The following is a 60,948-nucleotide window of genomic DNA, read 5'->3' as shown; positions in this document are numbered from 1 at the left end:
TTTTGTTTAAATGCCTAAAGAATTATTACTTTATCTTTAAAAAACCCGTGATTTTACAAGTGATGCCCTGATGCTGGCTGTTTTGTGTCAGATTTTCTGGTAGTGCATAATAACATGGACTTCAAACATGTAAAAGAAATAGCCTAAATAACAAGTTGAAAAATCCACAACTGTGTGAATTATGACATGAATTTAGTGCATTAGAAAGGTCAGAGAAGGGGAATAATGGGCTGAGAGGCAGAGCTTGCAGGCTTAATCATCATACTAGCTTCTCTGTTCACACAGCCCAAGGCAGAAGCATTCAGGTGGGACAGATGAAGGAGAGGAGAAAGTCCACCTCGTTTTGGACAATGAGCCTCACTGGGTGGATGCTGTCAGGCAGTGCCAGGCTGGAGGTCATTTCCTAGGCATCCACAAAGGCCACACAAAGGTCAACAAAGGCGGCTCAGAGGAGCCGGTTCACCTGGAGGGTGAACCAGTCACTGCCATACACGGACTTGTAGCCAGTGTTGGCCAGTTTGATGACCACAAGAGTGTGGGGCTCCCAGGCCAGCAGCGCAGCCACAGCTGCCCGGATCCCTGCCAGTCGTTGCACAAAGATGGATGGAGGGAAGTTGGTGAAGTGTGCGCCCAGCCCCAGCACCACCACAGTGTGGGGGCCCCCAGCCATGCCTCTCAGCTCCTGGACCACAGAGTGCAGGGTGGTCACTGGTGTGCGGAGGGAGCGCAGGGGCCAGCCGTGGGCCCACCAGTGCAGCACTATGTTCCGAGTGGTCTCTACGGCCATCAGGGGCCCTGCCTGATGCATGGTGTGTAGATCCATGGGCTTCAGGGCCAGGCTCCTATTGCTCTCCTTGGCCACCCAGATTGGAGAAATACCCTGAGGGAGGACCTTGTCTGTCACATTCCACAACAGCAGGGCCTCCTCTTGTGGTGTGGTCACATTCCAGTAACGTCCACTTGAATGTCCCACCAGTGAGTTGCAGGGCAGGGAGGGTGCTCAAGAGCAGAACCAGAGCTCCCCCAAATCTTCATCCCTAGAGTGGCAGGTAGACTCTTCCTCTCCAGTTAACAGGGGGTTAATATTGCAAGTCACAATTTCTTCATATCCTGTAGGTCCCCGAAAATAGCCCATGAAATCGACTATGGCCTATTGGTCCCTCCAGATTCTTCGAAAAACCCCAACTGCCTCACTGGAGTGGATTAGCTGAACTTGCACCTGGGCCTGCCCAGAACAGAAAAGGGGGAAGGACAGCAGGTATGTGCCATTCTCTAGATCCTGGACATCCCCAGGGACCCCTGCCTTCAAGTCAGGACCCAGCAGCTGTGCCCAAAACAGATCCCCACCATGGGTCTTGGGCCTGCCTCAATGGTCTCTGGCAACAAGGATGGTCTCCAGGTAGCCTCCCAGGACATAGATGGCCTGCGCAGGACCCCTCAAGTAGTAGGTGGAGGTCTCAGGGCTGGTGGAGGCCAAAAGGTCCCCACCATCTCCTGGGGTCAGAGGCCAGTGCAGAAGATGGGTCAGGTCTGAGAGCTCCTGGGGGAGAGAGCCAGAGGATTTGCGGGCAGGGCAAGGCCTTGGGGACAGAGGGACAACACTATTAGGCCAGGAAACCCTGGTATACAAAATCCAAATTGCAATGACTGATCCCGCAATCACAATCTTGTGCAATTTGAACTGCTTGATAAATAGGTCTGTGGAAGCCTGGAGTTGTTTGCTAGACATCTGGTATGTGACCAAGACACTTCCCTCTGAGGTCTGGCAGTCTGATCGATGCTTCTCTGCCTCTGGAACTTTCCCTGTTCATCAGTTTATGTTGTTCATTATATTCCACAAATGAGTGAGATCATGTGGTATTTGTCTTTCTCTGACTGGCTTATTTCACTTAGCGTAATGCTCTCCAGTTCCATCCATGCTGTTGCAAATGGTAAGAACTCCTTCTTTTTTACTGCAGCATAGTATTCCATTGTGTAGATGTACCACAGTTTTTTAATCCACTCATCTGCTGATGGGCACTTAGGCTGTTTCCAAATCTTAGCTATGGTGAATTGTGTTGCTATGAACATAGGGGTGCATATATCCTTTCTGATTTGTGTTTCTAGTTTCTTGGGATATATTCCTAGAAGTGGGATCAAATGGGAGTTCCATTTTTAGTTTTTTGAGGAAACTCCATACTGTTCTCCACATTAGCTGCACCAGTCTGCATTCCCACCAGCAGTGCAAAGGAGTTCCTTTTTCTCCGCATCCTCACCAAGACGTTGTTTGTTGATTTGTTGATGATAGCCATTCTGACAGGTGTGAGATGATACCACATTGTTGTTTTGATTTTCATCTCTTGGATAATTAGTGACTTCGAGCATGTTTTCATATGTCTCTTGGCCTTCCTTCTGTCTTCCTTTGAAAAGTGTCTATTTAAGTCCGTTGCCCATTTTTTGATTGGATTGTTTATCTTCCTTTTGTTAAGTTGTATGAGTTCCCTGTAAATGTTGGAGATTAAACCCTTATCGGTGATGACATTGGCAAATATGTTCTCCCATGCAGTGGGCTTTCTTGTTGTTTTGTTGATGGTTTCTTTTGCTGTGCAAAAGCTTTTTATTTTGATGTAGTCCCATTTGTTTATTTTCTCTTTAGTTTCCATTGCCCTAGGAGCAGTATCAGTGAAGAAGTTCCTTCGGCATATGTCTGAGATTTCTCTGCCTGCGGATTCCTCTAGTATTTTTATGGTTTCCTGTCTTATGCTTAAGTCCTTTATCCATTTTGAGTTTATTTTTGTGTAAGGTGTAAGTTGGTGGTCTAGTTTCATTTTTTTTGCATGTATCTGTCCAATTTTCCCAACACCATTTGTTGAAGAGACTGTCCTGACTCCATTTTATGTTCATACCTCCTTGGTCAAATATTAATTGGGCATAGTGGTTTGGGTCGATTTCTGGGTTCTCTGTTCTATTCTATTGGTCTATATGTCTTCAGAATGTTTTTAGTCATCTTGTTAAACTTGTAGACAAAGGGAAAGCCCAACATTTAAATGTTAACATTCCTATTGCTAACAAACCTTTGTAAAGACAACAGAACTACTTAAGACACTGCAGCATGTGTATGGGTCGTCCTACAGGCCAGCATTTCCAAATCTCTGGTTTGTGTTTAAGAATGTACTAGCTCTTGTGGTTAGGATGATTAGATGGATGATGGATGATCAAACAGATTGTTGTTTCAAGTTCAAGACTGCCACCCACTGCCTCAGAAAATAACAAGATAATGGTTTCTTTAAAAAAAAATAACTGAATCTGGAAAGTCAATGTTTTTACTGGTAATGCTGGGTAAATAAGAGTGTATCTTGTGAGTCACCAGTTGTTTGGTTTTGACCTTTTCCACATAAAAAGGGATTAGAAAACTAGTATTTTAAAAAAAGAATTCGCTCTTGTGCATAATAAAAACAATATTTTAAAGCATATTTGAGATGAAACATCTCAAGAATGTCATCTTCTGGAGGAGGAACTCTCAGGAATAAATGTTATCAAACTAGTGAGTTCCCTTGCCCCCTTGCCATTTCTTAATACCATCATGGAAAAAAATAAGGATTTAGGTTGAGCTCAGCCAACCTCCTGATCCACAGCTGTGCCCTGCATACTTAGCCTGTCTCATAGGAAGACAGACTAGCTCTTAGTGAGCAACTCCTTTTGTTCTCAGGAATGTAGTCATAAGTTGCTGATGTGGTGTCTCTGTGTCAAGCAGGAGGAGATAACTTCAGGGTCCCAAGGAAAATTTATGAATGTTGGCACCCGGGAGTCTAGTACAAAAAAAAAAAAAAAAAAAAAAAAAAAAAAGAATATCTGTGACTAAGGAAACACAGACTTCTCTCTGTTCCCTGAAATCCCTGTCCCCCTCCCATTTAAAATGCTTCTGTTTGGTCTGGAACTTCAGAGATGGCCTTTGCTTATTAGTCCGCCATCTTCCCAGGCTGACAGCTTCCTGAATAAAGCAACCTTTTCTTCCCATCCCATGCTTGTCTCTCCAGGGTTGGAAAGCAGCTGAACTTGTTTTGTTTTGTTTTGGGTTTTTTGGTTTTTTGGGTTTTTTTTGTAACACGCTTATCCTTTATAATTATTTCAATCTTCTCCCATTCTACTTAAACTGGTAGTAACTTCATTCACCCATCCATTTCAGTGATTGGCCTTGTTATGAGATTGAATGTTCTCTACTCATCCACACGCATTTTTAATTTATTTTTTTTATTTTTTTTCATCTGTTATAGTGGGAAAGTGTGGTTCACCCTAAGAGCCATCCTTACACCTATATTCTGACTCCCATCTCCTCTATCATTACACAACATACATTGTGTGATAAATCTTGATATTTACATTGACTGGTCCAAGGGCCTTTTTGACAGAGAACAAGTGAATCAACATTAAATACAAAGAATCAGCTTACATTAAGGCATTGGTTAAGAAGTTATGATTTTACTATGAATTTTAGGGGCATTGAAGAATCACTTTATATCAAACACTGAATGGAATTGACTAAAAAAAACACAATTTAAAGTGTCTATTATCTATTTCTCAGTCTGTTTTGACTGTTGCCAAAAATATTTTCTTTTTCTTTTCTCCCTAAATAAAGAGCCCAACAGTTTCCATTCCCAGGTATTCCCATTGTGTCTCAAACTCTCTCTCTCTCTTTTTCTTTCTCTCTCTGTCTGTGTCTGTCTTTCTTTCATGCAGGCAAAGTAAGCTAAGTCAGATTTCTTTTAAATGCATACTTGCTTCATCTATTAAACTCTTCTTTGCTAAGTAGAAAGTCACTCATGTCAATAATGACTTGTACTCAATATTTCTAAGACCCTCCATGTACTAATACTTCTAAGAGAATGGATAATTACAAACACTCAAATTTTTTTTCAGCTACAAAATTATTCTATTTCAGTACTGTGCTAAAGATTTTTCTTCTTTGGTTCTATCCCAACAACATTTAAATAGTCTTCATCTGCTTCAACTTTAAGGGATAAGCAAACATTTGAACCCACACCCACATGCATACATCCAATTCAAAGGCTCTAATCTATAAATAGGTAATTCCCTAATCCTATCCTTTATATACTTAATGAACAGCTCATATAGTTCAAAATAAGAATATCCAAAATCAAATTTATCAACTTTTCTCACAAATTTTCCACCTACATAAGCACCTGACAAATTTAATCCAAATATCATAATTCCCTGGAATTTGGGAGGCCAAAATAATAGGAGGGAGTACACAGAAAAGTATGAGGGCAGCTAGTGATAGTGAGGAGTGGGCTTCAGGTGGCCATATGTTCAAATTATTTTATGGAAACCATTTTACATAGTGGTTATTCATTGGATCATTTCTACGAATATTGAATATTGGCTATTGAAATATGGAAACCAATCCTCATCTCAGGTACATAGGGGCTCTAAGAAGAGACAGCTCTTGCTGTTATTATGTAAGGACAAAGGGCTCATATAGAGAATGCTAAAAATGATTAGGGCATGCTTCAGTTTTTAAGCAGTACTATCTCAGGACTTCAGGCAGTCTATGAATATTCACTAGAAGTCATTTCCATCTACATTCTATGAATAGAAAAAGGTCAGAAAGGAAAAGTAAAACAAAGAAAAAGACACTATTTCTGCTCTCCTAGATTTCTAACAAGTGATTATCCTTCAAGTCCCTAATCCAGAGAAGTTTTATTTCCAGGATACACAAAAAGGAGAGGTTGCAGAAGGCTTTGCTGAATCTTGGATTATGTTCAGAACAAGTGACATAATATAAATCTGCAAGGTGTTTGACATTTTAGAGAAATATTGTGCTTTTTGAAATCAAAGATTTGTGAGAACACAGAAAACATGCTGATAGACTGCAAATTTCTTTAGTTCTAAAGTCCTATACCTTCTCATTATGGAAATGCATTAAAAAAGTGAAGAATTATATCGCTATGAGTAGACCATGGCAGTCTGAATAGGATTATTATTAATAAAATGTTATAATATATCTTAAAATCAGAACTCTTACAGGTGTTTATGAGGAAGCCACTGGTTTCTGGCACCAAATTTGAAGAACAAATATAGTTAAGTACTTATGGCTAATGACAAAAAATAAAAATGCTTTTATTTTCTCAAGGAGTTTTATAATTTTGACTGCTTGAAAATAATGCTTCCCAATCTTCTTCATGACATGTTAAGTAAAGAAAATAGCATTTGTATGGGAACATAAGAGTTACTGTTTCCCAGACTGTCCAACCTCAGAGGGAAGGCAAGGGAGGGTGGATAGGTGGGAAGAGGCCAACCAAAGAACTTGCATGCATATAAGCATAACCCATGGACACAGATAATAGGCCAGTGAAGGCCTGTCAATGGGGAAAAGAACGGGATATATGTAAAACTTTCAACAATAAAGAATTTTTTAAAAAAGAGTTACTGTTTCTTTGGATATACTCTAGTATTTTTTTAAGTTGTGCACTTATTTAATTTAATTAATTCGTTTATTTTTATTGTTGAGAGTATTACAGATGTCCCCCATTTGCCCCCTGCACAAAATATTAAGGTCATTAAATATAATCTACATATAATAATGTATATAGGATACTTGTATCAATAAAATTAGTGAACAACTGGGAAGATATTTTAATTGATGTTAACCATAATATTTTGAAGTAGGTTTTAATGCTAATGGATGCCATACAGAAAAGAATACCACAGAATATGGTTACCTACTTCTAAAATCAGACAAAGTCTCTCATGTTTTATTAATGTTTAGAATCAACTATTTTTATTCTACTGAATGTTTTTATTGGCAAAGACATTTTTCACCATGTAGAAGTTGTAGACTGCCTTTAAAAATTTCAAAATAAACTTAGCTTGAAAAATTAGATGTTTTTCTTGATTGTATCAATAGAAATGTAGCTTCAAATTGGAAACAAGAGACAAAATAAATAATTTGTTAGTTTTATCCAGTTGCCTAAGAATGGAAAAATGACATATCTCTCAATAAGACCAAGACATATACAGTGTGTGGCAAAAGTAGTTTTATAGTTGTTCATATGGAAAATAATACAATAGTTAATAAATAATAATACAAGAATAAACTGTGTTTTGCATACTCAGAACTGTAAACCTACTTTTCTGTACTATGTATATACATATATTAGTAATCTTACCTAATAATAGACAAACATGTAAATTGACCATACCTCTGCTACACCCACAGCCAATCAGAGTGAGTATGCAAATTAGAAGGCCAAAGATGGCGGCTGCCCAGCTGCTCCAGACATGGAGTGGCCAGGAGGGGCAGGAAGCCTGCTATGAGAGGGACGGCAGGGGGCGAAGGGATCTACAGGAGCGGAGTGCCAAGGCGAAGACAGGATTGCAGACAAAGACGAAGATGGCAGACTCCAGCAGGAGTCTGCAGCGAAGATGAAGATGGCAGACTCTGGCCTGAGTCTGCAGCAAAGACGAAGAAGGCAGACTCTATCAGGGGTGGGGAAACTTTTTGACTCGAGGGCCACAATGGGTTCTTAAACTGGACCGGAGTGCCAGAACAAAAGCATGGATGGAGTGTTTGTGTGAACTAATATAAATTCAAAGTAAAGGAGCGGAGGGGAGAGCAAGAGAACCGGATAGAACAGCCGGATCCGGCCCGCGGGCCGTAGTTTGCCCAAGGCTGCTCTAGCTGGAGCGAAGGCCTAAGTCCCGGGTGCCAGAGGAAAACCGATGCTGGAAGCCAAGGGAAGGAAGGCCCATTGCACGAATATCTTCGTGCAATGGGCCTCCATTTTTTAATAGACAGCATTAGTAATTCTTTAGTAGATAACATTATAAAAAAGAAAGCTTTGTTGCTTTGTTGTTTCAATTTTGTATTGTAAAAATTGTTAAACATATTTAAGAGTTTGAATGAATAATATAACAAATTGCCATGTACCCGTTAAACATTTTAAATTTTACTCATTTATGAAAAATCCATATGGATTTGTTATAGGAAAATTAGCTATTGATTTTTTCAGAGATGTTATGAAAGATAAAAATTGGAGCCGTGCAAAAAATTAAAAAATGAAGCATGGGGAATTGATAAGATTTCCACAAGGAAATTATACAGTCTCAAGCAAAAATTAGGCAATTACTGGAGTGCCCAGTTGCAATTGATTTTATAGTTTTCATCAGGTAACTGATATATAATAAAATGTTGTAATCTTATTATTGAATTCTTTTACAAATGAATATATTTGGTTATTGAGTTATTTGGATGTATGTATTTTCATATGTGTTACTATCTATCTCTGTCTGTCTACACACACACATATGTATGCATTCACTCACAGAAAATATATGTCTACAGGGTGAGGCAAAAGTAGGTTTATAGTTGTGAGTACATGAAACATAGAGTTTATTCTTGTATTATTTACTAATTATTGCATTATTTCCCATATGAACAAAGTAAATTTACATTTGCCCCCACCCTGTATATTGATCCTTAAAATAGCAAGTCCAAAATAAAACAAGTGATATTTATGTCTCTACACGATGTCTTTCTTCACTTTTTTTTGCAGTTTTCTTAAAATGCACCAAAATACTTAAATTGTATAAAAGAGAGCAAGCACTCTGAGTAATCTTGATCCTTTTTATTTTCCTACAAACTCCTGCATGATATAGATTCAGCTTCTTATTTCATAATCACCCCCATTTTATGTCCCACCTCAAGCTCTATGTGATCAATTCATAACTGACCTTTTCTGAAATCCTGGAGTACCATTCTTCTGCTGCCTGCAACATTTGATTGCCTTCTTCTTGTTCTTCAAAAATCAGATAGATTTCTTCTTTGATCATTAGAATTTCTCATTCCAAGGCTTACTTTATTTCTTCAGAGCACTCATTACCATAGGAATTATTTTATATTATTGCTTGTTTCCTATACTAACATATAAGCTCCAATAGGGAAAAAAGACTATGTCTATTTTATTCACCTGGCCAAATTACTAGCATTTAAAAAAATGATAGAATAAATATTTATGGATTTAAAAAATCAAGTCAAGTATGGCTTAATTTTCTGGTAATCCATAGGAAGATTCATAAACACATAAGTAAGCAAAAAAAAAAAAAAAAAAAAAAAAGAGCAAACCATGGCCTCAGACTCAAAATGAATGAAATTTATTGTTATATTTTTAAATAACACAATCTTGTTTCCATACATGCAAACTGACAAGAAGAATATAAAGTACATTTTAATTAATTTCATGCTATTTACAAGGGTAGAATAATTTTTTTTAAATTACTATTAAAGCCCTGGCCAGTGTTTCTAAGTGGTTAGAGTGCTGGTCCATGCATGGAGAGGCGTGGATACGACTCTTCCTGGTCGACTCTTCCTGGTCAAGGGCATATACCTGGATTATAGGTTCAAACCCTGGTCACAGTCAGGGCAGGTGCAGGAGGCAATCAATTGATGTGTTTCTCTCACATCAATTTTTTTTCTCTCTCTCTCCCCATCTCTTTCCCTTCCACTCTCCCTAAAAAACAATGGAAAAATATATCCTCAGGTGAGGATTAACAAAAAAATTTACTTGCAAATTAAGGCTAAGACTTTTTATTTCTTCAAGGCAGTGATGTGAAGATAAATAAGATTTATCTTTAAAGTAATCATTCACACAAATTATAGAGAGAATGATGAATAGTGTCAAGGCAAGACCACACATTTTTCCTAAACATGCTGACATTGTGCAAAATATTTTTGGATCTTCTTTATTGGGACTGTTCTCAGAAGCTACAGCACATTCTTTGAATAGTCTCTATCACAGAAAACATTTATCATTTAAAGGTGTATTCCATTGTGTGAAACATCTTATTGGCCAGAGTAAGTTATGGCCAAGCCAAAATGGTAAGAAATAAAAAGTCATATGTTAAAGATGAGGATGCAGTTATGGGGGTCAATAATTTAGTTTACTACACTGTAATTATCAGAGAAACTGAAACCAGAAACAATGAAAGGATAACCTCTTGGGGTGTAGTATTAGAAAACAGGAAAAATGGTTTTATTCTAAACCATTCTGTACTATGATGATTCATAGAACATTTGCATATATTACTTTGTTGAACAGTGGAGTGGGGGGAGAAGCATACAAGAGCAAAGCACATGTGTTATTAAATACCTGAGAGAAAGAAAAATAAATGGCTACTACTTTTAATTGACATTTGCATATAATTGTAATTAGAAAATGTGAAGAATTCCAGAAACCAAATTTTAAGTACTTCATATTTTATGCATATGTCACATTAAGTCACTAGAACAATAATTAATGTATTTTGTGGGTTGTTTTTTTTTTTTACTACCAGAGGCTTTTACTAGAAATACACTTACATGAGAAATAAAATGGTAAAATATTTTAATGAAAATATGTTGAAAATAGTATAAAATTATATATATATATATATATATATATATATATATTATTCTTATACTCAATATAAATTATGCATTTTAGTTTGATTTTATGAGGGCATCATTTATTTTACTTTTTTATTGATTTCAGAGAGGAAGGGAGAGGGAGAGAAAAATAGAAACATCAGTAATGAGAGAGAATCATTAATTAGCTGCCTTCTGCACACCCCATACTGGTGATCAAACCTGCAAACCAGGGCATGTGCACTGACTGGGAATTGAACCATGACCTCCTGGTTCATAGGTTGACGCTCAGTCACTGATCAATACCAGCCAGGCACATTTTACTTTTTATCAACTTCATACTAATATATCATTTTCACACTGAAATTATACCAGTTAAGTATTAAATTATGTATAATAAACAACACAGGAACCACTAGTCCATGATTGATAAAGAAATAATTTATTTTACTTGTCTTGTAATACTTATTTACTTTTACAAAGCCTTCTAAATTTCTATAAGGAAGTACTTTTCAGAAGAGCCAACAAATGCAGAAAATAGTTTGACAAATGCACGTATCCTATATAATAAAGAGGTAATATGCAAATTGACTATCACTCCAACACACAAGATGGCCATTCCCATGTGGACACAAGATGGCCACCACAAGATTGCTGGCAGGGAAGGGCAGTTGTAGGCGATCATGCCAGCCGGGGAGGGCAGTTGGGAGGGACCAGGCCTGCAAGGGAGGGCAGTTTGGGGGCAACCAGGCCTGCAGGGAGGGCAGTTTGGGGGCAAACAGGCCAGCAGGGGAGGGCAGTTAGGGGTGACCAGGCTGGCAGGGGAGGGCAGTTAGGGGCAATCTGGCTGGCAGGGGAGCAGTTTGGCATCAATCAGGCTGGTAGGCAGAAGCGGTTAGGGGCAATCAGGAAGGCAGGCAGGCGAGCAGTTGGGAGCCAGCAGTCCTGGCTTGTGAGAGGGATGTCCAACTGCCTGGTGGGATCGGGCCTAAACGAGCAATTGGACATTCCTGGAGGTGTCCCAGATTGGAGAGGGTGCAGGCTGGGCTGAGGGACACCCCCTCCCCTCCGGGGCAGGGATTTCATGGACTGGGCCTCTAGTAGTTTAATAAAATTACATAAAATTAAATTGAAATCCTTGCTCTGTTTTAAATACTATGAGTCTTTTCAGTTAAAATAGCTAATCTTTTTGAGCATTTATTATGATTCAGGTTCTGTAACAGATGCTTCACATGCATTATTAACTACAATCTTCACAATGGCTCTGGAAGGAAAATGTTTATGGTTTTATCATTTGACAGATGCAGAAATTGAGTTTTTCAGGGAGATCAATGAATTTACAAAGGTGACACAGAGTAAATGTTAAGGTGACAATTACACTGAATTTTTCCTCTTCAAATTCTTGTTCTTAGCAATGATGCAAGAACACCTCTCTCAGTGTTCCTGTTATATTCATAGTACAAAGAACATTGTACGCTTTTTTCCCGGGAGGACCTGCAAGCCATTCCTTCACAATGTAATCACTGAGGAGGATAATGCTTCAACCTCCCAGTCTTTGTGGGAGGGTAGAATAATTTTGGTGGGTACCTCCCACCGAGTTATAAAATACCACCTGTCATGAAGGTTAGTTTATTTTTACTTTGCATAAAGCCAATCAGCAAACAGGTGGCCTAAAATTTCCCCATAATTCATTTTTTAAAACTCTCCAACATTTGATTAAGTGGAGTTGAAAAGACTTCTCCCATATTGCAATACCCTTGACTAAAAACTTCCTTGCCTGTTTAACTTTGCCCAGTGCAATTTTTCTTTGGCATTATTCAAAATACTTTACTGTAGAGACCTATAATTTTACATATGTGTAAAGGGGGCTTTTTGCATTTATACGTGGAATATATAAATATTTATGATAGGTACAAAATTAAATCTTGTGCCTTTGGCTTAAATTAAGTCAATGGGCAAAATGATTTTGAGGACTTCTAAATTTTCTAAACCTTGCTATTGGAATTTGTATTATCATTTTACATTTTTCCTCAAGGAAAATAATAACAATAATAACAATTAAAGGAAGTTGAAAAATGACAGAAATTTATAAAAATTTAAATTCTATAGTTTAGAAATTGAATAATTAGCCTATAAACTCTTATACTAAATATCTTATTGCTAATAAGTTAAATATTCCTTTATATATTTTTTAAAAATTTTATCTTTATTGTTGAAAGTATTACAGATGCCCTCTTTCTTTCCCTCATTGACCCCCTCCCCCATGAGTTATGCATAGATGCAGGTAAATTCTTTGGTTAATCCCCTCACCCCACACCCACCTTCCCTCTGAGATTTGTCAGTCTGTTCTATGATTCTATGTCTCTGGGATCTATTTTGGTCATCAGTTTATTTTGTTCATTAGCTTTAACATGAGTGAGATCATGTGATACTTGCCTTTATCTGGCTGGCTTATTTCACTTAGCATAACACTCTCCAGTTTCCTCTATACCATCTCAGGGGATAAGAGATCCTTCTTTCTTTTACAGCTGCATTGTATCCCATGATATAAATGTACCACAACATTTCTAACCACTCATCTAATGATGGGCACTTGGACTGTTTCCAGATGTCTTTATATTTTAATACTAACATTTAAATTATTTTATACTAGAACTAGAGGCCAGGTGCACAAAATTTGTGCATGGGGGGGGTGTCCCTCAGCTCAGCCTGCACCCTCTCCAAACTGGGATCCCTAGAGGGATGTCCGACTGCCCATTTAGGCCCGATCCTAGTAGGATCGGGCCTAAACGGGCAGTCGGACATTCCTCTAACAATCCAGGACTGCTGGCTCCCAACTGCTCACCTGCCTGCCTTCCTGATGGCCCCTAACCGCTTCTGCCTGCCAGCCTGATCACCCACTAACCACTCCCTGCCATCCTGATTGATGCCTAACTGCTCCCCTGCCAGCCTGCTTGTCCCTAACTGCCCTCCCCTGCAGGCCTGGTCCCCCCCAACTGCTCTCCCCTGCAGGCCTGGGTCCCTCCCAACTACCCACCCCTGCTGGCCTGATTGTTCAAAACTGCCCTCCCTTGCAGGCCTGGTCCCTCCCAACTGCCCTCCCCTGCTGGCCATCTTGTGGTGGTCATCTTGTGTCCACATGGGGGCAGCTATCTTTGACCACATGGGGGCAGCCATCTTGTGTGTTGGAGTGATGGTCAATTTTCATATTACTCTTTTATTAGATAGGATAGAGGCCTGGTGCACAGGTGGGGACCAGCTGGTTTGCCCTGAAGGGTGTCCCGGATCAGGGTGGGGGTTCCCTTGGGCCATGGGGCAGCCTGGGCAAGGGGCCTGTGGTGGTTTGCAGGCCAGCCACGCCCCCTGGCGACTCAAGCGGAGGCCCTGGTACCTGGGATTTATTTATCTTCTATAATTAAAGCTTTGTAGCCTTGAGTGGAGCCAAGCCTCCTGCTTGCTCTGTGGCTGCAGCCATTTTTGTTGGGATTTATTTATCTTCTATAATTGAAACTTTGTAGCCTTGTGTGGAGGCCTGGGCCTGCCAGGATGTCCAGAAAGCTTGGCATCCTCCATCGCCAGGGAAACCCAAGCCTCCTGCTCACTCCATGGCTGCAGCCATCATGGTTGGGTTAATTTGCATACTCGCTCCTGATTGGCTGGTGGTCGTGGCTTGTGGGTGTAGTGGAGTGATGGTTAATTTGCATATTACTCTTTTATTAGAGAGGATAATAACTTAGTTTACAAAAACAAATAGAGCAAGTAACAAAAATTATATTGTGAAAAATAGGAGTGCAGATAATGGGTTGGTTTGTTTTTGACACTCATCGTACCTTTGGGAGTTATTGTAATGCCTACCATCAACTCCCCTGAAAGGTTGTAATTATTATTATTATTATTAATAATAATATCACTATTTATCAGACCAAAATGTTGGTCAGTAAAGGTGTGCTGAAATAGATTTTTTTTCCTGTTTTAAGCATTTACAGTTTGAGGTTCAGGAAGGAATTTTTAGGGGAAGTTCAAATACATTTTGAGACAAACTTAGTATAATAGGATCTGTTGAAAGCAGTAGAAAAACAAGTAGAACCAGCTTTGTTTCAAAGACTAATTGTAGCTCTTTTCCTACAAAAATGTTAACAAAGTATGCTTCACTTCTTTCTTCAGATAATGGTGTCTCATGACTCAACCAAATGTTTTCCAGTATTTTCAACCTACCTGATATTATCTATTTCAGCTTTGGGAGCCCTTCAGCTCAGTAACTACAGTCACTTTGATTTCTGGACAGGTGTTTGAGCCCTATGACTGACTCCAGCTTGTTTGCACAGGAGCAAAATTCTTGAGAAGTCCACTTGAATCAGAGGCATCTGTTACTATGGCCTCATTTCAACATAAGGGCTAAGAAAAATGTCCACGAAGCAAGACCGACTGTGAATATTTATATGGACTGCTCTCAAATTCTGCCAACTGGCTTATGAAGCCTTCATCTATTCTCTACCAGAAAATCATGTGTGTCATATTCAATCCCCATTACTAAAACTGTCAAGAAATGTGCAGGGTCCAAGATATCACCTTACTTGCAAGCCAATAGGTTAGCCTGTCACCATTTAATAAATGCTAAAACACAAAATTCCTGGATTAGAAATGAAGGAGAGATTATTTTTCATAGCAACAGCTATGAGAATCAGCATTTTGCACTGGTTACCAGAGATATAATTCCCATAGGGTACAGAAAAGAGAGCATATAATAGTTAAACATACAATAGGTTGTGTCATAGGAAAGGAACATGGGCATTAGAGCTGCATAATCTACACTAATAAAAGAGAAGCATGGAAATTGACCATTACACCGCTACACCACCAGCCAATCAGGAGCGATTATGCAAATTAACCCAACAAATATGGCTGCGGCCATGGAGCTGGAGCAAGCAGGAGGCTTGGGTTGCCCCCAGCGATGGAGAAAGCCAAGCTTCCAGCCTGCCCTGGCTGGCCCTGGCCTTCTCTCAAGGCTACAAAGTTTCAATTATAGAAGATAAATAAATTCCAGATACCTGCTTCCAGCCGGCCCTGGCAATCCACTCAAGGAGGAGCTGAAAAGAAAAAAAGGAGAGGCTGGGAGCCTGGATCGCTATGGGGCATGGCCAGCTAGAAAATAGCCCTCAGCCCCTCACCCAGGCTGGCCACACCCCCCCAGTTGGGACTCTCACCCCATGGGGGGCGTGGCCGGCCTGCAAACCACCACAGGCCCCTCACCCAGGCTGCCCCATGCCCCAAGGGAACCCCCACCCTGATCCGGGACACCCTTCAGGGCAAACCAGCTGGCCCCCACCCATGCACCAGGCCTCTAACTAATAAAAGGGTAATATGCTAATTAGACTGGGAGACCTTCCAGGAGACCTTCTGGACATTCTTCTGGACAAAGCCATGGTGGCGGGGCCAAGGTAGAGGTGGTTAGAGGCCAAGAGGGGAGGGCAGTTGTGGGTGATCAGGCTGGTGGGGTTGGGGCCATTGGAGGTAAGCAGACAGCAAGGGGGGCCAGTTGGGGGCAAGCAGACTGTCAGTGGGGGTCAGTTGGAGGTGATCAGGACAGCGGGGGGGGGTAGTTTGGAGTGAGCAGGCCAGCAGGGGAGGCAGTTGGGGGCAAGCACACTGGCATGGGGAGCAGTTGGGGGTGATCAGGCTGGTGGGGGGCCAGTTGGGGGTGAGCAGGCTGGCAGGAAGAGTGTTTAGGGGCAAGCAGGCAGGCAGATGAGTGGTTAGGAGCCAGCAATCCCAGATTGCAAGAGGGATGTCCAACTGCTGGTTTAGGCCCAATCCCTATAAACTGGCAGTAGGACATCTTTCGAGGGGTCCCAGATTGGAGAGGGTGCAGGCCAGGCTGAGGGACACCCTCCCCGCCATGAACGAATTTCATGCACCGGGCCTCTAGTATTTTATAAAAGGCAGTAGGCATGCCCATCTTTTGCTCTGTAAGAAGACACTATCTCTAGCTTCCTAGGCTGTTTGTATATATGTATATATTTCATATATGTATATATGTCATATATGCTAGCACATATATGAAAATATGAAGTGGCAAGGATATATTATATCAAACAGTACTGTCTCTAAAACAGTAGCCTTGTCAATATTCCTTCCCACAGACATTTGTCTTCTAATCACATTCAATTTTGTATTCAGCACATCCATTATTTATTTCTTTGTTGGACTTTTGTCTATCTACCTTACTTTGCATGGTAGCTTAGAATCATAAAAATGATTGTGCAGGCTGAAACTGTACACGACATAATTAATATTCAATGGAAAAATTGCATTGTTTCTTGACCTTTAAAAGTGTTTGTCAAAATAATAAAAACTGTATTAGTGTTGGTTGTAAGTACATAAGGAAAGAATAGTAAAACTAATACTCATTTTGTAGAGTTTAATTTCAACATTAGAACCATTGATAAAACTATCAAGTAGAAGAAACCAAGATGGCGGCATAGGTAAGCCCCTAAACTGCTGCCTCACACAACAATTTCAAAACTACAACTAAAAGACAGAATGGACACCATCCAGAACCACAGGAAAGCTGGCTGAGTGGAAATTCTACAACTAGAAGGAAAGAGAAAAGCTCACAGAGAATTGGAGGTACGGCAAAGGGTCTTTGTGCGTGCAGAGAGGAAGGGCAGCTGAGAGCCTGGCTGACTTTCTCTGGCGGGAGGGGGAAGGAAGCCCCTGACTGCACGGAACCCCAGTTCTGACTGCACTGAACCCCAGTTCTGGGTGAAATCCCGTGGACCCAGGCTCATACAGGGGGAGTCTGGACTGTCAGGTAGAGAGAAAGGCACCCGGAGACTCAGAGACCCGGGGGAGACCCGGGGGAGCCCCGGCGGGCAGGGGTCTGGAGGTGCGCACGCCAGTGTGCACAAAGGCTGCAGAGGTTGCTACAGGCTTTCCCTAGCAGAAGGGAGTGCAAAGCTCCTGACTGCACTGAACCCCAGTTCTGACTGCACTGAACCCCAGTTCCAGGCGAGACCCTGGGGACCACGCTCTTGTGGGGGGGAATCTGGACTCTTGGGCAGAGACTCAGGAGCCAGGGAAGGCAGAGGTCTGGAGGCGTTCACGTGCCAGTGCACACAAAGGCTGTGGAGGTTGCCACAGGCTTTCCCTAGTGGAAGGGAGTCAGAAGCTCCTGACTGCACTGAGCCCCAGTTCTGACTGCACTGAACCCCAGTTCCAGGAGAGACCCTGGGGACCCATGCTCTTGTGGGGGGAATCTGGACTCTCGGGCAGAGACTCAGGAGCCGGGGAAGGCAGAGGTCTGGAGGCGCGCATGCTCAAGGGCAAGGCTGACTGGAAGCCAAGACTGTCTGCTCCGCCCTGAGACTCCACCCCATCCAAGCTGAGCCCAGAGGCTTTTGCAATTAAGCAAGTCTAATCCTATAAGGCTGTCTCCAGCACCTAACTTCTCCCAGCTTAGACACAGCTGATCCTTACAGCCAACTGGCCTGGAGGTCAATTCCTCCCAGTGATACCAACAACAACCAAGACTTAACTACAACAAGGCTGTACACACAGTCCACAAAGGGGTGCACCAAGAGTATCCACCTCAGGTTAACTGGGGAGGCTGACCCACTGGGCCATATAGGAAACCTAGCACACAAATCTACCCTACCAATTCAGGGAATCAGTGAAAATGCGGCATCAAAGAAACAGATCACAAACGAAAGAAATGGAGGAAAACAAATGACTGGATATAGAATTCAAAACCACGGTTATAAGGCTTTTCAAGAATATCCTAGAAAAGGCCAATAAATGTAACGAGACCCTCAAAGATATGAAAAAAGACCAACTAGAAATTAAACATACACTGACTGGAATAAAAAATATTATACAGAGACCCAACAACAGACTAGAGGAACACAAGAATCAAGTCAAAGAATTGAAATACAAAGAAGCAAAAAACACTCAACCAAAAAAGCAAAAAGAAAAAAAATCCAAAAAGTTGAAGATAGTGTAAGAAGCCTCTGGGACAACTTCAAGCATACCAACATCAGAATTATGGGGGTGCCAGAAGAAGAGAAAGAGCAAGATATTGAAAACCTATTTGAAGAAATAATGACCAAAAACTTCCCCCACCTGGTGAAAGAAATAGACTTACAAGCCCAGGAAGCACACAGAACCCCAAACAAAAGGAATCCAAAGAGGACCACACCAAGACACATCATAATTAAAATGCCAAGAGCAAAAGACAAAGAGAGAATCTTAAATGCAGCAAGAGAAAAACAGTTAATTACCTACAAGGGAGCATCCATACGATTGTCAGCTGATTTCTCAACAGAAACTATGCAGGCCAGACGGGAGTGGCAAGAAATTTTCAAAGTGATGAATAGCAAGAACCTACAACCAAGACTACTCTACCCAGCAAAGCTATTATTCAGAATGGAAGGTCAGACAAAGAGCTTTACAGATATGAAAAAGCTAAAGGAGTTCATCACCACCAAACCAGTATTATATGAAATGATAAAAGGTATTCTTAAAGAAGAGGAAGAAGAAAAAAGTAAAGATAAAAATTATGAACAACAAATACATATCTATCAACAAGTGAACCTAAAAATCAAGTGAATTAAAAACCTGAGGAACAGAATAATCTGGTGAATATAATAGAATCAGGGGCATAGAAAGGGAGTGGACTGATAATTCTCAGGGGGAAAGGGGTATGGGGGGGTTCAGGAAGAGACTGGACAAAAGTCATACACCTATGGTTGGGGACAGTGAGGGGGAGGTAAGGGCAGAAGGTGGGGTGGGAACCAGGTGGAGGGGAGCTATGGGGGGGAAAAGGAGAAACAATTGTAATAATCTGAATAAAGATTTAAAAAAAAATAAAAAATAAATAAATAAAGAGCCCAGCATGGCTCCAGACAAGAAAAAAAAAAAAAAGAAAAAGAAAGAAAAGAAAAAGAAAAAACTATCAAGTAATTGTATAGTATTTGTCTTCCTCTCATCTAATAACTTACACTATAGAGTGAACACTTTTACTACCTTAGGAAATCTCATACTTCTTTCTAAGTTTTGATTCAATTCCAACATTTGTCCTTTGTACTTACCATTTTATAAAAATATTTTCAAGAATTAGTTTATTATGAAACTCTTTGCTGGTGTCATTTTCTGTAGGACATCTATATTCCTTTTAAATACAATCACTTTCTTGCCCAGTTGGCCTGGCTCAGTGGTTGAGTGTCAACTTATGAACCAGGAGGTCATTGTTTGATTCCCAGCCAGGGCACATACATGGGTTGCGGGCTCCATCCCCAGTGTGGGGCATGCAGGATGCAGCCAATCAATGATTCTCTCTCATCATTGATATTTCTATCTCTCTCTTCCTCTCCCTTCTTCTCTGAAATAAAAATATATATAAAAACAAATAAAAAATACATCACTTTATTTATGTTAATAAGTTTACTTTTACTTAAGTTCCTCTGGCTGCATATTACATCTCTCAAATAGTGGACTTGTCAACCTTCCCACAAGCATTTATCTTTTAACCACATCCAATTTCATGGTCAGCATTTTTACTATTTCTCTATTAGACTTTCATCTTTGTTGCCCAAGTCCCTCTTCTCATTATCCATTTTTTTGAAAAAATATCTGTAAGTTTATTACTGGTAGGTCAGGAGGCAACACAATTTCACACTTACTGTCTGTGCATAAAATGAATAAAAGATACACAGTGACCAATCAGCAGCGAACTTTGAAAGAAGTAGATGACTGATCACTGATACCCATTTGTTATTTACATAGTGGTTATGGAATGAAAACCTAGTGGTAAAATTTGTACTTTATGCAATTACTGACTAATATTAATATTCTATGGTAACTGAAATCTGAGAGAGAGTGTATGTCTTCACTGTTATTGATGGACTTGGGAATTTCTGGGGAAGACAGAGGTTACTCTACGCTTTCCAGCCTTCCCTTTCTCTATATGGAGTGGTTTTATCCCAGTGGATCATTCTTCACACCTTTTGACAGAGTTTTGAGATTCTTTACAATATGCATTTGCCACTTTGATCCCTGTCAATAAAATTTGAGAACCTCTGCCAAATTATTTAATTCTTCAGAAAAAAAATCCGAAATAATTTCTGATGTGACAAATTTACAAAATAATAGCAATACAAATGCCATTTATTTTGGAATAATTTATCTTTTGAAGAACTCTAGGTGATATATAACATAAATTCTCCTTACATACTCTCCATATATTTATTGGTAAACTTATAGAAATTTATGTATTTTCTAATTAGAAACAAATGTATAGAATATTACTGTCTTTTATGAAATGATTTTAATAATGAAATTTTAATAATTTTAAAACAATTGTTTAAATTTATATCATTTTCCTTGTAATGTATTTAGTGTCATTTCCCCTAATTATAACTCTTGTAACTTGGATCATTTATAAAAAATTAATATGGCAAATATTAATATTTAAAATAGGGAAAGTATTAAACAAAAAGAACAATAAATAGGTTTGGTTTTTGGTATTCTAGCAACTGTGTATTTTGAATGCAGGAGTATTTTTTTCTCTATATATTTCAATACTTAACACTGATTTACTCCATATAATTAGTCATGATCTGATAAGGACAAATAAAACGAGCTTATTGTTTTAAAAATAATGCTAAGTATATTGCCACCACATATCCTCTAAGATTGATGTTTTTAAAATAAAATTATTTACAAGTAATATCTTCTGCATGGAAACAAGTAAAATAGCTTTCTTATATTTTGTTTTATGAAGGATGATTTTGATCACAACTAAGCATTTTGGGAGAAAATCCGCTATTCCAACTTTGATATTTTTTTCAAAATTACCTTCAAATATATGAAAGACTATAAAGAGGTCTTTGAATAATGACAGTAACAGTAGAAATTAAATAAACTTGATAGCTTGTATTTGTTTTATTGCTAACATATTTTATGACTCACCAGCATTGCAGTGTTTTTCTAATTTTTGCTACAAAAGGAAAGTAAAACAACAGTTTATTGTGGCAATACTTCATATTGGCCTACTTCTGTAAATTGTCTTTAAGCTCTAGGGTACAGAGAAGAACATTCATGTTTTTAAATTGGATACAAAAGCAGTTGCTATCTCGTAGCTGTTGTAGCATAAATTGTCAAATAGAGACTATTAGATATGTCTAAACATATTGCACTCAGCAAATTATAAACACTTTGTGTATGTATGTGCGCTTTACCTGGGATGAGCTTATTTAGATTTCTACTGAGTATGTTAAAGATACAGTATAAGTTATTAAGCATGTTCAGTTTCCAAAAACATGGTATGTGATGAAAGCTCAATGCTGTTTTTTCAACGTATGGATATTTATTTTTAATCCTCACCTGAGAATATATTTTTATTGATTTTAGGGAGAGAGAGAGGGGGAGAAAGAGAGAAAGAATCGTCAATGTGAAAGAGAAATATCCAGAGGTGCCTCTGTATGCACCACAACCAGGGATCAAACCCCCAGCCTGGGTATGTGCTGTAACCAGGAAGTGACCCACAAACTTTTGGTGTATTGGAGGACGCTCCAACCATGGCCAGGGTCATATGTCTTTTTAGAATGGAATATAATTACTCAGTGTTTCTGAGGGGGAAAGGGAAAGAGGAAAGATACCACAGACTTGAAGGCTTAAGTGGCAGAAATTTATTTTCTCACAGTTCTGGAGGTGGAAGTACAAGATCAAGGTGCCAGCAGGGTTAATTTCTGGTGAGGTTTCCCACATCCATGGTATGCAGACAATCACGTTCACATTGTGTCCTCACATGTGGAAAGAGAGAGCTCTCTGTATTTCTTCTTCTTATAACACCAGTCCTAATGCATAGGGTCCCAGAGTTAAAACTATGTTTATCTTTAATTATTATTATTTTTTTTTTTGTTAATCCTCACTCAAGGATATTTTTCCATTGACTTTTAGAAAGAGTGGAAGGAAGGGGGAGAGACAGAGAGAGAAACATTGATGTGAGAGAGACGCATCGATTAGTTGCCTCTCACACACCCTCAGACCGAGGCCAAGAATCGAGCCTGCAACTGAGGTACATGTCCTTGACCAGAATCAAACCTGGGACCCCTCAGTCTGTGGGTCGATGCTCTACCCACGGAGCAAACTGGCTAGGGCCTTTAATTATTTCTCTACAGGCCCTATATCCAGATACACTCACTTGGATGGTTAGAGCTTCAACATATAAATTTAAGGAAACGCAATTACTAAATATGCTACTGTGAAAAATCAATTCTAAACCAAGTTAATGTTGGACTGATAAACAAGACCCAATAGAAAAATATATGTCTGATTTATGAAATGTGTCTCCTTAAGTCAAATAACCTAGTAGAGTTTACAATCAGTACCTGTAATTTAGGATGTAATCACATTAGGAAAAATGGAAATCCAGTTTGCTCTTATAACAACAAGCAATTGAGAGGAGCCACATAAACAATCTGAGCCCTCATCACAGACTGGCTCTGCAGCCTCACAACCATTCTGTCATACAGACATCCACAAGATCACCCCTGGTCTCTGGCTTCCCGTAAGATGTTAATACGAGGACCTAAGCAGCCAAGCAAGGGCCTCCTAATATTGCCTTTGTAATACGGCACATACTTCCTGTGCATGAAGAGGTTGAGATAGAGTGATTGGTACAGTTTATGTTTTTGTTTTTTCTTGTCTAATTTCCCCCTCTTTTAACCACCTGCTGTTAAAGATTGCTTCATTTGACATAACAATATGGTTGTGTTGAGAGGAATAAAGAACACTAAGTTACCTTAAGGTAACTAAGTATGTCCTCTACTACTGTGAGCCAGGGACATGGACAGAGAAAAGAGGAGGGGTTTTGCAAATGGCACTCTGAGGCTTCGCTCTATGGCTCACAAGTTTTGTTATGTCAGTTTCATGCCTGCAAAAGGAGAATATCATGTAACAACCTCATGAAATTATTTAGAGGAGTAAACATTATGCCCATAATACAGTTGCTTGCACATGATATACACAATAAAGATTGCTGTTATCCTTCCTTACTATTGTTATTCTGTACCAGCATTTCATTTTAGGATTGCACATTACAATAGGAGTTTCTCTAGGGATGTGGTTGAAAAAATTTGTATTGTACTTCACTCTGGTCATAATTTTAATATTGTAAATGTAGTAATCATGTAGAAACAAACAAACCAGCACATGCTTTATTGATTGTATTTTAGGGTAAGTTACTACTCATATTTTTAACAGAACTCGGATAGTAGTTAGTGAGTTTTCTGAGAGAGTGATTAAAGACAGCCTTATAGTAAAATCTGGTTTAAAAAGAATTCAAACTATTAGCATGATATAAATATGTTGAATCTGTCTTATCAATGGAAAATACTCTTTATTTCAGGATCTAGTTTCAAATGCCAACTCTGTCATTGGGTTGGTGTTGTAAGTCGGTGAAAACCAGGTCTTGAAATGATTACATGCTACTTTACTCTAGAGTTAATACTGAAGAATGCATACCCTAATCTTTAATTTTTCTTAGTGTTTATGGATTTCTTGATTTCCCCCTTTGATCCTTGTCTATCATTTGACTTAACATGAAGACATAACAATAATTGTTTGATGGGTTTAAGTGCTGATTACCATTGGAAAGTTTTGGCAGCATTAAGAACTTCTTCTGCCCAGATTATAATATACTCATAGTGATTTTCAGGCTGGTTGGAAATTTGAAGTGCTTTGCTGAATCTGAAAATTATTATATAATAGTTACATACCTTTGTATATTTTTTATTCCACTTCAATAAACCCAAAGCAATTGCCAGAAGCAGGCAACCCTGACAAAAATGTAAAAATGAGTTGACTTTCTTGGTTACTTACCAAGAATAACTTTTCTCTCTACCTAGTCTATACCATTCCGCAGTTTCTCAATATTTCATTTTCTGAGGTCTCTCCTTGAGGTCAATGTTTGGAGGTCCTAATCTTCTAGACATTGCTTTCTTCTCTGTATATTGATGTAAGTGTTTAAGAGCATAAGCTTTGTATTGAGACAAAACTGGATCTAAATTCCCACAGTAATCATACTAGTTGTGTATCTTTACGCAATTCTCAGTTTTTCTACCTGTAAAATAAATGTATTAAATTTTTTACCAAATTAACATTACCTCAGAGTACTGTGCCAGAAGGGGAAAAAAGTGAGTTATAAATATTGAATAGAAGGGAGGCAAAAATAATTTTTTTTTGTATTTCAAGATTGATTACTTAGAAAGCATAAATCAACTGTAGAAGTACTAGAAACAGAAAACTCAGAAAATTTACTAATTTTAAAATAAAAAGGCAAAATAAATGCTTTTTAGATGTCAAAAATAACAAATATAATAACTAATATTTCCCATTAACATTAATCATAACAAAAAAACAGGTATATACTTTACAAAAATTATTTGGATCTCTAAAGCATCAAAAACTATGTAATATGAAATATTAAAAAAGTTGTAAATGAATGGAAACTTATGTGACATTTTTTCATATGAAGATTCCCTCTGGTATATTTCAATATTTAGGAGACATATATTTATACACAAATGACATTTCAATGGCAATTACAGTCCCTCCTCTAGCAGCTACTTTTAACAAAGTAATGTAAAATTCCTGTGAAAAGTAATGATGCAAAGAATTATTTTAAAATATGTATGATAATATTCAGAAAATTTTTAAAATTAGAGCAAGAAAGAAAAATTCTTCTGTTGATTTAAAGGTTATGAAAATTCTTTTAGCTTGAAACTAATATCTGAAGGCATCAATATATTAATTAAATATAATTGGAAGATCAAAAAAGAACCAAATATACATGATAAAAGCATAGGTACAAAAAAAGACATTTCAAATTATTTGGGGTAAAATTGAGTGTTCATATGACAAGTGGCCAGCCAGTTGTAGAAGAAGCAACCTGGAGCTTTACTCCACTGCTTGTAGCAGAAGTAATTCCAGATGAATCAAATATTTAAATGTCAAAATGAGACCAGAAGGGTAGTAGAAGTAAAAAGAGATGGCTTTTCAAAGGATAAACCTGGAATGGAGACAGCATTTTTAGACATAGCAACATATTTAAAAAGATGATAAATCTCACAAAAGATTTACAAATTTGACTCTATCTTATTACATTTTACTAGATAGAAAATTAAAGCACAGAATATAATACTAAAATTTAGAAGGCAATAAAGAGCTGGAAAATATTGTAGATTATATATCAAAGGTAAAAAAAAAAAAAACCCTAATTATCTTAATATGCAAAGAGTTATTAAAAACTAAAAAACAAATAAGACTTCTGTTGCCAAAGATAATTCACACAGAGAAACACAAGAACATCTAAAATGATGATGTTTTTACAATAAAAACAAAATGCTAATAAAATGAGGAAAATATGACACATCTGATGGGCGTAAGATTTCTATAATACCAGAGGCCTGGTGCATGAATTAGTGCATAAGAGGACCACAGGAGGTTGGCCGCAGGCCCCAAGAGGGAGCCAGACATTGGCCCCCCCTGGGAAAGTGGCCATGTCCACCGCCACCCACCCCCGGTTTCCCGCCACAGCCCGGGCCCTCGGGCCTGGGCAGGGTCAGGAGAGGATGTGACATTCACAGCCACCATGTGGTTCCCCACCTCTCCCCCTCCTCCTTCCCTTGCCGCCATACCACCACCATGGTGGGCAAGTGGCCCCAGGGGAAGGGAGAGGACAGGAGCGAGACAAACCATTGTGTTGAGGGCTGACTTTCCATAGATCGCAGTGAGGGAGCTGCTCTGCCACATACAAAACCCCAACCCAGAAGCAGGTCTCTATGAATGGTTTAGCACCAGGGACTGATGGGGGCTGACCGGCTGGGGGGAAGGGCTGCGGAAGATTGGCTGTGAGAGCGCACTGACCACCAGGGGGCAGCTCCTGTGTTGAGCGTCTGCCCCGTGGTGGTCAGTGCGCATCATAGTGATTGGTCGACCCTTAGTTCCCATTGTTATGGTCTTTCGGTCTTAACGTTAGCTTAGGCTTTTATATATATACTAGTAGCTCTGCACACAAATCCATGTGCCAGTAGCTCTCTGCCACCCTCCTGTAGCTCCCCCAACCCTCTCCTCCCTCCCCCTCTCATAGCATGCTGCCCTGCCCCCTCCTGTAGCTCTCTGCTGCCCACTTGTAGTTTGCTGCTCCACCCTCCTACAGATCCGTGATCTGGTCATTACTAGGTTGGTTGTTACACCTCACAACCTAAAGGATAATTAGCATATTCCTCTCTTATTATATAGAATATACTAGAGGCCCGATGGATGAAATTCATGCAAGACTAGGCCTTCCTTCCCCTGACTGCTGGCACCGGCTTCCTTCTGGCACCTGGGATCCAGGCTTTCTTCGCAGCCCCAGCTTTGTCTGGAAGGTCATCTGAAAGGATGTCCGGTCTAATTAGCATATTATGCATTTATTATTATAGATATAGAGATTGGTAGTAGTATTTGAGAGGAAAACACTCAGAGTTGCTGGGGCCCTAACTGGTTTGGCTCAATGGATAGAGCGTCGGCCTGCAGACTGAAGGGTCCCATGTTTGATTCCAGTCAAGGGCATGTACCTTGGTTGTGGGCATATCCCCAGTAGGGGGTGTGCAGGAAGCGGCAGTTCCTAACTGCTCACCTGCCTGCCTGATCGCCCTTAACCTCTTTGCCTGCCTGCCTGATGTTTCTCTCTTATCGATGTTTCTAACTCTCTATCCCTTCCCCTTCCTCTCCGTAAAAATCAATAAAATAATAAAAAAAAGAGTTGCTGGGACTGTAATTTTGTGAAAAAATAGTTGTCAAGCACAATTAGGAACATATTTAAAATATAAAGTGCATATATCCTTTGGCCCAATAATCATTATTATTTGAATAAAATAATATAGATTCTATGCCTGTTATATTTCTGCATATATTTAAGTTTTATATATTCTCTGTGTAGAGACAGATATTCATAAGCATTGCCTAGAATTACAAAGAAATTATTAACAATGATAATTTCCACACTAAACCCAGGATATGGGAGTGGAGTGATGTGTATTCAAGGAAAAGCAAACAATACAGTGAGATCTTCTGTCTTCATAGTCTATTCATCGATTCTATATTTATTCATTTAATTATCTTACTTGTATTCTCTTCATTGTATTTACTTTTTTATCATAAACTTAGATTGTTCTTTATTTGTTTTATCTTAGTTTCTTATGTTCATCTAGTTTATAATGTTTAGTAATTATCAATCATGCAGATTAATTAGTTTATCTCTAATTAATTAGTTGATCAGTTATTTTTAATACAATGAGCACCCATGAGTTCAAAATCATGCACCAAGGTTAGAACTTTGACAATAAACAATACCTAATTTAATGTCCCAGCACAAACTGATATAGTCCTGATCCCCTTCTCATGTAAGGGTCCTTTGTTACATCCCAGAACTTTTTCTCTTCCCACATGTTGCTAATAATTGACCATAGAATTAAAAGATAGGATGCTTGAGTGCAAAGTTACAAAAGAATATATAATATCAAATAAAATGTACTGAATTCCAGTATTCAACCCAGATCTCAAATGTGATGTCCTTTCTAAAAGTTTCTTTTCATATAGAAGCTGATATATGTATAGATCAAGATATGAGGATCAATGTAGCAAATGTACAGTACTGTATAAATTTCACCAAGAATATATAAAAAACTTAACTGACCTTTCTAATGTGGGAGTTACTAACTTTTAGAAAAAAAAAGTTTTTGAAAGCACTATTGATTTTTAAACACACACACATATACTATATATTTTTCAGATTTTGTACAACTATAAGTGATCAATAACGTGGATGTAATTTCAACATTAAAATATGACTATAAAAATAAGGAAATAATATTCTCCAGATGCCACCATACATCACCAGCCCATCAGGCCCAGTATGACATTGATCTTTTCCAACTGTTTGAGCACCGATGCTCGGCAATGCCCTTGCTTGCAGATTCTGTCTTGGATGGCTCCATATGCTACTACTCACTCCACATTTCCTGGCAGTATAATTACCATCCTCTGACAGAGGGTTGGCCGATGCAGTCATCATCTCAAAGGGAGTAGCTCGCTACTTACTGAGCTTTAGGTAAAGCTGCCAGACACCTTGTCAATCCTCTGTGCTGACATGGAACAAGACACACAAAGAATCCACACTGAATCAGTGTCTGCACACTGCTTTAGTACACCAAATCATTGCTATGAGTGCTTAGATTTCTTCAGATATCAAAATGGGAAGTCTTCTACTTTTCCTCACACATATTAATATTTCTCATAAAGGGGAAATAAAATAATTTGCATATGAGCATACTAGTTTCTTCTCCCATCCCCTCCCATGCCCATGCAGTGCCTTAAATTCATTTTTATTGCCAAATAGGTATATAAGCATATAAATATTTTTTGTGTGTCTGAAGAACAGAATAAGAAATGAATTTGTGTAACCCAATGGAGTTTCTATTTAAGTTGGACTATATAATAGATTATCTCTGTGAAATAATACAAAATACTTTTATTATACTTGCAATTAACATTGAGCAACGCTGCCAGGCATTACACAAGCAGATTACCTGTTTAAAACATATTCCTTCTTACCTTCATTGAGTAATAGCTACCCAACTTTATCCTGGTGATCAGGGTTATTTCTGCCAGTATGATAACACTTTCCATTGGTTCTTCATCTCTTAGCAAGAAAAGCCTAAAAGTTTCTAGGTGGTTTGCCATAGTTTAAATCTGAGTGGGATACTTACTCTGTATCCAGTAGAGGTGGTCTTTCTTGAGGAACCAGTATCTCCACAGTCAATCGTGACTAAAATTGTGAATAAGAGAACCAAAATTCTGCAAGTCGGTCACTATTGGGACCACTTGTACATTCACCCCTTGTTTTTCAATTAATGTAATCTGAGGGCCAGCAGCTTCCTGGTATGTGATACAGGAAAGGGGTTCCATGTACAGATATATACACTGCCTCCTTCCTTTGTAGTGAAGTGGGTTACCTGGTATGATATAATGTTATATGAAATAATGTTATGATTCGTCACTCTACTTCTTTGGGTATGAGTCCTGGATAAAGTGTTATAAGCAGGAAAGGCATAACCAGACCTACAATATGTATTGGTTCAGGTCAAGATGGATCACTGCCTTTCTAGGATGGGAAGAATCCAGTTCTATCAACATCACACCATATGGGTATCTGCTTCTCACAGAGGATGACGCTGTATGAGAGCCTCAACATGTCAATCTGCAGATGGTAGATTGGACTATTGCCATTTCAGCTTTGGAGAGTGGGAGCCCATGTTGTTGGGCCCATGCATAGTCAGGGTCCCTCCCACATTCATATGCTCACTGGGGCAGAACTGTGATGACTGGTCCAATGGCTAGATGATTTCAATAGGGTATTTAGTTTAGATAATACAGGATGATATGCTGGGCATTGCCATACAAACTAAGCTCTTCACACTTTGTACCTCATCCAATTGATCCAATCACATACCTATAAGAAAGATTTCTTTATCCCCAAGCTTTGAATTTTGTTTTGTTTTGTTTTGTTTTAATTTCAATGGTGCTGACCAATTTTCCAATTCGCTTGACATTACTCGGCACAAAAATGTAGGAATCAGGTTTCTCACCTGAAGATCAGCCTTTGGGAGAATATCACCTCATCACCACAGCCAACGTGAAATGCGGCTTTAGTGCAGTAGCAGTTCATTTTTAGCATGCGCCTACATACCAAATTCACTCAACCTTGGAATATACTCAGCCTTTTTCCTTCTCGGTGAGCTGGTCATAATGGTGGCACCTAGTTGAGAACTGAGGGTAAGTCATCTGTGCAGCAGTATTGGATGAGATTGAGATCTGCCCTTTGGTCCTGCTTTTCCCTCATCATAGATGCACTTGCTCCATTTTATTATGTATAGTTACTAGACCTATCTGACCATATAACATGATGAATAAGCCTTAGAGAACCCAGGTTGTTATGGACTGCCACTCAAAACTTGGCTTGAATGTCCAGGATAATAATGCCACACACACACCAAGAGAGTATTACTCACATAATGAGGCTTTCTGTTTTGATGAGAGAGGCTCTCTATCAGGTTCAAAAATGGGTTGAGAGAGAGAGAGTAATAAGCCTAGACTGGGGTTTTTATTGGGGTTAAGGGATGGGGCCAGGATAAAGGCTCCTGTTAGTGTCAAAAGAGGGAGCACCTGGGCTTTCTATAAACTTGCCAAAATGTGGTTCCTGGTGAAGGGAGAGGAGGTGAGGCTTATAAACTGTCAGCAAACAATAAAAATGGAGCCAGACTCCAAATTTAAAAGGTCATTAATGGGGAGTTACGGTTCCATGGCAATTTTATTTCTTGTGGCCCAGTAGCATAAATGGACCTCTGCTTCAAATACTGCATCAACATCATTTTTGTGATGTATGATGATACAATGCCCTTGCTCAAAACCCTAATGGTCTACTTTATTCTTTTGGGGCTTCCCATAAACCCCACCCAGTGATTTCTACTCCCATGGATACCTTTAGTATTTTAGGGTCTGCTGAGTCATATGGTCCATGTAACATGACTGCTCTGCACCTCAACCTGACAACCTGAACCTGCTGCAAAGAATATTTCTATCTTTGGCTATCATTTATAACTAATAATATTTTATGTCACCAAAAATGGATTGGAAAAATATCTCCAATTACGAAACACAATTTTCATATTTCAAGAAGTCTACCAGGTATTATGATTCCTTCTTCGTATAGTTAAGATTGAGATGAAATCATTTGTTCATTGCTTGTCATGTGATTCACATACAACCAAACATAGTGACATAACACCAGATCTCCCCAAAATTCACTGCTGTGAGTGTCATGAATCTTTACCTGATTTATCTTCTAGAACACCAAGTGTTATCATGGCTCTAATCATACTTGCCATTTTTCATGCATCTACTATGATTAAGTTAATATCATTAATACAGTAGAGAACAGGATAATTAACCTAGCCTTTGGGCAAAACCATAATATATGCAATTATCCTTTTCACATAAATGCAAGCTACTTTTGATTTTCCTTTTTGATGGGGAGTTAATTGCTAAATCAATGGCTTCAGACCATATTTCTTAGGCTCTGTTAGTTTTCTCTAAGGAATATACCACATCATGCCCACTATATAGAGATTATTACTTGTGAAGATGCCACAATCTACTATTATCTGACCATGTTCATATGAGGAGTTGATAGGGGCATTTTGAGACCCCCACTTTTGCATGCTTGGTCTTTATGAAAGTGCTAATCTTGGCTGTTTTCTCTAGTCCATTTTCTTTAATATCTTTCAAAAATAAGTCATTTTCATAGATTTCTACTATAGCATCTCTTATCTTATAGAAGAAGGAACCATTCCATGGGCTCTGCCAACTATCAATATGTCCATTTCTTTTATATATTCAGGGAAAGGAAAATGAATATCTATATCTATAGAAGCAACAGACTCCCTGTGAGCCAGTTATGGAGGCTCCCATATGCCTCCAATTAAAATAGTGAGTCATAATGACACCTTGGGTTCCTATGTATCAATATCAATTTTGATAATGTTCAACAGTCCTTAAAATATTTGTGTGTTCCTTATTTCTTTATTTGGGTCAATAACATCTAAAGGGTTGGCTGGGAACTAACCTCTGTCCTTTGCGCTTTAGGATTCCTTGATATCAAGCATTACATGATAATGCAATGATTACCATTAGCTGGGCAGTGACCCAGGGTGGCAATTTGACAAGGTATTGAGTCTGCCGCCTATGGACCTGAGTAAAGCCCTCCAGCAACATCCAGATACAGCTAATTATGAACTCCAGTGGAGTTTCTCCTGCCATCACTGCTATCCCATTGGTCTCCAGCAGCAGGCCAAGGTGAACCTGAGGCTTCCTAGAGAGCAGCACCACCCCTACCTCCCACCTCCACAGAGCCAGCACTAACCTGGGGTCGGGTTTAGGAAATAAACCCTTTCTCTTTCTTCATGCTATAGTGGGGCGTTGTTTTGGGGATCCACTCACTGTGCTAAACAGGTCTAACTAAGCGGTGGTGGTTCTGTGTCACAGGACAGAATATAACATGATTTCAGCCAAGCTCAAAGGCGGGCACATACCACCCAGGAAAGAGACAAGGCCATGATTGGTGTCACTGAGAATAGACAATATATATACCAGGTTCAAGTGGTAGATACAATCTATACTAATAAAAGAGTAAGATGCAAATTGACCGTACATTTGCGACACCCACCAGACAACCAGGAGTGAGTATGCAAATTAACCCAACAAAGATGGTGGGTTAATTTGCAATATGCAGGCACCGCCCCAGCTGCTCCGGGCCTCTGGGCAGTGTGGGAAGGCGGAAAGGCTGCTCTGGGCTGGAGCGTAAAGGCGGCTCTGGCGGTGCCAGCTGCCAGAAGAAGGAAGGCCAATCCTTGCATGAATCTTCATGCATCGGGCCTCTAGTTTTGATATAATTATTTTATTAACATCTCTCACATTCACATACTCATACAAATTTCCTCTCTTAACAATGTTGTTTGTGTGTTTGTTTGTTTTGCTAATGGCATTTTTATTAAAACATCAAATTTTCAAATCTAATATTTATTAATAACTTGTCCTGCTTTTTAATCTAATAGATCACTGAGTTTTAGGATCTATTAAATATCTTTTCCCCTCTACTGTCACAACCAATGCTTTAGTTCAAGTCTTCTTTATCACTTGTCTAAACTCCTATAATGTTTTTACCTGTTTTCCTAAGTTCCACTTTCATTTATGACTAATTCAACTTTTACATTGTTTTCATTATTTCTAAGAGCACAGGTTTTGTATACATACTAGAGGGCCAATGCACAAAATTCCTGCAAGAGTAGGCCTTCCTTCCCCCCAGCTGCCAGCACTGGCTTCCCTCTGGCACCTGTGATCTGGGCTTCACTCAGGCTGCCAGCAGGCACCCGGGACCTGAGTCCTGGCTTTGTCCAGAAGGACGTCCAGTCTAATTAGCATATTACCCTTTTATTATTATAGATTCCATGAATCTTGATTTGTGAAGTCATTTGCAAAATTGAGATACTTGGGTGTGGATTTAAATTTTGGAAAGAGTTAAATATCATTGACTGGTGAATAGGAGTTAAAGGTAAAAAATGAAACATAATGAATTACATGATGGCTCTGATTCCTTGGTTTACTTACAAATATAATGGATATAAATTCTTCATATTATCTCTGTGGCATAATTAACTGAGCTATCCAGTGACTGAAAACTCTAGTTTTAGCTAACAATATGAAATTAATAACCACAGGGCTGCTATTCATCCCACCCATTTCCTATTTATTTACCAACATTTTTCAATGCTATCATTATCAATTAGTGCTAAAATGTCCAGAAGTAAGGGGAAGGCAACTAGGAGAGCTGTTTGGGCCATTAAAATGGCATTATTATAAACACACTTTAAATTTTTAAATTGTGTGTTTCCCATTTCTAATGGGTATACGTTTTTCAGAGAAATAAACATATTTACTTCAATAAGAAAGAATGTGCCCTCTTCTATCCTATCCTCATTTTTGAACTTGAACTTTAGAAGAATCACCTAGCAAACAGACATCATAGGGTAAAGGCATGAGCACAGATAACAAATAGGACTAGATTCAAATCCCAGTTCAACCACTTGCTGGCTAAGCAATGTTAGGCAAATGGTGAAATCTCTATGAACTTCTCTTTCCTAATCTCCAAATAAAAATGGCAATGAATTGGTTAGAGTGTTACAGGGGTGACTATTAAATTAATACATGAGAATCAGTTGGTACACAGTAATTTCCTAATTACTTGAACATGAGTACCTTACAGACCTACTGTCTAAGATTTGAAATAGAGCTTGAGTCTAATAATAAAATTCAGTTTCACAATCTTTTATATAATTGAGTAGCATATGACAATCTGATGTAGAGAAGCACGTATTGGTAACCATTTACTATCAGAGGAACTGATGTCTAAGAGTTAAGAAACTTCCTAAATATGGCACAATGCACAAAAGATAATCCTAAACCTTTCATCTAAATTTCAGGTTTCAAGTCTTGTTTGTTCATTATCAAGATCAGCAGGCACCATGCAAGACAGGGCTTCCTCCTGCAGCAGTCACTGAAGATATCTTATTTCACAGTTGTTGACCAATCTAATTGCCAGTAAATTCTGTTAATTTAGAATTGAATCTGCTTCCCACTAATTTCTAATCCATAATCCTGGTGTGATTCTCCAGAGCCACACTATTTGCTCACACAATTTGTTTACACATTAAGTGATATTTTAAGGACTACTATTTTCTTTGTATCTTCTATTTTCCAGATGTTACAACTGAAGAAATCCCTAGGTAAATAAATATTTATAAAGAAATATGGGACAAAATATTCTAGATCCTTCTACTAGATGTGCTGCCAATGAATGTGGTGAGGTCAGCCACTCAGTAATCCCCTTGTGCGTGAACATTGTGAACATTCATGCCAAGTGTGATCTGCTATTTTAGATGTGAATATACAATTATAAAATAATAGGTTAGACCCTAGACAGTTTAGCTCAGTGGATAGAGCATCGGCCTGTGGACAGAAGGGTCCCAGGTTTGATTCCCAGTCAAGGACACACGCCTGGGTTGCGGGCTCAATCCCCAGTAGGGGGCATGCAGGAGGCAGCCAATCAATGATTCCCTCTCATTATTGATGTTTCTATCTCTCTTCCCCTCTCCACTTCCTCTCCGAAATCAATAAAAATATGTTAAAAAATAATAGGTTAGAAGCTTACTATTATAAAAATAGTCAAAGAAAATTTTAAACTAGAATGTAATTTTGAAAATACTAGTCCTTTTTGTAGAGGGAATCATCAGGCCCAAACACATATTAAAAGAAAGTTGGATAAAAGTAGGTATTTCTGCCTTTCCAGCATGGTTCAGTGGTTGACTATCGAACTATGAACTAGGAGATCACACCTCGATTCCCGGTTAGAGCACATGCTTAGGTTGTGGGCTCGATCCCCAGTGTGGGCCTGCAGGAAGTGATTCTCCCTATCAGTGATTCTCCCTCATCATTGATGTTTCCATCTCTCTCTCTCCCTCTCCCTTTCTCTCTCTAAAATCAGTAAAAATGTATTTTAAAGAGTAGGTATTTCTGTTATTAGTTTCCCTGCAAAGGAGCTGGGAATGACTTTTTTATAAATATATTTTTTAAATATTTTAAAATATGTTTTTATTTATTTCAGAGAGAGGAAGGGAGAGGGAGAGAGATAGAAACATCAATGATGAGAAAGAAAGAATCATCCATTGGCTGCCACCTGCATGCCTCTACTGGGGATCTAGCCTGCAACCCAAACATGAGCCCTGACCAGGAATCTAACATGACCTCCTGGTTCATGGGTTGACATGTAACCACTGAGCAACACCAACCAGGCAGAAATGACTTTCAATGGATTATTCTGCTTTTTGTTCTAATATCTGTGCTTTTACATTATGTCATACCCCAGGACAGTCTAAAGTCTATTACAGAGCATGCTGCTAATGAAACTCCAATGATATAGATTACAAAAAAATTTTTACCTTTAGAAGTAGGCCTTCAATATGAGAGAGCATTTTAAGTGGAATGCATCAAAACGTCATGCATTTTTATCAAGGAAAGTCTCAACTATATAAAAATATATCACACTTCTAAATAACCCATATGTCAGAGACAATTCTCAAGAGAAATTAGAAAATATTTTAAACTAAACATTAATGAAAATATAAGACAAAATTTGTGAGTTGTAGCTAAACTTATAGTGGTTTATAATGATTCAGTGCAAAATAGAGGAACATGATATTGACTCACTTTCAATGAGGCTCTCTACTTTTTCGGTTCTTGGCTTCTCAAGTTTTGGCTGTCTTGGAAGTTTATTAATGTGATCATATATATAGATATATGATCATATATGTATATGGCCATATATATATATATATATATATATATATATATATTAGAATGAATATAATATGCTCATCATAGTATATATCCTATATAATAAAAAGCCAGTGACCATAATGGCATAAGGACTGGAACCATCGACCAGTCACTATGACGTGCATTGACCACCTCTCGGTCCCTCCCACCAGCCTGCAGGCTCTGATCACTGGATGGCCAATGGGGAACCACGGGGAACCACAGGGAACCAGGCTGGGTGGCCAAGGGGAGGAACTGGGGGACTGGTGAGCAGGCGGAAGGCAGACCTCTTGGTCCCTCCCCCTGCCCGCAGGCTCCGATTGATCCTCAGTTTCTTCAGAAAGGAACGTGGCGCCTTCACTGCGCAGCCTCCCAGGATGCGGACTCACCGCTGTGAGAGGCTCTGGAGCAGGGACTTCAACAAGGACTTCAGTGCCTGCAGCAACCCTCAGCCATCACTGCTGGGAGGTGGACAGAGAACATCAGCTTTAAAGCACAAACACCCTCCTCAGGAAGAACCCGCCACCTCCCTACTCAGCCGCTTCCTGGTCTGCAAGAAACAGCGCATGTTCCTCCCTGCGGGGTGGGTGGGGCCAGAGCCTGAGCTGAGTGGTTCCGCGATGTGGGAGGGGCCGAGCCAGGCAGCTGAGCCAGTGCAGGGACAGAGGGAGGGAGGGAGGGGCAGGAGCAAGGGGGCAGCCCTGGTTCCCTGCACCTCCTCCCACAGGCATAGCCCTTCCTGGTTGAGTTTCCCACGTCATTGTTAGGGTTTTGGCTGGTGATGCCAGCTGTGAAAGGATTCACAAAGGAGAGAAGAGACAGATGCAAAGAGAGGGTGTTTATTTTGCTTGTTTAAAGGGAGCAAAGGGCCAGGTGCCCTTTGATGGCACAAGGCACCTAAGGCAGAGTGGGCTGTTCTTTTGTTCGCTGGAGGAACTGGAGTGGGTGGCAGTGGGGCTGTACTGGGGACTGGCAAGTGGGTGGAAGATGGCCCTGATCACATGATCACAGGCTAGGCCTAGGGACCCTACCCATGCACAATTTTGTGCACTGGGCCTCTAGTATATACATATATATAATGTGCCTATATATAAATATTCATTCTAACTTTTCTTGTCCTCAGAAATAACTTGTTCGCTCACAGCTACTCCATCATATCCAGAAGCGGAAGTCTTGAACACCTACTGTTAATATCTAGAACTAGGAGACTCAGTTAAAGCACTACAAATTGTAGTAAAATACCAAACTAAGATCTTATTCAGTTATCTCAAATTTTAGCATAATTCAGAAATCTTGCAAACTTCTAGAAAAGCTAGATCTCTCTATCATAATAACTCTGACTTAGGATTGGTATTTTCTTATTCTCTTGGGAGGTACACTATTTCTTTTAAAGCTGCCCAGGAATACTATTGTCATTGAATTATACTTCAGCTTTTCAGAGTAAGTCCTGGTTGCTATATATCATTTACCAACACAACATTGAACCACAGAAGATTTCTGCATTAAAATTTGAGACATTATTTTGTAATTATATTAGAGTTAGTGTTGTCTCTTACATGTTATTAATTTGTTATAAAAATGTCTCAATTTGATCTCATAAGAATAAATGGTTTGCTAATGCTGCTGCTCTAATTAAGCATAAAAACCAATTAAGAAAATGAATTGAAGAGTAACTGAGGTTCAACCTCCAAATAAACCAATAAAGCAACAAGCTTATTAAAATGTTGAATAAAATATTAGTTCTTTAATGGTGACTCTATCTTCAAATAAAATGTAGACTTGTTAAAATATTCATCTGAATTACTATTATAATTTATTTTAAGCAGCTTTAATTATTATTTTAAACTGGAGGCCCGGTGTATAAATTCATGCACAGGTGGGGTCTGGCTGGCCTGCTCCATTGGGGGCCCATCGGGTGGGGCCAGCCATGGGGTCTAATGCTGGAAGCTTTAGCTTTCCCCCAGCTGGATCTAATTATACTTTAAGGATGGCCAAAAGAAAACCCACAACAGAACTGTTTTGCATTTTGTGCCATGAGATGAAGTTGTTTATGTGTTGTTTGCAAATGTATATCAAGATGTATAATGGCCCTTTAATGATTTTTACATTCTTCCCAGGCTCTGCCCTCAGTTTCTCAATATGATCTTCATGTCTGTTTGTTTAAAAGTTTTTCTGGCCCTGACCGGTTTGGCTCAGTGGATAGAGCGTCGGCCTGCGATCTGAAGGGTCCCAGGTTCGATTCCGGTGAAGGGCATGTACTTTGGTTGCGGGCACATCCCCAGTGGGGGTTGTGCAGGAGGCAGCTGATCGATGTTTCTAACTCTCTTTCCCTCTCCCTTCCTCTCTCTGCAAAAATCAATAAAATATATTTAAAAAAATAATAAAAAAATAAAAGTTTTTCTGTTTTTGAAGGTGCTTACCCTCTGCTGTTGCTCCTGGCAGCCTGTGGGTCCTCTTTGCTGCCCCTTTTAAAAAGAGATTGAGGCTCACCAAATCTGCAAGGCACCGCAATTTCACAAAATCCCCACCCAGCCTCTCTATATTCCTCAGCAAAGTGCCACCATCCTGTTAGTGCTTAGGTCACCTTTACGGCTAACTTGGAAGGTCTCCTGGGACTGTGGGCCTTGGAGGGAGAATTCCACACATTGGCTGCAGTATTAGCAGAGCCCTCTGGAGACTCTGGTAGGGGACAGAAGAGGCTGATAAATATTTTCTTGTGCTTTCACTAAGTGTACATGCACCAGGGAGCCAGGCAGTGATTTAGGGGTGTTGGGGGCCAATCGGGGGCCAGGCCAGCTGGGGGGCTGGGGGTGGGGACGATTGAGGCCTGGATCAGGCTGGTTGGCTGCTGCAGTGTGTGTCATAGCCACCAGTTGTTCTAGCCATTCTGGTCATTCTGCCATAACGGTCACTGGGTTTTTATATATATACTAGAGGCCCGGTGCATGAAATTCGTGCACGGGGGCGGGTGTCCCTCAGCCCAGCCTGCACCCTCTCCAATCTGGGACCCCTCGAGGGATGTCCGACTGCCCGTTTAGGATCTGGCCTAAACGGGCAGTTGAACATCCCTCTCACAATCCAGGACTGCTGGCTCCCAACTGCTCGCCTGCCTGCCTTCCTGATTGCCCCTAACCGCTTCTGCCTGCCAGCCTGATGACCCCTAACCACTCCCCTGCCAGCCTGATTGATGCCTAACTGCTCCCCTGCCAGCCTGATTTCCCCTAACTGCCCTCCCCTGCAGGCCTGGTCACCCCCAACTGCCCTCCCCTGCAGGCCTGGTCCCCCCCAACTGCCCTTCCCTGCAGGCCCAGTTGCCCCCAAATTTCCTCCTCTGCTGGCCTGGTCACCCCTAACTGCCCTCCCTTGCAGGCTTGATCGCCCCCAACTGCCTTCCCCGGCTGGTTTGCCCTGAAGGGTGTCCCGGATCAGGGTGGGGGTTCCCTTGGGGCATGGGGTGGCCTGGGTGAGGGACCTGTGGTGGTTTGCAAGCCGGCCACGCCCTCCAGCAACCCAAGCGGAGGCCCTGGTATCTGGGATTTATTTATCTTCTGTAATTGAAACTTTGTAGCTTTGCTTCCTCCATCGCCAGGGGCAACCCAAGCTTCCTGCTCTCTCCAGCTCTGTGGCTGCCCCTGTTTTTATTGGGATTTACTTATCTTCTATAATTGAAATTTTGTAGCCTTGAGTGGAGGCCAGGGCTGGCCAGGGCAGGTGAGAAGCTTGGCTTCCTCCATCGCCGGGGGCAACCCAAGCTTCCTGCTCACTCTAGTTCTGTGGCCGCCGCCATCTTGGTTGGGTTAATTTGCATACTCGCTCTGATTGGCTGGTGGGTGTAGTGGAGTGATGGTCAATTTGCATGTTTCTCTTTTATTAGTATAGACTAGAGGCTCGGTGCATAAATTTGTGCATGGGTGGGGTCCCTCAGGCTGGTCGGCGATTGGGGATGGCTGACCAGAGGGAGAGACCATGGGAGGTTGGCCACCTGTGGGAGGTTGGCTGTGAGAGCACACTGACCACCAGGGGGCAGCTCCTGCGTTGAGCTTCTGACCCCTGGTGGTCAGTGCGCATCATAGCAACCAGTTGACTAGTCCTTCGGTTGTTCAGTTGCTTAAGCTTTTATATAGATAGATAGATATTTTATTGTAAAATATGTGCCAGGTTATTTGTTATAATTAAAATACTGTGAAAATATGCTTGAGTTTCATTGCTAATTTAGGTATAATTTTAATAAACTAAAGTTGCAGGTACTATTTAATAAAGTTATTGGAAACTCAATAATTTCTCTAATTTACCAGTTGTCAAAATAATACATTTATTTCTTAAAATTTGCTTCTTTTTTTAAAAAAATTGCTTTGTTTTTATCACTTCTCAGGAGGCAAACACTGGGCTGAGAGTTGAATGAAGAGAAGTAGACCTATGAAGATCTAAAAGTAGAACATTCTTGCTGGGAATGAGCACGTGAGTTGGAAATGTGTTGAACATTTTTGAAGCATTAAAACAGCTTAAATGTTAAGTAGACTTCATCAATACAATTTAACAAATGACTTCAGTTTACAATCAGAAAAAATAATTCTGGTGCCATGTTTACATTCTTTCTCAGTATAAAGTAGACTTTTTTATAGATACAATCCTTTTTCTACATATCTTTTCAAGTCAAACAAAATAACTTGGAAACAGATGTTACCCTTCATTTTAATAATATTTTTTGCAATATAATAGGTAATAAAGTAACCCTGCATCTTTTGAGAATCTACAATGTGTACCTCTTTTCCAATGAGCAAAACAGCAATTACATATGTTTGTTTGTTTGTTTTAAATCAACCAAGTAAATTTCAAGATCTAATTGGCTTTATGAAGCAATTGGTGACTTGGGCTGCATCCCATCCAGCAACTACAGAGTGCTCCTTGGGGTTGTGCTAAAAGATAAGGTCACTGATACACAACACAGTTAATCAATGACAATTTTTTAAGCAGCAAATGCATATACTTTCAGTGTATAACCTTTTGGTTGAAAAATTTGAGTCAAGGGTAGGCAAATAAATATTTTCAAGTTAAAATATCCATTTCTAATAAGAATCACTTCCTTGGAATGTACAGAGAACATTTGAATTCTATTCATCAATTCTTCCCTAAAAAATGTTCTGAATTGCTTATAGAATATCAATTTAAATACATTTTTAAAATCCCTGAATCTGTTCTGCAGTTTATTTCTAATGGTGGTATGAACTATAAAATTGCAGTTATCTTCAATTACTTTCATAAAAAAGAAATGACAAATGGTTGTGCTTTGGAGAGACCAAAGGGTTTAGGGTTTATAACACAATCTATCTGCTATAAGGCAATATTACTGATCTAGTCAACATATCAATATTTCTGACACGATGAGAGAAAATTAAAACATAGTCATTTCAATTTTTTAAGATATGTTGGTTTCTTGATTTATCGCGCTGATCTTCTCTGTGTCCATAGGATCAAGATGATGAAATAAAGCTTAGTGGCCAGGGTCTCCCCCTGTGGAAAAAGAACTAGTAGAAATTTGAGCAAAGAGGATTAAGCACAGGTTTCTACATAGGAGTAGGAAGGATGCATACATAGAGAAACATGAATTATATAGCTAGAAATAGTGTAGAACTATAAATTTTTACCTGAAGATTTAGATGATTTCTTGATCTCCTGGGACTCTCTAGGGTGCTTTTTATTGATGAGACAGAAATAAAAGTGGTAATTAACTTGTGCAACACTAAAAATGGTATATGAATGGGAGGAAGTGAGTGCCATGTATCATTTTGGATAATGATGAACTTTAATATATGACTTTGAGACACTGACTTATCAAGAATATCATGTTATTTCATAATAAATATCAAGTCTCCCTGCATTTCTCTATAGAACATATTTAATACCATATGATAAATCAGGGTAACTACAATGAGATTTCAGATCCTATTTTACATGATCATCTGAATTGCATTCATGCAATACTGCTGAATTTGTGGAGGTTACTTGTTTTATAAAGGGTGCATAATGTGATAACCAAAATTTTAGCACTTGCATTTTGAATATTTGAATTTTTGTTACAAACAGATGAGAAGAGGAATGCTAGATTAAATTTTAAAATCATTTCAAGTGATTTGTTCATAAATGTGAAATATTGAGATAGTGTATTATATAAAAAAGTAATAGCAATCACTTCATAACTAAAATACATTGTAAGAAACACCTTATAATTCCAGAAAATCCTGGCTTTCAAGAAAATCTAGTCTAAGAGAAATCTAAGGCTAATGAAATTCAGCTTTGTTGCAGATTAAATCGATTTACAGAAAAGTGATTGTTAATAAAGGGAAAAGGGATAAAGAAGGTTTTATATGGAGCTATGACACCATTGATCCAATAAATATAAAGGAAGACATTCCATGTAGAATCTAAAGAGATTTATCTTTCCTTTAGCATTACTAAGGATATTTAATAACCCACATGAAAGAATGATAATTGATAAGGTTTATGCAAATCAACATATATTATATACAGAAACATCATTTTTTTAATCCTCACATGAGGATATGTTTATTGATTTTACAGAGCGGAAGGGAGAGGGAGGAAGAGAAATATTGACTGGTTGCCTCTCATATATGCCCCACCCAGGAACCTAGGTATGTGCCTTGACAGGGAATCAAACCCACAGAGCCACAGAGGCCAGGGACACATTTCCTTTGAATACACCAACTTCATTGCTAAGCATTATATGTGAGCAATCATTTTTATCCATTTCTTTTTCTAATATTTTATTTCAAAATGAGTATTCATAAATATATAATTCAATTCATTCATAGTATACATTTTTCATGTTTGTTTATTAAAAATTAAAATATGTGTGTATGTAGCCATGTGCCACATATGACGTTTAGGTCATTGAGAGACTGCATATGACATTTAGGTCATTGAAAGACCATATAGTCTAGGTACAGAGTAGGTGCTATACCACCTAGGTTGTGTAACATCACTCTATGATGTTCAACAATGTCAAAATCACCTAACAATGCATCACTCAGAACATAATCCCTGTTGTTAAGTGGCACATGACTGAACATGTACATATATATTCTAGTAATGCTGTTAAATTTAGACAAGCAAGATAAAATCTTAAACCATATGTGTTTATTTGACTTCTGTGTTCATGTGTTTTGTCAGTCATAAGCATATACACTGAGTGGCCAGATTATTATGATCTCTGAACACATAATAATCTGGCCACTCAGGGTATATCCTATATAATAAAAGACTAATATGCAAATTGTCCCCTCGACCAGGAGTTCGACCAGCAGGCAGGCCAGCCAACCGCCCATGTCCCCTCCCCCTGGCCAGGCTGGCCGGACTCCACCCATGCATGAATTCATGCACCGGACCTCCAATATATATATATATATATATATATATATATATACACACACACACACACACACACACACACACACACACACACACACACACACTGAGTGGCCAGATTATTATGCATTCAGAGATCATAATAATCTGGCCACTCAGTATATATGTATACATTCACATTTATATCTCTGACATAGATTAAATTGACGTGAATTGTTTCTGCTTTCAGCTCATGGAAGTATAACTAGAATTCTATCTGTGCTGACAGTTTGTTCCACAGTCAAATTGGGCATCATGTCAAATGTCTTCTCATTTCAAATTGAGAGCCAATTTTCTGCTTTTTTCTAAGACAGAATGTATGCTAAACTCAATCTCAGCTTAGTTGCTTCAATGACCATTTTCTCTTTGCATGACACAATATTATTACGTAGGAAGATGTCTCATAGGATAAAAGATGGGAGATGATGCCCCAAGAAGATTTGATTTAAAAATATAAAGTGAATATAGAAGAGTGTAGGAAGTAATTTGGAGCTTGGAGTAGAGAAGAGCTTCAATTATCCTACAAAATAAGAAGAAAATGCATTTATGGGAAATGTAGGACTGAACTGAATTAAATATGTATAGGTAAATTTCACTTTAAAATTTTATCAAGAGTATAAGACACTGCAAAAGCAATAACAAACACATTGACATCTATTACACTTATTTGACTGAAATAAGTAGAAGTCAGACCTGGCCTAGCAGAGAAAGCTAGGATGTGAGAATCAGTCACTTGCAGTCTCATTTTTCTGACTCCTAGATATGAATTTGAACAATTCATTTTCAGTGGTGGTAGTAGTACTCATTGAACACTAAATAAATTCTATGGAAAGAATAGACATTTTACATGATCTCAAAGTCCTTTCACTGCTCATATTTTGAAATCAGTAAATAAAAGCATGCAACAGAGAGGGAGATAAATAAATGACTATGGATTTTATGAGTCATTAGAATTTTTTTTTTTCATTGAGCAATGTCAAAGAGCATATTTAAACAAACCTAGATGGTATAGCCTACTATACACGTAGGCTATATATGTAATTTTTAAACTAGGTACTCATACAAAGGACAGAGTAAGTATAATGCATTTCCTGGGGATTTGAATAAAAAAAGGAGCCATAGCTTCATTCAGCATCAGATATAAATATATTATGGAGTAAGACTCAAGAACCCAATGCATTTTTAAGACAAAGCTTATGATAGCAAAGAAACATTATCTTATGCTTCCAAGCTCCTGAAAGTTTCATTTTGGGAAGCAAGATGTTAACTTATGTGTTTATGATTTGTTTGTTGAAGGAAGAGTTTTTCATGTCAAAACTGTATTCTCTTTACTATTTCCTATTCTCATCACATTCAATATTCAACAAATATAAATACGAGTGTGCTAGTGTTTATAATACCCAGTTATTTATTTTTTCTGGGGTAGCAGGATAATACATTTCCAACTTCTTTAAAATCAACCAGTGCACGTGGCTAGTTCTAATTGATTTCTTTTTTTTTTTTCTAATGTAATATATGTATACACTAGAGGCCCAGTGCACAAAATTCATGCAGAGGAGGGGGATCCCTTAGCCCGGCCTTCACCCTTTCACAAACCGAGACCCCTTGAGGGACGTCTGACTGCTGGTTTAGGACCGATCCTGCATCAGGCCTAAACCGGCAGTTGGACATTCCTCTTGCAATCTAGGACCACTGGCTCCTAACCACTCACCTGCCTGCCTCATTGCCCCTAACCACTCTGCCTGCCTGATCGCCCCTAACCACCTCTGCCTGAGCCCCCACCACTGCGGTTTCATCCAGAAAGACATCTGGAATGATGTATGGAAGGTCGTTCGGCTGTCTGGTCTAATTAGCACATTATGCTTTTATTATTATAGATTTATGCATGGGTGGGGTCTAGCTGGCCCGCTGTGATCAAGGCCAATCAGGTGGGGCAGGCCAGGGGAGAAGGGAATGTGCGAGGTTGGCTGGCTGGCCCCACCCCAGATTGGTGTGTGTGGCCAGATTGGGGGCAGGGCCTTCCAGGGGGAGGGGTCCCGGGCAGTTGGCAGGCTGGCCCCACCCCCTGTTCCAACTCCCATCAAACTCCTGGTCAAGGGGACAATTGCATATTACCCTTTTATTATATACTGGAGTCCCGGTGCATGAAATTCATCCATAGGTAGGGTCCCTAGGCCTGGCCGGTGATCTGGGCCTATCGGAGTCTTCCTTCCCCTGGCTTCCAGCTGCTGGCCGCCGGCCGGGGCCTTCCTTCATTCCACGCCACCCCCTGGTGGTCAGCGCACATCATAGCAAGCAGTTGAACTCATGGTCTGCCAAACTCCCAAGGGGACAATTTGCATATTAGTCTTTTGTTATATAGGAGGATATACATATATATGTATGTATTTAATTCTTTATTGTTTAAAATATTACATATGTCTTCTTTTTCCCCTATTGACCTCTCCCCAGTATCCCATCCAACTAGTTCTGACTGATTTCAATCAAATATGAAATAAAGTGAAAATGCCACTTTTATCCTGATAACTACAAAAATATGCTTTACAATTAGAAAAGATCCCTATTCTTTACTTCAGGAATCGGGGAGAGTATGGCCTTCAGTTGGTACAGCTAAAAGTCGCTCAGGTCACATTAACCTGAGCATGAACACATTTGTAAGACCTATTGGATGAACAAGAAATATTTTAATTTTGTTATATTAAACTGCTAAGATTTGGGAGTTTCAGATAAGGCATTATAACATACAAATACATGCATTGCTAGGTTTTAGGCATGGTTCCATGTCCTTGGAATTCATTGAGGGCCAAAATGAGGTGACATTCCCTTCCCTGCTGGAGTTCATTGTAGAGAGGATCACAATATTTGTAGTAAATATATGGGAAATAAGAAAGAGATTGAGGGAGGAGAATGGGAAGGAAGGAGAGTCTAATTAACATAATGGTTATAGTAGGTAGAATAATGGCCCCCCAAGATGTCAAGTTCTAGTCACTGAGAACTATGAGTATGTTACCTTACCTGTCAAAGGGGACATTACAGATATTATTAGGTTAACAACCTTGAAATGGGAGTTTATCCTAGATTATCAAAGTGGGTTAAATGCAATAATGAAAGTCCTTATAAGAGAGAGTCAGGGGGTGCAGAGCCAGCTAAGAAGCTGTGAAGATGGGAGCACTGGTTGCAGTTATACAGAGACAAGAGCCAAAGATTGTGGTGACCTCTGGAAGTAAGAAGAGGCAAGGAGAGCAAGCATTTTAGGATTCAGAGGAATGTGGTCTTGCCAACCCATTTTAGACATCTGACCTCCTTCTAAACTATAAAATACATCTCTGTTGCTTTAATCCCCTAAGTTAGTGGTAATTTATAGCAACAATAGGAAAAGAGTAGAATTACCTAAAAAAGAAGTGTTATAAGACCAGGTAACCTCACCTCATGGATAAACTGAGGCTTTGCTTTCAATATAGGGTATTGGCATTGATTGACCTTGTAGTAAAGGTGAGAAAGGAATTGTATGTGTTGAAAGACATACTAGTAACTCTTTTTACTCCAACTCCATTTCCCTTTTCCATATGCAAAATTTTGTTTTGTTTTTTAATAATGAGACCAGGAATCTCAGTCTACTTTGTCCTTTTGCTATTTGTCACCACTCACTACTCATGCCTTGAGATTCTTCTCTCTTTTCCAATACCAATCAGAATATGTAGAAGGTGGTGTTTCCCCAAATTCTTCAAACCCATAACAGCTCCCAGAAATAATTAAAAGAAACACCCATTTAGAGGTTTTCACTTTTGAAAACCAGACAAAAGAGAAAACTAAAAATGTTAGAAATTGTTCAAATTGTATAGCCTGGATTGCAGGTCTATACTTAAGGGTTCTCCGTTGATATGGTAGTTGAAAGATAAATGAGACTTTTGCCATTGGTTTATGAATCTTTCACTCAAAACTGACCCTCTTCTTAAGAAATGAAATTGGGTCTAAAGATATTCACAAAATGGAAAATCAGTGCCTCCCAGGTTTATGGCCATTGATACTAATAGTCTGAGTGAGACTCCGTTTACCAGTCTTACATTTAGAAACAGAGTGATTTCCTCTCAGTATTTCCTCATAGAACGTCACTCCATTTTGATTATCAACCTTATTCCAATTACACATATCCATTTTAATCCAGTTAAACGTGTGTTTTCCAAATGTACAGCCCTCATCTATTTATTTTGGGAGAGAATCCTCCACCCGCCCTTCCCAAAAGAAAATATACATTGTGATATGTACCTGGGTCACAAGAATGATCCTTTATAGGCCTATCATTTAGGCACTTCCCTTATCCCTGCATATATTTCGCATAATGGCATTTTTAAAGGTTTTCTTGCTCTTAATTTTATTATTTTTTATTTTTAAAATATATTTTTATTAATTTCACAGAGGAAGGGAGAGAAAGAGATAGAAACATCAATGATGTGAGAGAATCATTGATTGGATACCTCCTGCATGCCCCACACTGGGGACAGAGCCCACAACCCGGGTATGTGTCATGACCAGGAATCGAACCACGACCATGCTGGCCAGGCACATAATGGTATTTGAAGGTTTGGGGATACAGATGTACCAAGATTAACAGTGATCATAGTTTTTCCTGGAAACATTCACAGCTTGTTTTGAAGAGGAAGTGGGGTGTTTTGGTTTTGTTTTTAAATTTATTAATGTTATAAGGTATGAAGTGCTTAGCTCCCAAAGACTGAATATCTGAATAATAGAAAAGTGAAATCTTGTAGCTTGTACCATCTTGAGAAACACTCAGCTTATAAATATGTAAACAAGATTCAACAACTGCAGCATTCTTCCAGCCTCACCAGATGTGCTTTCAAAAGGCTGTTTAGAGCCCTTCTTTTATGCTTTTCCCCTTTTTTATTTTCTTCTGCCTGAAATATCAGGTAATGGGCAAGTGATTACCTCACATGGTTTTCTTCTACCTATGAAATATGCATGAGATCTGTTCTAAGGTTTATGTTTGCCTAGAGGTTCAACAACTTTTGGGGGTCTTAGCCTCAATGGCTACATTAGACTTCCTGGAAAACAGATTTACATAAGAAATGGGAACTCAATTAAAATAATCCATATGTTTTATAAGAACTCTTTAAAAGGAAAGTGCTCTTCCTTCTTAAATGACATTAAAATAAAAATGAATTTTTAAATTTTAAGTGAAAACTGTTCTCCACTCAAGGAAGCATTTTTTTATTTGTTAACATATTTTAGGATTTTTAAAATTCTATATCTTTAAATTGCATGCATTTTTGTAATATTACTCTTACTCATGTTTATTCTAATCTTAAAAATTATTTGTGATTATTCCACACATTGATCTTTAATCTCAAGACATTAACAAAAAAGTGCATTATGTTTAAATGTGTGACAATCTTATATTCATGTAGAGTGTAATGTAATAAATTAAAATAATCAATAATATTCTGTTTAATTATAACATATTTAGTAAACAATACATCTTCTATGTCATATGCAAGGTATTTACTTTTGCAATAACCTTGAGAATGGAGATGTTATGGAAATCTTTTTGTATGCTAACGATTCTTTGTTTCAATTATTTATTCTATAGCATTTATTGAGTGCCTATTAAGTTACAGGCATTATTCTAGGTTCTTGAGATGCACATGTGTGTAAAAACTACACAAATTATCTACTAGAGATAATATTCTAGGAGGGGAGACAATCTATATACATAAACATACTTCTGAAATGTTTAAATGTTGTAATATATTAGAAGATAATGAATACCAGGAGAAAACAAGCAGAGTAGGCTACAGAGTGGGGCCTGGGAAGCAGTTACTATGAAGATTTCTAAGGCCATGTACATTATAGAAATGACTGGTACAAAAGTCTTAAGGTGATAATAATCTGGCATGTTTGTGGAAAAGCAAGTAGAGCATTGTGTGTAGAGTGAGATGACAATTGCTAGTAAGAAATGAAGTTGGAGAGAGAGAGTAATGGAGGTGATATGCACATAGGGCCTGTAGGCATTTTAAGGAATTTGACATGCCTTTTATTAAAATGGAAATCCAATGGAATTTTTGGAGCAGAATAATGATATGTCTGAGGTTTTGTTCATAGGATTACTCTGACAGTTCTCTTGTTGAAAGTAGATTATATTTGAGATTGTAATAATCAGGTTTGAGGAGATGATAGCTCACATCCAGTTGGTAAAACTGATGAAGTAAGAAGTAAGATTATGTTTATGTTTTGAAGGTAGGAATTTTTAATTGATTGAATATTATGTGAAAAAGGAGTTAAGAATGAATATAAGAGTTATGGTCTGAAAAAGTGTATGTATAGAAATACCATCAACTGATATGGCATAAACTTCAGCTGAAACAGATTTGAGAGGGAGGTCAGAAGGATAACTTTGTACATGTTCTGTTTGAAATGGCTTCTGAATATTTAAGTGAAAAGTCACAAAAGCAATTAGGTATCCCAGTCTAGAGTGTGGGTGATACATCTGAGCTAGAAATATAAATGTGGGAGATGATCAATGATGTTTAAAGTCATAAGAAAGTATACATTTTCCAAGGAAATTAGTGCAGCATTACAGATATATTTTAAAGAAACCAAATCACCATTTATGTTATTTTGTCCCCAGAGCTTACTACTATCCTAAAGATTTGATGATGGAAGATATACTGTTAAACAACTAAAAAGGTAGGGGAATGAGTGAGTCACACAAATATACTGTAATCTATATATATAAAAGCCTAAGCGACCATCTGACCATCTGACCGTCCAACTGGTAGCTATGATTCTCAATGACCACCAGAAGGCAGATGCTCAATGCAGGAGCTGCCAAGTGACAGCAACTTTGCAGAGTGCTCTCTTGCATCCGGGTCCCCTTGAGGGATGTCAGACTGCCAGTTTCTGTCCAATCCCCGCAGGCCAGGTCGAGGGACCCCACCTGACTGAGGGACCCAGCTCACTCTGCAGATGCCCTTTGAGCCCCAAGTTGGTTCTAGGGCGTGTCTGGCCCATCTCCCCGAGTCCCGCCCTGCTGTCCACCTTCTAATTAATTTACTTTCAATGTGCACAAATCCATGCACTGGGCCTCTAGTATACTATAGTTATAGGACAGAACCAAGGATCTACTTCAAGTTTGTAGACATGAATTTAATGTGTCATAAGTTAACACATACCCCAAAGTCTAGTAAGGAATTTGCATGTAAGAAGTCACCATTAAAGTTCTGATGAATAAATACAAAATGCTTGAAATTCTCTAAAATTTATGACAGTTAATTTGTATCATGGGGATGAAGTTTGTATGTTTGATATTCTATTTATTCTTTTTGTCCAAAGGCCAATTTTTGCACTGGTCATGTAGATAATAATAACTATTCTAGTTGCTGGGGAAACCATCTTGAGATCTGCATAAAAGAAGTCTATTAAGAAATATTTCTAGGGAAGCAGAATGGGTGAGTTGAATTGGGGTAGAAGAGATGAATTGGGATGTAGTTTCAATAAATGACTCAATTTATCTTAAAAGGAAAGTACCTTGAAATTTTCACAGTTGAGACACAGTTGGTGGAACTTTATACCCCTTTATCAGCCAGTTATTGAATATGGGCTCTCCAGGGAAAAGGTTTGACCAACATTTTTTAGCTTAGGGCAATTCTTGAAGAAGGACTAAGATGTCAGATAAAACATAATTTTAGGAGTTCTTAGAGAAATAATTTTCACTTATTTGATTCTTCACTTCCTTATAAATATCCAGAACACGTTTGTAGTATTAATACCTCTTGTTCCACAGTGATGACATTTAATAAAAATTTTTATTTTTTTTAAGACTAGAGTTTAAAGTAAAAAAAAAAAGAAATAGGGCCATTGAGGGAGACAAGGATTGTAGGACACTTACTTAGGTGTTCAGTAGTTGGAAACAATAATCCAAGCTTTTGTTTCTAGGTTCTCTCACTCCATTTATTAAAATTAAAAATTAACAAACAAATAACTAAAATAGTATCTAGTTGTGATCCATCAAGTTGATTTTATAACCCCAGATAAGTGGGTTTTAATCTACATTTGGAAAAAGATTGACTACAAACAAAACAAAACAAAAAACAACAACAAAACACACACAGAAAGGACACACCTATTCTTCATTGACTTCCTAAGAATTCAGGAAGTTTCCTGGACACAGGTCCTGTCCATTGCTAAAGTGACCACAAAATGTATCGTCGCCTTATGTTGCTAAAGAGATAAGAACTAGGGTTCAGGACTCCCAGAGAGGGAACTCTGTGAGTGTGCCATGCTCCAAATTAAAAGCCTGGAGTGTTGTATAAGTCAAATAAATAGCAATCATAAAGTGTGCTTTTAGCACAAAGATATAAAACTGCACCCATGGATCCCTAGCCTGTGTGACTCAGTTGTTTGAGTGAGCATTGTCCTGTGCACTGAAAAGTTGCCAGTTTGATTCTCATCAGGGCATGTACCCATGTTGTGGATTCCATCCCCTGTCAGAGTGTATGTGGGAGGCAACTGTTTCTCTCTCTCTCCCTCTCCTTTTCTCTCTATATAAAATCAATATAAATGTATTTTAAAAAACCTGCACCCATGGGACAAAATGGAATGTCCTGAAGCAAATCACACATATATAATCATTTGATTTATGATGACTATAAGAAAAAATGGTGTTTTGATAAAAGATAGTATTTTAAATAAATGTTACTTTGAAAAAATAATGAATATATCAGATGATGTATCATGGAATTGTACACTTGAAATCTATATAAGTTTATTAACCAATGTACCTCAATAAATTTAATTTACCAAGTTTAAAAAGATAAATAAAACAAACCTACATATACTCTACTATTTTTTCTGTGTGTGTGTGTGTGTGTGTGTGTGTGTGTTATTTGTTTTTTGCATTTCAAATTAACAACAATTTTCAGGTACATATTCATGGTCAATGAATATATTTTTTGAATGAATAGTGTTTTGTATGTCAAATTATAGGTAATTTTTTATTGAATTATATTTAATTGTATTCCATATATAGAAATAGGTCAACAAATTTGAGTAATGTTCATGCTGGGTTTTTTTTTTCCTATTTTAGTTCAATAATTATGCATTGACATGAAAAAAGGAAAAAGAGAGAAATCTACTTTTTTGTTAGCACTTGAGTACCACATTGCCAAAGATATTTCAACATAGTTTCTAATGTTTCAAAAAGAACTATTGACAGAACTTTCTGATTATGGTTCATTGGTTTGGACACATGATAAAATAAAAGTGGAACCAAATCAATCACTCAAACATTGACTTGTGAGGATCTTTACTTAAAAAAAAAAATGAATGAAAATACCTCCTTAGTATAATGAAAGGGTAAAAAAGCCTCCAAAATACAGAGTATATTATGATAAACTGTCCATAAACTAAAGTTAAATAACTAAGTTTATATCAGGGAATCAAGCTAATACAATCAGAGAGAAATGATCAGTTTACTTAAATATAAACACTTCACTCAATGTACATTTTCTGAATAAACTTTAGATGTAGCATCAGTTTCATAGAATAGATGAGTAAGCAAAGTTTGATCATAAAGTATTATAGTTCATGAATCCATGAAAATTTCATGAGCACCAAAGTGAGTTATCATTAAAATGTTTTCTGTTTTGAAGCCAGGGTCTCAGATCATTAAACAGCTACTTAGGTATAAACCTTGCAATTAAAAACATCAAAATTGATGTGCAGCTAGAGTACTTCGATTAGTAGTTGGATGTTAATCAGAATTTGTTTCATTGTTACTAAACTGAAAATGCTTGTGAGAAGATTTCAGTTTTCTTTCACAAACCATGAATAGTGACTTGAATTCTATAGAAAATAGAAATTAGAATATTCAATGGTTTTTGAAGAAAGGTAAATATTTAATAAAATCACTCTATTACATAATAACTTGTATTATTACAACAAAAAGCTGTGTTTACTTCTTTCTATTATATCAATCACTTTACTTATGAGTTAATGTCATGAAGATGCAAGGAAAAGATGACATTTGCAGATTTTAGCTTAAATGCTTTTTTCATTTAACATTTCAAACTGTTATATCTATGGATTGATTGATTGGTCAACTGACCTATCTATTCAGAGTTAAGAGTAAAAATGTATAAGTTTAAACCCAAGATTAAGGGTAAGTAACTTCATGTTTCTATATTTACCTCAAGTGAGTTGTGTTTGAAATATTATATCTATTTTTTCCTTTTTAAAAAATATTTTTATTGATTTCAGAGAGGGGAAAAGAGAGAGGGAGAGGGATAGAAACATATAAATGCTGAGATAGAACCATTGATTGGCTGCCTCCTGCATGGCCCTTACAGGGGATCAAGCCTGCAACGCAGGCATGTGCCTTGACCCCCTGGTCCATGGGTTGACACTCAACCATCTAACCACACCAGCCAGGCTATCTCTAATTTTAAAAAATTATTTAACTTCTAGTCAGATCTTAACTTCTTTTGGTAATTTATTCATAGCCTACACCCCCCCCCCCCAACATACACACACACACACACACACACACACACACACACACACACAAAAATCCCTCTAAGAAGGAAAATGAATATTAGCCAAGTATTAGGAGTTCAAGGTTATGTTGTGGAGGATTATTTTGTAATATTCAAAAATATAATATATTCCTACAGCTTATATTTTTATCCTCAGTCACTCTTCCAATATTAACGCACTATTATCACCAGTTCTCCCCTTCTTCAGTGTAATATAATTTGAAGTCAGTGTATTGGAAGCTAAAGCAATTCCTTTATGAGCAGACAGTATTCTCTTAATACCAAAAAAAAATTCATACAAAATTGCCATTCAGTAGATAACAAATGACTAAACATGGTAATTGTTTATTGTTCAACCTAATGATAAACATGAGTTTATCAGTTAAACTGATATCAGTTTAAAGATATTTTAGCTTTACTGAGTAATAATTTACAAAATTGTAATGCATTTGAAGTATACACATGATGATTTGATATACATTGCAAAAGGATCCTACTTATTGAGTTAATTAACATATCCATCACCTCACATAACCTCACATATTTACCTTTTTTTTTTTTTTTTTTTTTGGGTGAGAACATGTAGGTTCTATTCTCTAAACAAATTTTAATTACACCATATACTGTTATCAACTATAGTCACCATGTTATACAGCGGTGGGCAAAAGTAGGTTTGCAATTACATTATGATATTATTTTGCATTAATAAAGCTATTGTAATAATTATAACCTGCATGTCTTTTTCCATATGAACAATTGTAAACCTACTTTTGCTCACTTCAAAACATTAGATTATCAGACCTCATGCACTTTATAACTGAAAGTTTGTAACCTTTGACCAACCTCTTGTAATTTCTCTATCTCCTAGCTCCTGGCAACTACCATTTTACTCTGTTTCTATGAGCTTATCAGTTTAAAAGATATTTAAAAAACATGTGTTATGTGTCAAAAATTATGCTACATATTAATACCATATTAAAATTATCTGACAAGTATAGAATATGGTCCTATAAACAAAGTTATACTGTTAAACCTTATTTTTATTTTTAATTTTTTATAATCATGTATGTATTTAGATCTACATCAAAAGAGGAAGAGGAAAATTTATATTTGAATCAGAGGAGCCAGCAAGTGGGCCTCAGAGAAGAAGGAAAGCAATGTGCCTGTCTGGTGCAGCTTTTTAATTTTTTTTAAATTTTTATTTTTTTGAATCCTCACTGGAGGATATTTTTCCATTGATTTTTAGAGAGAGTGGAAGAGAAAGGAAAAGACAGAGAGAAGTATCCATGTGAGAGAAACACATCTAGTGGTTGCCTCGTGCATGTGCCCTGACCGGGGCCCAGGCTAGGGAGGATCCTGCAACTGAGGTACATGCCCTTGACTGGAATGTGCCCTTGACTGAAATCAAACCCAGAACTCTTCAGTCTGCAGGTGGATGTGCTATCTACTGAGCTAAACCAGCTAGGGCTCACATGAGATTCTTAACAGTCCACTCTGATAAACCCAGATATCGCTCACTAATGATTACTTCCTCTCTTTTATAAAAGAACTAGAGGCCCTGTGCATGAAATTCGTGCACGGGGGGTTGTGTCCCTCAGCCCAGCCAGCACCCTCTCCAATCTGGGACCCTGAGAGGGATGTCTGACTGCCTGTTTAGGCCTGATCCTACAATGATCGGGCCTAAACAGGCAGTTGGAAATCCCTCTCACAATCCAGGACTGCTGGCTCCCAACTGCTTGCCTGCCTGCCTTCCTGATTGCCCCTAACTGCTTCTGCCTGCCAGCCTGATCACCCCCTAACCACTCCCCTGTCAGCCTGATTGATGCCTAACTGCTCCCCTGCCAGCCTGTTTGCCCCTAACTGCCCTCCCCTGCAGGCCTGGACACCCCTAACTGCCCTCCCCTGCAGGCCTTTGTCCCCCCCAACTGCCCTTCCCTGCAGGCCCAATCACCCCCAACTTCCCTCCTCTGCCGGCCTGGTCACCTCTAACTGGCCTCCCCTGCAGGCTTGATTGCCCCCAACTGCCCTCCCTTGCAGGCCTGGTCCCTCCCAACTGCCCTCCCCTGCAGGCCATCTTGTGGTGGCCATCTTGTGTCCACATGGGGGCAGCCATCTTGTGTGTTGGGGTGATGGTCAATTTGCATATTACTCTTTTATTAGATAGGATATTTTGTTATTTTGTCTTTTTATTGGCTCTTTTATTTAAGCATTCAGAAAAGCCTCCTTAAACTTTATTTTTCATCTTTTATCTCTCTGCTTTCCATCACAGCTAAGGTGTTTTTGGATATTCTACATTAATTTTTACTTTCACATCTACAAAATATAACATTAAATATATACAGAAGTATATAAAACATATATGTAAGTTATAAACATATTGTAAAATAAACAATTGCAAATCCATATCATAACTCATAACATAGGACATACCAATATTTTCTATCTATCATGTGTTCCTTTCATGTCCTAAAGCTTGCCTCCCCTGCAGGTGTAATCTCTATTTAGAATCAGTGTTTATTAGTAACTTTTATTTAAAAATTAGTAGTTAAGAACATGTCTAATATTATATTGTTTAGTTTTTATTGCCTTGGGATTTGTTACAATTTTATTATGCTTCATGTAATATTATGGGTCTATTCTTTTTTCACTCAACGTTTTACTTCTAAAGTGATTCCATGTTGTTGTGGGTGATTGTAGTTTATTTGTATTTACTGATGTAGAACATTCTATTGGGTTAATATGCCAGAACTTATTTAATTGTTGATTTTTATCTTTCTTTACCTACTTTTTAAAACAAATAATGTAAATCTGGACATTCTTGTACATGTTTTCTGTTGGATAAATGCAAGAATTTCTCTGAGCTGCATACCTAGGAACAGAACTAATGTGTCATAGTTGAACCTTTAACTTTATCATATGATTTCACTTTATGAGCCAAAGTGGTTATTAAAATGTACCCTCCCCACCAGCAAGATGTATAAAATGACAAATGAACATTATCCTTAAGAACATGAACCTTCGAGCCAGACTTTCTGGAGTTTGTTTTTCTTTGAATTAAAGTACACAATCAAAGTACACTTAGAAAAATGTACGAATTTTAAGTGTACAGCTTCATGAAGTTCATAAATTGAACTATCTTTGTAAACAGCAGATTAAGGACTCAAACATTACTAGAATCTGTGGGGCTCCCCTTGTGATCTTTTCCAGTATTACCTCTCATGTCAACAGAGTAAATGTTATCTCTACTTTTAAACTCATAGATTAGTTTTGCCTGTTTGTAAATTTTATGCCACATCATAACTTATACTCATTTGTTCCTGGATTTTATTTCAATTTATGTGTTGAATATAATAGTGGTCCATTTTTTCTCATAGACAATTTAGAATGTAGAACATTCTATTGGGTTAATATGCCATTATAATAATATATCATTGTGTAGATACATCATCAATTATTTATCTGTTCTATTGCTCATTGGCAACTGGATAGTTTTCAATTTGGATTCATTTCTAATGCTACTATACCATTCCCTCCTCCCCATTTTTAGCATGTTTTCCTCCAGGTACATTTATTACATTTCTCTGGGTTCTTTGCTCTTGGATTTGATGGCCACCTTGTTCACTACTCTCAGTTGGGGAATCTTCATGTCGAAGAAAAAATTCACTTCTTCCCTCCATGGCCCCACTTCTGAAGATGCTCATATATCATATGATCAAAGGATATGAGGCGCTCATTTCCCTTCATATACATCTGTTTTTGGTGAACATATATGCATTTCTGTTGGGTTCTAAAGAAGTGGAACTGCTGATTTTAATGTGTCAAACTTAGTAGATACTACCCAACAGTTTTCCCAAACAGTGTACTAATTTTCACTCTCTAGCAGCAGTAAATGAGACATGCAGTTACTCCACATCCACATCACAACCTGTTTTATTTCTGCTTTAGTTTTTTGTGTGTTTTTTAGTAAAATTTATTTTAACAGCAAAAAAAAGTTCATCCATATCTACCATACTCCAACCCCAACTCTTGCAACCACCAATCTATTTTCTAAGTCTGTGAGGTTGTTTTTGTTGTTTTGTTTAGTTTTGTTTTAGATTTCACATATAAGCAAGATCATAAGGTATTTGTCTTACTCTGTCTGACATTTCACTTCGCATAATTCCCTCAAGGTCCATCCATCCATGCTGTTGTAAATGACAAAATTTCATTATTTTTTATGGCTGAATAATCTATCTATCTATATCTATCTATCTATCTATCTATCTATCTATCTATCTATCTATCTATCTATCTGTAGTTTCTTTACTTATTCACCTGTGGACATTTAGGCTGTTTCCACATCTTGACTATCTATAATAATAAAAGCATAATATGCTAATTAGACCAGATGTCCTTCCGGATGAAGCTGGGGCCAGAGGGAAGCCTGGATCCTGAGTGCCAGAGGGAAGCCAGCGCTGGTAGCCAGGGGAAGGAAGGCCTACTCTTGCACGAATTTCATGCATTGGGCCTCTAGTTATAAATAGTGATGCAATAAACTTGGGGTGCATATATATTTTAAAATTAGTGTTTTTGTTCTCTTCAGAAGTAGAATTGCTGGATCATATGGTAGTTCTATTTTCATTTTTTTTTTCCTGTATAATGTTTTATTTCATTTGGTCCAATGCATGGGAGAGGGCTTCAGGGTGGTTAAAAGAATGACTAGTAGTTTGAGGGAGAGGCTCAGGCAAAAGCCAGACACCAGGTGGATGCAGAGGAGCCCCTCAAAAGCCTCTAGGCTCCAAAGGCTCCTAGTCATGGTTGAGGGTGAGCCTTTCAAAGAGATAATCACCCAGCCCAGCCTGGGGGCAGGCCAGTCCGCAGAGGTTAGTCAGGTGTAGCCCATCTTTTTGATGAGTTTCACCTGTTCACCCGGAAATGGTTCCCCAGGAAGTGGTTCTCCATAGAGATGAGGATCCACGTGGGCAGAACCCAGGGCCTGCAGCTCCAAAAGGGCCTGGTTCAGGTTCCTTTCTAAGGCCTCGGAGGTTACCATGGCACACTGAGTTTTGCCTACTCATCTTCGGAGGCTTTAGCATGTTCTGGAAGAGAATGTGGCCACCATGTTGGTTTTGCATCTTTAAGAGACGCTCAGCACCCTCACTCTTCTTCTCTGCTAACTTGAGGAAGAAGTGGCCCAAGTCCTCTAGAGCTACATCATCCAAGTGGAAATAGAAGCCCAGAGAGAGGTAGGTATAGGAGACCCCCAGAGGTAGGTTGGCCAGGTGGTTGACCCCAGCCTCCACCTTGGGTGGAATAATTCTGAGGAATTTGGGAGCTCATGGTTGCTGGGCAATAAGGAGTTAAGGTAGAAAAAAACAGTGTGTTTGCTAGTCTTGGAGTTGGTTCCAAAGATGATGACTGGATAAGACCCTGGATAGTGGCCAGAGGCGGGAAGAAGGGGAGACCCTGGGTCTGTTTCATCCAAACACTGTTGAAGCCAGAGACCGATCCAGGACCTCCAAGGGCAATATCCATTTTTAATTTTTTGAGGAACACCCATTTTTTTCCAAAGGGTTTGCACCAATTTACATTCCCACCAAGAGCACACAAGGGTTCCCTTTCTTCACATCCTCACCAACACTTGATAACAGCCACTCTAACAGGTGTGAAGTGATATCTCATTGTGGGTTTGATTTACATTTCCCTGATAATTAATGATGTTGAGCATCTTTTTTATGTACCTGTTAGCCATCTGTATGTCTTCTTTTTTCTACTTTGTTTTGTTTTAGTTGTTTTGTTCCCACTTAACCATTCTGGGAGTATGTTTTGGCATTCCAGTGCAGTTTTATTTTGCTTTTGACTGATGACTGTGAAAGTGGAGTCTTTCCAGATGTTTATAAGCCATTTGGATTTCCTTTTTGTATGAAGTATTTGTTCAACTCTTTTGTCCATGTTTGTTTGTTAGTTTGTTTGTTTAAGATTTTCTAGTATTTTTCTTAGCAGTTTTGTTTTTTTTAATTCTGGATGCAAGGACTTTGCTTAGCTATTTGTTTTACATATTAAGTCCCACTCTGTGGCTTCTCTTTTCAATCCCTTTATGTTTCTTTTGAGGAGGTTTGTTATAATACAAATTATCAAGTATTTCTTTTATATTACTGCTTGAGAGTCTTATTTTTAAAAGCACTGGAATGTTTTGAGTATATTGTTGTTTTCCTATATTTTGTTTCAAAACTTTTTTTATTTTTTTATTTATACCTCTAATCCATCAGGAATTTATTTATTATATATCATGAAGTTGAGGACCAGGATCTCTGGTTTAAATCTCAGATCCAATAATTTTGGGGTGTAAACAGGATGAGTTATTCAACATATTTGTCCCTCAGTTTCTTCATCCGTAAAGTTGGGATAATACTATTATCTAACATTAGTTAGCCAGCTGTTGGTATTGTTGTCAACAGATAACCCTCAGCTGTCAGCCTGCTCAGGAGGACTCCAATATAGAGAGCTGCTTCACCCAGTCCACTTCCCTAGGGTGTCTGGCATCCACTGGCTGAACAACTCAGGGAAATAATG

General features: G+C 38.5%; 1 pseudogene across 1 annotated transcript; it reads right to left on the bottom strand.

The window, feature by feature from the left end:
• Positions 1-301: 301 nt before the first annotated feature.
• On the bottom strand, positions 302-59,428 carry LOC308241310 (NXPE family member 3-like; annotated as a pseudogene). The gene is made up of 2 exons: positions 59,305-59,428; positions 302-1,803 (listed from the first exon to the last, which is right to left on the bottom strand). The product of its transcript is annotated as an NXPE family member 3-like (transcript).
• Between the last annotated feature and the right edge of the window lie 1,520 nt (positions 59,429-60,948).

Source organism: Plecotus auritus, assembly GCF_963455305.1.
Source record: "Plecotus auritus genome assembly, chromosome: 2".
Classification (NCBI taxonomy): Eukaryota; Metazoa; Chordata; class Mammalia; order Chiroptera; family Vespertilionidae; genus Plecotus; species Plecotus auritus.
Note: the sequence above shows the minus strand (reverse complement) of the source record. Positions and strands in the feature narration are given on the sequence as shown.